This window comes from Glycine max, chromosome 18, assembly GCF_000004515.6.
Source record: "Glycine max cultivar Williams 82 chromosome 18, Glycine_max_v4.0, whole genome shotgun sequence".
Classification (NCBI taxonomy): Eukaryota; Viridiplantae; Streptophyta; class Magnoliopsida; order Fabales; family Fabaceae; genus Glycine; species Glycine max.
This window is the reverse complement of record NC_038254.2, coordinates 14,904,151-14,975,946: the sequence shown is the minus strand read 5'-3', so window position 1 is coordinate 14,975,946 and position 71,796 is coordinate 14,904,151. Positions and strand designations below refer to the sequence as shown.

The 71,796-nt window shown below is 35.9% G+C and overlaps 5 protein-coding genes across 12 annotated transcripts; 4 read left to right on the top strand and 1 right to left on the bottom strand.

Moving 5' to 3' along the window:
• Positions 1-20,993: 20,993 nt before the first annotated feature.
• LOC102663222 (uncharacterized) lies at positions 20,994-24,171 on the top strand. The gene is made up of 3 exons (XM_014770547.2): positions 20,994-21,260; positions 23,184-23,293; positions 23,937-24,171. The coding sequence occupies exons 1-3, from the start codon at positions 20,994-20,996 to the stop codon at positions 24,169-24,171; spliced, it is 612 nt and encodes a 203-aa protein (XP_014626033.2).
• Positions 24,172-28,668: 4,497 nt separating this feature from the next.
• On the top strand, positions 28,669-32,716 carry LOC100795098 (cullin-3A). Of its 2 annotated transcripts, none has more exons than XM_003551919.4 (2): positions 28,669-29,219; positions 30,434-32,716. In XM_003551919.4, the coding sequence occupies exons 1-2, from the start codon at positions 29,059-29,061 to the stop codon at positions 32,469-32,471; spliced, it is 2,199 nt and encodes a 732-aa protein (XP_003551967.1). In that variant the 5' UTR covers positions 28,669-29,058; the 3' UTR covers positions 32,472-32,716. The 2 variants fall into 2 exon arrangements, with proteins under 2 accessions (XP_003551967.1, XP_040868186.1); XM_041012252.1 differs by lacking the exon at positions 28,669-29,219 and adding an exon at positions 30,198-30,270.
• A 1-nt stretch (position 32,717) lies between these two features.
• Positions 32,718-35,601, top strand: LOC100794579 (hevamine-A). The gene has a single exon (XM_003551918.4). The coding sequence runs from the start codon at positions 34,480-34,482 to the stop codon at positions 35,365-35,367; it is 888 nt and encodes a 295-aa protein (XP_003551966.1). The 5' UTR covers positions 32,718-34,479; the 3' UTR covers positions 35,368-35,601.
• An 811-nt stretch (positions 35,602-36,412) lies between these two features.
• On the bottom strand, positions 36,413-50,804 carry LOC100794042 (probable hexosyltransferase MUCI70). 4 transcript variants are annotated; one of them, XR_001386156.3, is made up of 10 exons: positions 50,088-50,747; positions 42,753-42,861; positions 41,371-41,639; positions 41,027-41,221; positions 39,983-40,338; positions 39,076-39,287; positions 38,733-38,989; positions 38,347-38,637; positions 37,586-37,676; positions 36,413-36,924 (listed from the first exon to the last, which is right to left on the bottom strand). XR_001386156.3 is itself a non-coding variant. In XM_003551917.5 (10 exons), exons 3-9 carry the CDS (start codon positions 41,591-41,593, stop codon positions 37,605-37,607), a joined length of 1,494 nt encoding a protein of 497 aa, XP_003551965.2. In that variant the 5' UTR covers positions 41,594-41,639; positions 42,753-42,861; positions 50,088-50,741; the 3' UTR covers positions 36,413-36,924; positions 37,586-37,604. The 4 variants fall into 4 exon arrangements, 3 of the variants coding, with proteins under 3 accessions (XP_003551965.2, XP_006602300.1, XP_006602299.1); XM_003551917.5 differs by having other exon boundaries at positions 38,459-38,637; positions 50,088-50,741; XM_006602237.4 differs by having other exon boundaries at positions 36,413-37,676; positions 38,459-38,637; positions 38,733-38,911; positions 50,088-50,804.
• Positions 50,805-51,304: 500 nt separating this feature from the next.
• Positions 51,305-60,861, top strand: LOC100793520 (protein HGH1 homolog). 4 transcript variants are annotated; one of them, XR_001386342.3, is made up of 10 exons: positions 51,305-51,413; positions 51,688-51,810; positions 51,883-52,080; positions 57,557-57,635; positions 58,011-58,156; positions 58,652-58,765; positions 59,142-59,273; positions 60,154-60,267; positions 60,374-60,489; positions 60,683-60,861. XR_001386342.3 is itself a non-coding variant. In XM_003551916.5 (9 exons), the coding sequence occupies exons 1-9, from the start codon at positions 51,360-51,362 to the stop codon at positions 60,422-60,424; spliced, it is 1,011 nt and encodes a 336-aa protein (XP_003551964.1). In that variant the 5' UTR covers positions 51,305-51,359; the 3' UTR covers positions 60,425-60,861. The 4 variants fall into 4 exon arrangements, 2 of the variants coding, with proteins under 2 accessions (XP_003551964.1, XP_040868187.1); XR_419438.4 differs by having other exon boundaries at positions 60,597-60,861; XM_003551916.5 differs by having other exon boundaries at positions 60,374-60,861.
• The last annotated feature ends 10,935 nt before the right edge of the window (positions 60,862-71,796 follow it).

The following is a 71,796-nucleotide window of genomic DNA, read 5'->3' as shown; positions in this document are numbered from 1 at the left end:
TCAAGCAATGGCAGTCTAATTCTTCACGAAACACAGCTATAGGGGGATGAAATTGAATATGTTTTTTCGGCAAAGCTGCTATACCTTGATTTGTCTTTTTGACGTTTGTTTTGTACTCAAAATACAATTTATATTGATGCTTGGATGTCCAATAGCCTCCCTTATTGAGATGCACACTGAACTTTGATATGACATATATTTCACCTTCTACAAGTTTAGACTCGAAAACATAGAGAAGTTGTTTCCAATTCGTCGCCTCAATTTTATCTCCTTGTAGAAGCAAACAATTAAATATATATTTTTGGTCATAAAAAGTGAACTAAAAAAAATATTTAGTGAGTTTTTTGATACACACCTTTTCATCAATAAGTATTAATTCTAAATATTTTTTATTTGCAACATCTTTAGAATCCATAACATACCACATATACATTATTTAGCCCCAATTAAGCACCAATTGAAACACATAAATCTTCAAATTCTATCAGGTCTAACATTTCGTAAATCATATAGCAATTGATTTATCTATGATTTTTAATATCGACCAAAAACAATCCCAATTCAATTTGATGAACCATCTAATCAATCAAAAAACTCTCTAACCAATCACATTAATTTTCTTTTAAAAGCATAAATTTTTAACTAATGTCCGAAAGTAAGATCGATGCGTATAACAATTGATTTAAGTATGATTTTAATAACCTTAGGTAAGATGCGTATAATCACAAGATCTATCAGTTCTCTACCCAATCAAAAAATCCTCTAACCAATCACATAAATTGTCTTTTGAAAAATCCAATCACATAAAAAAATACATCACGAAGATTTAAAGCTTACTTCAATTTATTTTCATATATCAATTAATAAAAAATGTTTTGTAAAAATTAATAAAATTAAATCTAAAAATTTGGTAACAAAAATATAAAAATTCATTTATAATTGATTTACTTATAATTTGGTAAATTTATTATAATAATTAATGATTCATTTTTTTAGTTCGAAATTTTAAAATTAGTTGCAAATTAAGCATTAATCAATTGATTTATTGATGATAATCTAATTTTAATTTCAAAAGTATAGAATCAATTGCAAATTAAGCATTAAAAATTGATTTATTGATGATAATTAAAAATTAATCAATTTTGGACATGTGTTTGTTGCAAACATATTTTTTAATGAAATATAAATGTATTAATTTAAATTTAAATTTTGTTTGTAACCAAATAATTTATTATGAATCACCAAATGATGACAAGTGTCTTCTAAAATTTGAGAAGCTACCTGATTTTGTCATATGACCTTGGAACTTGATTTTGGATTCTTGAATTTATTATTATAGATTTTACTATCTAATTTTTTTTGCATTTTATCATCGTGTTTTTTAATTTTTGTGCGTCTTACGTTTATATTTTTTTCAATTTTTGTACATTTTACTATTATATTAGTAACAAAACAACCGTCATTATGTAAAAATTGGTGATAAAAGGTCATCATTTTTAAGTGATGCATCAACATTTTGTTACAAATTTAAGAAATCAATAAAATGTATAATAAACTATGATGGTAAATGCATGGAAAAAAACTTGAGTGCTAATTCACAAAATGACAATAATTAGATGGAACTCAGAATATAACTCAATTAAGCTACCTAAGCCTGAGAAACATTTTTAGATACCAACAATCTAATTTTTTTCAACAGACACATTCTCCCCTAAGATGTCGCAAAAGGTATTAAGGCATCGCAAAATAGAATCCATCTGGTCCTTCATTGCCACCCCCAAACATAAGCAAGTCGTCTACAAAGAAAAGGTGAGAGATTTGGGGGCCCTCCGTACCTAACCTAATAAGTTTCCATCTTCATTGCTCCACCTAAACATTTATCAAGTTTGTCAACCTTTCGATGAATAAGACAAAGACGAAAGGGGATTAAGGGATTCTATTATTGTATGTCATGGAGAAGGGAAAAGAATACAATGCTTACACTGTCGAAGAGGATGCTCATCTTGGTTGGCAAAATAAATTGAGAAACAATGTCAATCATTTCATCATTAAAGCTAATGACTCTCAAGTGTCTACGACAAAATCCCATTTAATTCTGTTGTAGACGTTTTCGAGATCAACTGTAATGGTTATAACCCCTTAGCCTTCTTTCTCCACGTCTGCATGGTGTGAAAAAAATTCTTGGGCAATGACTATATTGTCTTTAAAGTGCCTCCTTCCCATGAAGCTACATTGGTTTGGCGTCACCAATTTTCCCATATGTTGCTTCAATCTTGTGGCCAGAATCTTGGTAATATAGCCTATATGCTTCTATAAAGATGACGTTATAGAGACTTATAGGTCTGAATTGCTAAAGTTTTGTGGGGGCATCCACCTTTGGAATAAGCATAATGTGTGTGTCACAACTCCTTAATGCATTATGGGTTCTCATAGCAATCAAATAGTATTGTAGACAAATTGTCCCACCACATCCCAATTAGCATGAAAAAAATAAGGTGGTCACCCAATCCTAGAGCCTTTAGGGGCTTCATGTCAAAAATAGCCTTTCTAATTTCTTCACACTGAAAGACTTTTGTATATTCTTTAAAGATTTATCATCTAACGTAGAAAACCATTTAAGATAGGCTCACGCTTTGCATCCTTCATAGAGAAAAGATTTCTAAAATAAGCCATAGCCATATCTCTTAACGCCTCCTCCTCCATCACCATGTGACCATCCAAAACAAAAAGAACCTCAATTTTATTCCTCTTGTACCTTATCATTACTTAAGTATGAAAAAAAAACTCGAAGTTCCTATCTCCCATAATAAACTAGTTGCATCTGATTTTCTTCCTCTAGAAAATTCTCCTAAAGAAAGATGTCATGGTAATCCTTCCAAAGTTGTTGTTGTAACCTTAATAGAAACATATTTCTAGTATGCCCTTCCTGTTTGATCCCCTCCATATGAGCTAAAATTCTTATTTTCTTATGAAAATTTTTTCGAAAAGAATTTATATTCCACTCTCAAGCCAAGTTCTTAAAATTATTAATTTCCATTTGCCAAATAGAATGAGAAGCCTACTCCTCTTCTTTAAAAGATGGGTCATCTAGGCATGAAGCCATAAACCTAAAAGGTTTGAGTCAAAGAGTCCTCAATAAAATACGTTTATGATCAAATTTCAATTGGGGCTGATGAAAAACTGAAGAATCCTCAAAGCATAACCTCCATTTTAAGTTGCACATTGATCTATTTATATATTCCTTTATTCCTCTTCCTTCCCAGTAAAGACAGGACCATTATATCCTAAATCAAACTGACTGCAATATTTTAGGCAAGAAGCAAAACATGTCCATAGAAATATGATATGTTAACATATAAGAAGCAGAACAATGGAAAATGGCATACGCAGATTTTACTATTCCATTGAGCGACATTGCTGCATCATGTTTTGTCTCTGAATGATAAGAGACAAATGCATAGACCCTACAATTCCTTTTCCTCAAATCTTGCAACACCCTTACACTGGTCACATTACCAAAGCTGACAAAAAGTTGTCTCAAGTCTTGGGGCCAACACTCCTGGGTGACGAGTTCATTGTTTCAAGATTCCTTCTCTTGGGATTCATCTCAACAAAAAATCTAACCTGCACTTGGCGGCCACCAACATCCTTGAGTTGTAAAAAAATGAAATTTGAGAGGCAGAAGATATGAATGAAATAGAAATAGAAATAGATGCAGGGAGTGGGAGTGAGTTACGGACGCATCCAATGCCACAATTGCTTTTCTAGCTGAGTTAATAGATTCCATTGTAACATAAGCACCCCCTCTACTTTCACCAATCTCCTGGAAAAGAGCAATCACACGGCATTAACACACACAAAAAGATAGAAGATAGCATTAGCTGCTGCCATCACTGCATAGTAAGCAATGGGAGAGCATTTTGGTGCAGTGAAAACACGAGCATCTGCAACACAGTTCAACTATGAGAGTTAGAAATTGAACCTCAACACAGTTTAACTATGAGAGTTAGAAATTGAACCTGAGATTGTTTCTTTCTGTTAAATGAAAGAGTTAAAATAGTTTACCGCGAAAAGAGATTGAAAGAAAAGTACGCGAGAACATAGCAAACCCTTTTGGCTTTCCTATTTATCAAACCCTAATGACCCTTCTTCGATTTTTCCGTACAAGGAGAAGTGCGCGAGAAGCTTATCTACAGGGAGGTCTAACGGTTCGCATTTGACGTGGAGTTCTCAACGGCGGCGAGCTGTGTCACCGTCATGCGGATGTCAATGTGCTTGCTGGGCTCGCAGAGGATGAGAAGTGCGCCGTTTGACTTTGACAAAGGCATCCTTGAGGTTATCGAAGATGGAGAAGAGCGAGCGGAGGCCATTGGTGGTGGTCTCCCAGCTAAGGCCACGGATGAAGAGCTTGCGCTGGGAGACGTCGTGGTCCGCGACGGTACGCACAACAGCAAGGACGTTGAGGTGGCACACCACCGCATCCTAAAGGATGTCGAGGAGCTGGTTGGGAGTGAAGCCCTTGATGAGCTTGTAGGCTTCGAAGGGGGAGAGCTTGAGAACGAGAAAGCTTCAATAAAAGGAAAATTAAAACACAACATTAAAATTCAACATCGATTTTTGTAAAATCGATGTTAACATGACGATGTTAACATTGATTTTTCAAAACTCGATGTTAACATTGTTACGTTAACATCGGTTTTTTAATAACCGATGTTAATATTGTCACGTTAACATTGGGTTTTTTTTAACAAAATCAGTTTATTTACAAAAATGTCACCGCTCATTTGTTAACATCGATTTTATCAAAAACCGATGTTAAAATAACAATGTTGAAAGTATTTTTTTTGTAGTGGTTGGCCCCCACACAACTTTTCTTCAGATTAAAAATAAGCATTAAAATCCCTAAATAAATAACCTAAGCTTGGCTAGTGTTATCCGCAATATATCTAAACCCATTCCAGAAAAGGTCTCTAAAGCTTTGTCGAGGACTAGTGCAAACATAAGTTAAAATGAAAGAGAGGTCAATTGTTGGAGCTCCATGGTCTATAATTTTAAATTTTTCTAAGATACTATGAGAAGAAAAAGCCACATCCCATGGATCACACATTACATAAGAATCACTAAGAATTTAGAATGTACCTTTGTAGTGAGCTTTCAACTGATGAGTTGCCTTTGACCACCAAGTGTCAAAATTATGTTGCTTCTAGTTAGTCCATGTGAGCAACAATTGGAGTGGGTCTCAATATTAGCCGATGGTAGACGGATTGAGATTTGGTAGACACATAACTCTCTCATTCTCAATAGTGAAATTCATGTATCTCATATATTTGTTTTAGGTCACCCTCTCATATATATATATATATACACACACACACACACACACACACAAAAGAATGATTTATCCCAAATCTCAATTATATCTTATCAAATCTTGTTTGATTAGATATAATTATCTTTTACAAATTGCATCTAATTTTATTAAATTTCATTTAATTAGTATGTTGCTAATTAATTAAATCATATTTTATTAATTAAATATGAACTAAATTAAATTACATTTAATTTATTCATATATTTCAATTGATTACTTTATGTGTATGACCTTATAGACTTTCACTAGACTGACAATAGTATTATATTTATAATATTATAGACAATAATTGGTATCTAGCAATGCATTGCTACCACCAACCTATGAGATAATTGGTAATTCGACTTCAACCTTACCACAATCATTTCAACTGGGTACCCTTTATCTTTTTTGTCTAAATATTTTGATTGAACATGAGACATAAAAGTGTCATCCTCTTTGAGTCCAATCACTTATTTCTTGATACCTAAGTAGATGTCTAAATACAAATGAACACAATATCTCATATTAGTCCATTTGTGTGTGGCCACACATATGTACATCTCACTATATCAAGAGGCTTATAGACATAACTCCTTTTATGTATAAGGGATGAATCCTACCTACATCACTCACATCCCTCAACATGATTCACTGTAGGCCAAATTACTACCTTTATAATCACCATATTATAGATGAGGTTTGATAGAGTGAAAGCTATACAATTCATGCATGTAAGCATTGTAGTGACTTCAAGTCGAAGGGGTATCACATAATTGTTGTCATGAGAAGCGCTTATGACACTTATAGTCTTATATAACTATTATGAAACCTTCTAATAGTGGGTCACTCTAGAATAAATACTACTCCTAATACATACACTTGTATGTCAGTTTGATACCTTGTATCAATGTATTATTGTTCTCCCGGTTGACAATAATACTAAAAAACAAACACTTTAAGAATTATGTTCTATGATTCAATGAATCTCACATCATCGAACAACTTGCCTATTCTAAGAACGTTACTATATCATACAAAAACAATATAGTAACAGAAGTGTCTCATGTATATATAAAATATATAAATCAAAGTTGTGATACAAAAATAGCCTAAAATGGATTGGTCACTAAGGCTCACTCCAACACTGTACTTTGGGACTCACCCAACAATGAAGGTATTAAGAATAGGCTGCCCAAATGGATATGTCTACACGAGAGGAGTCCCAAATCAACCAAATGCAACCCGCAAAGCCTACATCATAAATCTTAAAGTAAGGATTTTGATAACATGATTTGCCTTATTGTCACTGATTTTGGTTTCAAACAAGGATAGAATTATAATCAGAGAGATATCTGCGAACCCAATCTCTCACAAGGCAAGGAAATGTTCTGGTACATTGTTGATGGATTGGCAAGTGCACCAATTCGTCCCAAGTAGTAAAGTTAAAATGAAAGTCCGAGTATCGTATCCATGGGGACTTTGTTTATACTTAAGTAGATAAATATTTAATTTACAAGTAACAGATAAGGAATTTAAAATAGAAGATAAAGAAAGATAAAAGATAAAAGATAAGATAAAGATTTAAATTGAAAGATGATAAAGATAAAAAAGTAGAAGATAAAATAGATAAAAAAAATTTTAATGTAAAAATAAGAAAAATAAAAGATAAACATGATGATAAAAAGATGAATTCAGAAGATAAGAATGTTGGGAACTTAGCCTACCAGAGCTACTATTTGATGTAATATTAATGATTTTTCTCTATTTATAATTATTTCAATTTACACCTGCATCTACTAGTATACTCTAACTTTGGTTCCCCGCACGAAAGAGCCTAATTTATCTATTTTCTCTCCCAAATCCTTTTGCAGAGCTAAAATAGTAATTTGCATTAAGAACAAAGATGTATAATAGGCTAAACAAATATCAACATATCCCTAGTGATGACTTTATTTAGATATCATTTCCCAGTTCTATTAGAAAATAATGTTTTCCAACGCTACCCCTAAAACTTACCATGCAAATGGGTGATCAAGCCACAAACAATAATATTAAGTACAAGAAAGGATAATACAAATGTAATATTATAAATAGATAGGAAGAGAAATTACATCAATAGTAGTTAGCTGTCAAGTTTCCAACAAAAGGGGTTTAGCCTCTCATTGTCATGGAGACTTTACAATTGCAAGAGGGAATATTTAGTAAAGGGGGAAAAGATAAGAAAGGGAATGGAGGAACGAAATGACTCTCATTGCTTGTTTCTCCTTCTTCTAGTCTTTGTCTTCCAGAAGGAATTGTATTCTGTTGGAATTTCTGTGTGTCTTCTCCTTTTTCTCTCTTTTTCTTTTATATGTGCAGATTAGCGGACTTTTGAATTGGTATTTCCTTAATTAGCCCTTCTTTCCTTAATTAGACTCATTTCCTTAATTCTTCCGCTTTCTTTAATTAGCCCTGCTTTCCTCAATTAGTCTTCTTTCCTTAATTAGCCTGCTTTCCTCAATTAGCTTACTTTCCTTAATTAGCCTTCTTTCCTTAATTAGCCCTTATTTCCTCAATTGGTTTGCTTTCCTTAATTATTCTTGCGTTTTTGGGCTTCATTTTACTCACTAAGCTTCATAAATCCATTACTTTTAATATTCTTTGCACAAAAACTTAAATGATGTTAATTTAACAATTATTTGCTCAAAAACGAAAACTAGAATAGAAAAATTACAAATTCCTATATAATTTAACCCCAAAATATACTCATAATTAGCCGTTATCATACATACACCCCTTGAATTTTGTGCTAAAATTTTCATATTATTCATAAAATAAAATAAAAATATTTGTTAAGGATTATTGGTGACACTTAAGCATGGTCAATCTGCTTATCACACTAAGGTTGTTGCCTGCCAACCACAGACTCTTTAGATGATTGCTTCGCATCTTATTCATACATATAACATGTTGATTGGTCCCTTGCATCTTGAATCATGGAATTTTAAGGGATTCTTTTATAACATCATCTCCTTCTAGTTATATAGTCACATTTTTCTTTATCATAACAAGTTGGTTAGTATTGTTGGGAAGTCCACAATCATGAGACAATGGTGCCTCTTGAACTTCATTGAGCACCTCCCAACTCCATTAGGCCACTGGCTCTTCACATTGGGATTCTGTCAATAGAGATGTTAGGCTAAGGACTAGGCCCAGTTTAGGAGCTAGTCTTGCTCCTTGTATCTTCCTTGGGATGGAAATGTAGGCCCAATTCTTTCCTTGATAGATCCAAGGTCAATTTCTTTGGTGCTAACCTTATCTATTTTTTGTTTGTTTTCTGAAGCATTTGTTTATGTCATTTTATCTATATTCATTCTTGACATATTAAGCCCTACAACACCATTATTAGTAACCTATTGCATATGCAGGTGAATATTCACTCTTGACAGTGTGCCCCCACTACCTTGACATACTCTGACACATCATTTTGCACACTATAATTCTCCCTTTGGAGAATATAAAATTGTGATCCATTTTGGGAAAATTTCCCTTTCTTTTTTTATGGCACTTTTCCACCTTGCTTCTTCATATAAGGTTCTTTCCTGAGAATCATCCATACACCAATTGCGGCATCATTTTCTTCCTTTATTCTTTGTGGGCTAGAAGGAACCTGACTTTCTTTTACTTGTTTGTCGATATTATGTTTGTGACACCTCTGCCCCATACATATATGTACTAATAATAAAAGAAATAGGAATGCGAAATTAATTAAAAGTTTTAAAACACATTTAAGTAAAAATATTTCAAAAGGGTAAAAGACTCACATTCACTTTTCTAACATTATAATAGAACTTGTCGAAATAAATAATAAAATCATCTCGGCTCAAAACAAGGCCATTCAAAACTCCAAAGAATGAACTAAAGACTGAGCATGTGAAACAAAATGATAAAAACTACATGTCCATAACTTCATACAATAAATACAGAAACCCATACCCCAATGTCACATCCTATCAGAGCATTGTGTTCTAGCGTCCTCTAGCATGAGGTTCTCCATAGTCATCCACCCAACCATTTGTTCCCACAAACACAAGGTTCGAGATCATCACAAAATCCAAATACGAACAACACACGGGGAGTGAGTTATCATATTCCTAACTAATAGAGAGAAACGAGACAACAAGTAGATATACATATCATATAAATGAAATATAACTTACGTAAACACAACTCACGTCATTCTATCACTTGTCACATAACATCACATCTCATTCATTTTCACATCATTCACGTACTCAAAGATCACCTTTTTGAAGAGTTACATCTTTAGATTTTTCAGAAACAAACACTGGTAATCGATTACCAAATAAGTGTAATCGATTACACAAAGCTTTTGAGTGAAATCATGTGACTCTTCACTTTTAAATTTGAATTTCAACGTTCAAGGACACTGGTAATCGATTACCAAAACATTGTAATCGATTACAACCTTTTGAAAATATTTGGAATGTTGTAAATTCAGTTTGAAAACTTTTTCAAACTCATTTTGCTACTGGTAATCGATTACAACAATATGGTAATCGATTACCAGAGAGTAAAAACTCTTTGGTAAAGGTTTTGTCAAAAACTCATGTGCTATTCAAAGTTTTGAAAAAACTTTTTAATACTTATCTTGATTGAGTCTTTTCTTCATTCTTGAATCTTGAGTCTTGAATCTTGATCTTGATTCTTGAAATCTTGAGTCTTGATTCTTGATTCTTGAATCTTGATCTTGATTCTTGAGATCTTGAATCTTGATCTTGATTCTTGAGATCTTGAATCCTTCTTGATTCTTGAACTTGAATCTTGAATCTTGATTCTTGAGATGGATGTTCTTTGATTCACTTGAGCTTTTTGTTCATCACATTTGTCATCATCTTTTGTTGTCATCATTGTTATCATCAAAACACCTTTGAATCATTGTTGATTCATCATGAAGCTTTGCTTCCACAATCTCCCCCTTTTTGATTATGACAACTTCTGAAATCAAGAAACACACACACACACTTTTTCCTAGTCGATCACTCTTATAAATGCTCCCCCTTTGTTTTTGAATTTATGCTTATCTTAAAATTAAATTATTTACTCATGTAAGTTCTTGATTTATCCCTATTTCTCTCCCCCTTTGGCATCAACAAAAAGCCAAAGTGCGTATCAAACTTAAAAGTATGCAAATATATCTTAAACATTTATACAGTATTCATAAAAAATATTAACCATAACATGAAGTAAAAACCATGAAGTAACAATCATAAATAGATTAACTTATAAAATCCACATAGTCAAATAACATACTTATTCAACCAAACCATGCAAATAAGGAAATAAACCGTTCAAATACTATAGTAATATTGCCAAAATACAAGGTTGAAAATCAAAGTAGTAATATTAAAATATAATTCTAAGATGATGGTGGCGGCGGTGGTGGAAGATCAAAGCTTGACCGGATGTAAGATACATCTTCTTCAACCTTAGTCATTCTTGACTCCATTTCATTGAAGCGCATATCCACTTGCAGTTTTAAAGTATCAAACCTCTCACCAACAAAGGTTTGAAGACCATCAAACCTTTCCAAAATCTTCGAAAGAAGAGATGAATCTTCTCCCTCATGTCCTTCTTCACCAATATTTCTAGCACCCTTCTTTACCCATGATCCATCATGCTCCTTAATATAACCAAAGGATGCTATGACTGAAGCGCCTATAAGGAATGATCTCTTGATTGGAACATAAGGTTCAGAATCAAGAGGGATGTTGAAATGTTGAAGGAAGAGGGTAACAAGGTAAGGATAAGGCAATGGGGCATTCAATCGCAATGCCTTATGCATGCGATATCTAACAAGATGTGACCAATCAATTTGTAAACCTTTATGAAAGGCCCACATGACAATGAGATCTTCTTCAGAAACCTGGGCAAGGTTTGAAGATCTAGGAAGCAAAATGCGAACTATAAGGTAATGGAGGATGCGGCTTTCAAAAGCCAATGAACCGGAAAGAAGTCTTCCGGTCATATCCGCTTGGTTGGTGCAAACCAACCGGCGGGCATCATGCACAGAGAAATCGAATTTTCATTCATCAATCAGTGCACCCTCAAAAGGCACACCTTCACTAGGCAATTTGGTTAAGTCAAAAAATAGGGATTGGTCAATGACCATCTTAATTCCATAGATTTCAGACATTAGAACACCTTCATGAATTTCTAAATTAGAATAAAAGGCTTTGACTAATTCAGAATAGACAGGTAATTTCAGAGACATGAATGGAATAAGATTGTAGCTTTCAAATGCTTGGAAGCATTCAAAATTCTCATTTGAGAAGAACTCCATATCTATGAATTTTGGGTCTACAATGGAACGAGAGGAAAAGAGATTTGTGTACCATATACGCTGTTCCTCTGATGAGAATAATGATCCAGAGGGAATGGAGGGAGGAATTGGTGCTTCCTGTGACCCGGAATGCCGCTGACTCCGACTCAAAGTTCCTTTCCGCTTTTTCGATGGTTCCGCCATTTGAAGAGTTTTTTCGGGATTTCAATCGATTCAAATGAAAGAGATTGAAAAAAAGATGAAGTTTGGGCTTTGTGGGGAGTGATTTGAATAAGAATTGAGTGAGATATGGCTGGAAGAAAAATTGGGGGCGAGGGTTTTCAAGAGAATGAAAGGTTGCAGGTTTCAGAATTTGAAATTTGAATATATAGGTGCAGGGACGCGTCGTAATCGATTACACAAATATGGTAATCGATTACCAGAGAGCAACTTTTCCAGAAATAACTGCTTGTAATCGATTACACTATTATGGTAATCGATTACACTATTATGGTAATCGATTATCAGTGGTTATTTTAGCCAGAAAACAAAAATAGAAGGCTTTCTAGTAGAGAAGAAGTTTTGAAAACTATTTTTGAAAATACTATATTTGAAAATACTTTATGACTAATTTTCAATCATGTAATTTACATATCATGTCATGCAAAAATATTCAAAACATGAAGATAATCAATTTTATCAAGAACAATTACAATACAAGTATGAAGAATATTGATTTTACTTGAATAAATGAATGAATATTTCATGCAAATAGAATGAAATCAATCAAGAAAATATACTCATGATTTCAATCAATCAAAAGACAAACAAATAAAGAATTGTTAGTCATCATAGTCAAATTGTTTGAATGAAAATTTCAACTTTAAGAGAAATTTTAATAAGATAATGGTTTTGATATTACCTTTTTCAGGATTGAAGTGTCTATATCTTCAATGATGAGAATCATTCTTTTTCTCCTTGTTTTTCATCATTGAGAGATGTTCTCGTCACTTTCATAATCTTTGGTTAAAAGATTAATCTCTTTTTCTGAGCCATCAGATGAATCATTGTCATCCCATGCAATGTATGCTTTCTTAGTTCTTCTTTCGTCAAATCTTTTCTTTTCACTTTTCTCCGACCATTCTTCATTTGACGGACAGTTGGCCTTGATGTGACCAATTTGGTTGCATTTGTAACACCTAAGGACTTGAGAATCCTCTTGTGATTTTCTTCCATTATTGAAATTCTGACGCCTATCAATTTTTCTTTTCTTGATGTATTTCTGAAATTTCTTAACAAAGAAGGAAAAAATCTTCATCATCTGAATCTTCTTCTTCGTTTTCTTCTTGTATGAAAGATGAGGCTTTAAGGGCTATGCTTCTCTTCTTTTTCTCATTTTCTTCATTCTGATTGAGGCGTTGAAGTTCCATCTCGTGTTCCTGCAATTTACCAAATAAAGTGGCAAGAGACATGGAAGAGAGATCTTTGCTTTCAAAAATAGCAGTTACCTTGGGCTGCATTCCCTACTTAAACATCTTAAGACTTTATTAATTAAATCCTCATTAGGAAAAACTTTTCCTAATGATGCAAGATGGTTTACAATAAACCTTTTTTGTAAACTTTGAATGTTTTCATTTGGATTCATCCTAAATAACTCATATTCATGGGTAAGGGTATTTATTCTAGACCTTTTTACATTTGTGGTTCCTTCATGGGTTAACTGGATAATATCCCACATATCCTTGGCATTAGTACAATTTGACACTCTAAAGTACTCATCTATTCCTAGGGCTGAATGGCTTTGAGATCGTACTAGATTTTTCTCCTATCTTCTTCTGTCCACTGATCTCTAGGTTTTTGGGTTGAAGTACTTGTGCTTACATCTACTATAGTGGGTATATGTGGTCCTAATTCTATTGCTTCCCATATATTTAGATCTATGGCTTCAATGAATATTTGCATGCGGGTTTTCCAATAATGGTAACCCTCACCATTGAAAATGGGTGGTCTGTGAATAGAATTTCCTTCAGGAAACAAGGCATTTGAGGAGGCCATCCTACAAGAAACCTGCTCTGATACCACTTGTTGGATCGAGTGGCCTCAGAATAATTAAGAATGAATTAATTATTCCTAAAACTTTACCAATTAAAAATTACTCTTTTAAGGCTTTTACTTATGTTGTTAAGAGAATATGGAGTAGAAGAGAAACTTAACAGAAAGTAAAAGCGGAAATTAAATGCACAGCGGAAAGTAAAAGAGTAGGGAAGAAGGAAACAAACACACAAGAGTTTTTATACTGGTTCGGCAACAACCTGTGCCTACCTCCAATCCCCAAGCGGCCTGCGGTCCTTGAGATTTCTTTCAACCTTGTAAAAAACCTTTTACAAGCAAAGATCCACAAGGGATGTACCCTCCCTTGTTCTCTTTGAACCTAGTGGATGTACCCTCCACTAGAACTGATCCACAAGAGATGTACCCTCTCTTGTTCTCAGTCAAACCCAAGTAGATGTACCCTCTACTTGTGCCACAAAGGATGTACCCTCCAATGTGTTAAGACAAAGATCTCAGGCTGTTACACCTTTGATACTTTGTGAATGGGGATACAAAAGAATTCTTAGGCGGTTAAACCTTTGAACGCTTTTGTATTAGGGAATGGGAAGAATCAAAAGAATTCTCAGACTGTGTCGTTTTTAATTATTTGACAAGGGAGAAGGGAAACACAAAAGAATTCAGGCGGTTAGTCCCTTGTTCTTTTGGAAAAGAGAGAAGAGAGACACAAAAAGAATTCAGGCGGTTAGTCCTTGGCGAATTCTTTTTGGCAAAGGGAGAAGAGAATGAAAAGATGAATAGCACAAGTTTTCAAGGTTTAGAAAACCAGAAAACTTCAGAAAGCTTTTGGTACAAAGAAGAAGAAGAAGTTCAAAGAGAGTCAAGGCTTGTAAAGGATTGATTGGAAAAGTAAAGTATTCAAGATTGTTGTTAGAAAGATTAATTTAGAATACAAAACAAAGCCTTGCTTTTATAGACTCTTCATGTCTGGTCAAGAAGGCCATTCAGAAGAGTTATAACTTTTTAGAAAGACTTAAAACCCATTTGAAAAAGTCAAAACCTTTTTGAAGAGTTACATCTTTAGATTTTTCAGAAACAAACACTGGTAATCGATTACCAAATAAGTGTAATCGATTACACAAAGCTTTTGAGTGAAATCATGTGACTCTTCACTTTTAAATTTGAATTTCAACGTTCAAGGACACTGGTAATCAATTACAACCTTTTGAAAATATTTGGAATGTTGTAAATTCAGTTTGAAAACTTTTTCAAACTCATTTTGCTACTGGTAATCGATTACAACAATATGGTAATCGATTACAGAGAGTAAAAACTCTTTGGTAAAGGTTTTGTCAAAAACTCATGTGCTATTCAAAGTTTTGAAAAAACTTTTTAATACTTATCTTGATTGAGTCTTTTCTTCATTCTTGAATCTTGAGTCTTGAATCTTGATCTTGATTCTTGAAATCTTGAGTCTTGATTCATGAATCTTGATCTTGATTCTTGAGATCTTGAATCTTGATCTTGATTCTTGAGATCTTGAATCCTTCTTGATTCTTGAACTTGAATCTTGAATCTTGATTCTTGAGATGGATGTTCTTTGATTCACTTCATCTTTTTGTTCATCACATTTTTCATCATCTTTTGTTGTCATCATTGTTATCATCAAAACACCTTTGAATCATTGTTGATTCATCATGAAGCTTTGCTTCCACACTCACGTATGTAGTCGAACAGTGATAGCATCATCTCTAGCGGTTCCCTAAGATTCTTCAAACTTTTCCTCTGGTTGCTCTGCTAGGGTTTCCAAGCGTTAAAGAGAAGGAGAAGGTATTAGAGTCTCCATTTCACTGTCTCCGTGTGAGGGATATTTTTATCACTATGGACTTTATTATGCAAATCCCAATAATGGGAGTGTGCAAAAATGAGTTCCTAAAATTTTGTTCATATTTAACAAAGATCTAACGGTTAACGAGTCCAAGATCATAGTTTTATTGGGACAGGTTTAGGTGTATGCAAGAAAAAATAGCTAAGTGAGAGGGACATTTCTCTCACCATAGACCTTATTTCGAAAATCTCAATGGTGGCGATGTGCAGAAATCAGTTTTGAACCTAGTGTTCAAATTTAACAATGATCCAACGATTAACAAGTCTGCGATCATAGTTTTGTGGGATAGGTTTGAGTGTATGTGAGAAAAATAGAGTTTTGGGAGAGGGGGAAGGAAAAATGGATTTGAGAGGAAGAGAGCTTAGAGACGTATAGTAAATATAAAAATGATCTATATCTCTATTTATAGCTATGGTACTCTCATCTTATTATTTAATCTATTTTTCTTTGTTTTATTATTTTATAAAAAGAAACTTTATTTTACTCTTTATCAAATGAATAAATAAAACATCCTTTTAGTTTGTTTACCTTAAAACCATTATTTTAATTAATAAAAATATTTCTCCTTATTTATTTAATTATAAAAATCTCATTATTTTCCTAAAACTCTATTTATTTTTAAATAAAATATTTTTTAATGTATTCTACGAAAAATGGGGTGTCACAATGTCCCCAATTTCTCTTTGTTCACCCTCTAACGGAATCAATAGATAGGTGTAACAGCCCAAAAATTGGTTTTCTTTTATGTACGTAAATATTCTATTTATTAATTATTATGTTTTAGCTCATTTTAATAATAAAAATGTTGTTAAAATGTTTTTATTAATTAATTAAATAAATGATATTGTGGATTATAATTTAAGGGAGTTAAAATGGGTTTTATGTAGATGGGCTAGAAAGTAAAAGAGTTTATGGATGTGTTTCATGAGTTAGGCATTGGGCTTTATTTGTGATGCATGAGTCTTTTACTTATAAGCCTTCCCATAACATTAGTTGGCTCATAAGTCTTTTAGAAGTATGCCTATTTTCTCCCAAAAATTGGAACCCAAAACCCTTTCCTTCTCTTCTTGGATTTGCTCCATCATAGAGCCAACAAAAGGATCACCGCACAGAGCATCATTGAGGTCGTGAATCGACTTTGGAAGAAGTATCTTTCCTTTGTGTTTTTCTTCTTTGAGGTATGGGCAGTGAGTTCTTTTCTTCTTAATTGTATGAATGGCAATGAACCATGGGTAATATTGTATGCTCATAGATTTTGTTTTAAGATCTTGGACTGGTTGTGAATACCCCAAAGCAAATTAAATTTGTTTTTGATTGATTGAAATTGGGTGTTTGTATGTTTTAGGGTTCTTGCCCATGCGTGCTCTTGATCTGGGAATTCTTGAATTGAATTTGTTTATGTTCAATTGATTATTGATTTGTGATGATTCATGCTTGTGAGTGTTGGGACTAGTTTCAAACCACTTGTGAGTGTTTAGTGAGGCTGAGAGTAATTGGGGGATGACTGAATTCGCAACCCCCACCCCCCAAAGTTTTGAATTGTAGAGATTGGAGATTGTTGAGCGAGCCTCAATTTGTTGGGCAAATTGTGACGACGAAGAGTTTAATTTTCTAAGTGAGTCTAAATTTGCTATAAAAATTGAGTAACTTTGCAAATGACTTAGATGATCAATTCATAAAAATTGGTATTCAATAATGTAACTCTAGATGTTAGCTAACTAATGGCCTTGGTTTCACCTCATTTGGACATATAGAACTCAAAAGATCACCAAATTAGTGAGCAAAGATCAAGTTGTTCAAATTATGAAATCAGTTTGTGTTGTTTTCCTAAGTCTAGGCATAGTAGGCAATCAAATTAGCTTTTACGGTCAATATGTAAGTTATAGATAATTCTCTTAGGTTTAAAACAAGATAAAATCCAAGTGAAAAGGATTAGTGTAACTCTTGATAAAGTGTTTTCACCTAAAAAAGATTGTAGAAGTGGAGAATGAAGTGATAGAAATAACCCCCTGAAATTTAAGGAACAATATATCAATAGTAATACCAAGTGGATGATTGCCTTAATGGGCGAGTAGTGCATAATTAAAATTTATTGCTTGTATATAACTTAGTTGTATATGTGTTAGTTGTTATTCATAAGTTAGTTTGGTATTGAAAAATTGCAAGGAAATAGCACTGTACCTCCAATTTATGATTCTTTTTGTAGAATTGTACATATTTTTCTTTACTGTGTGAGTTTATAGAGTAGAAATTCCATTTTTGTGACTTAATGTTGAATCCAACTCAGTTTCAGGTCAAAGAAGAGAAGGTAAAGCAGTTGATGACTCATTTAGCGAGGTAGATCCACTCAGCGAGATGCATTTGCTTAGCGAGGCATCCAACTCGCTTAGCGGATGGGAAACCCTGGAAGAGGATAAGCCAGAGATCTGCATGCCCAGCACGTAGCCATCCTGCCCAATGAGGATGTTGTCTCTTCTCGCACTTAGCGCGCCTATGCTCGCTTAGCAGATTTTCACTTACTCTCGCTCAGCGAGACATGCTCGCTGAGCGAGCCTTCGGAAGCTGAAGAGTCCAAGAGCCTTTAAAACACTGAGGTTGGCGGAGTTTCAAAAAAGAGATGAGTTTTGAGCAACAAAGAGAGCTTAGTTCAGGAAAACAGAGAGAGTTAGGGTTTAGAGGCTGGAGGAGACATCCTCCATCATCTTCTTCCAATTTCTTTCACCAAAAATAGTTTTTTTCTCGTAGTTTTGAAGTTTTTCTTGTAATGGAAGGCTAAGCCTCTTTGTTGGGGAGTACCACTGAACAATCTTGATTTAATATTCTCACTATCTATTTAATGTTATTTCTCTGTGTTCATTGCTTCTATCTATGCTTATTTTACATGCTTGTGGCTTGATCACTCATTTGTATGTGTTGTTAGGCTTTTTAGTATTGGAAAATGATTTAAAACATTAGAACTTGATAGAGCAAGCTAGAAATCTGTATGTCTAGGAATGAAGTGCAGTGATCTAGTTCATTTTACACTGTAGGCTTAGTACAACTCTTTTAGAACAAGTTTGTTGAGGGATCAAGAACAAAGTCTAAAGAGAGCTAGGCTCATTCATGTGAGGAATCATGGTTTGAGTAATTTCTGTGTAAGAATACTAGGATAACGTTAAATAGAGAAAAACACATTTTATACATCAAGAGAAATTCAGTAGGACACTCCCCAACGCTCTTAACTTGATACTTTTCACTTTTTATAGCTTTATTTCAATCCTTATAAGTGTTTACATACTGAATGTACATGGTCTAGGTGAAACAAATTCCCTGAGGATACGATACTCGGTCTTATCGTTTTATACTACTTGTACGAATCGGTACACTTGTCATTCCAACAACATGTTTTTGGCACCATTGCCGAGGAATTTCTTTCCACTTAGATAGTATAATTTAGTTTGGAAATATTTATTCTATATTCTTTAATTATTTCTTGTGAATAGTTAGAATTCAATTTTTCTTTTGATTTGGTTAATTGCTACTCTATTTAGTTGCTTCTTGTATGCGAGGTAATTCTTCAACAGGGGATTTAGATCCACTAGATTTGGAGATTGAAGCTACTTGCAGGAGAAACAATGCAGAAATGAGGAGAAAAGCTTTACAAGAGAGGACAGTACAACCAAGTGTCAAGAGAACTCGTTCATCCAAATCATCTTCAGCATTTCCAGCAAACTTGAGGGAATCCAAAGTTGGTGCATCTGAAGCTCACAACATGGCAGGCGAGCAACCACAAAGGGTTACTCTTGAGGACTACTCTAGCTCTACCGTGCCACAATTTTTCACAAGTATTGTGTGGCCAGAAGTTCAAGCACACAACATTACCTATCCACATTCCTTGATCCAGCTGATCCAAGGAAATCTATTTCATGGTCTGCCCAAAGAAGACCATTATGCACACCTTGCAACTTATATAGAAATCTGCAATACAGCGAAGATCACAAGGGTGCCAAAAGATGCAATAAGGCTTAGCTTATTTTCATTCTCTTTGGCTAGTGAAGCAAATAGATGGTTGCATTCTTTCAAGGGGAACAACTTGAAGACATGGGAGGAAGTAGTAGAGAAATTTATGAAGAAATACTTCCCTGAATCAAAGACAGCTGAGGGCAAGGCAGCTATTTCCTCATTCCATCAGTTTCTGGATGAGTCTTTGAGTGAAGCGCTTGAACGATTCCATGGTTTGCTACGAAAGACACCTACTCATAGATTCACAGAGCATATTCAGTTAAATATCTTCATTGATGGTTTGAGATCATAGTCCAAGCAATTGTTAGATGCTTCTGCTGGGGGAAAGATTAAGTTGAAGACTCCAGAAGAAGCAATGGAACTCATTGAGAATATGACTGCTAGTGATCATGCTATTTTGCGTGATAGAACTCATGTGCCCACCAAGAGAAGCCTGTTAGAACTCTCTTCACATGATGCATTGTTGGCACAAAACAAGTTGTTGGTCAAACGACTTGAATCACTTACCGAGACACTCAGCAAGTTGCCAACATAGTTACAAGCGGCTCAACCCTCTCATTCAACTATTATGCAAGTTGGAGGCTTTAGTATTTATGGAGGAGCTCATGAATCCGGTTGTTGTATACCTTAAGATGATGCTGCTAAAGAAGTAAATTACATGCGGAATCAAAACAGACAGGGATTTCATTTAGGAGGCTTTTTAGGTTACCACCAAGGAGGGAATTTCAATCAAAATCAAGGGCAAGGATAGAGGTCACACTCAGGGAATCAGTTCAACAAAGATTAAGGAGGACCTTTCAATAGACCTCTTAATCAAGGCCTAGCTTGTACGAGAGGACCACCAAGCTGGAAGAAACTTTGGCTTAGTTTATGCAGGTTTCAATGTCTAATCATAAGAGCACTGAGTCATCCATCAAGAACTTGGAGATCCAAGTGGGGCAGCTAGCTAAACAAATAGCTGAGAATTCTTCTGGAGATTTTGGAGCTAATACTGAGAAAAATCCCAAGGAAGAATGCAAGGTTGTCATGACCAGAAGCAAGAGGGAGACCATTGTGGAGAATGAGAGTAGGACCAATGAGGAGAAGGAGTTAGGAGCTGAGGGAGAAAAAGAAAATAAGGGAGATCAGATGGAGGAGAGAAAAATACATGAAGATAAGGAAGAAAAAAAATGAAAAAAAGGAGAAATAGTGAAGAAGAAAAAAAGACCAAGAGTGAGCTAGCAAGAGAGAAGAAGAAGGAGGTTGTCCCAAGTTCAGGAAAGGAAGCACCATATCCTTTGGTGTCATCTAAGAAAGACAAGGAATGACACTTTGCTCGTTTCCTTGATATCTTCAAGAAATTGGAGATAATTATTCCGTTTGGAGAAGCCTTGCAACAGATGGCACTTTACTCCAAATTTCTCAAAGATCTGCTGACTAAGAAGGGCAAATATATCCACAGTGACAACATTATGGTGGAAGGAAATTATAGTACTGTCATCCAGAGGATCCTTCCACCAAAATATAAGGATCCAGGGAGTGTTACCATCCCTTGCTCAATTGGTGTTGTGTCAGTTGGATGGGTTAGCCTTGTACAGGTGGTGCGGAAAGAAGTGCTTAAATTGCTAGAAGCAGGCTTCATCTATCCTATCTCCGACAGTGCATGGGTTAGCCTTGTATAGGTAGTTCCCAAGAAAGGAGGCATGACTGTAATTCGGAATGAGAAAAATGATTTAATCCCCACAAGAACAATCACGGGGTGGAGGATGTGTATTGATTATAGAAAATTGAATGATGCCATAAGGAAAGATCACTTTCCTCTTCCCTTCATGGATCAAATGCTCGAGAGATTAGCTGGACAATCGTTTTATTGTTTTTTGGATGGATACTCTGGTTACAATCAGATTGTTGTGGACCTGAATGTTGGATCAAGTGGCCTCGGAATAATTAAGAAGGGGGGGTTGAATTAATTATTAATGACCTTTACTAATTAAAATTTACCCTTCTTAGGATTTTACTATATTGTTAAGAAAGTAAAGAACAAAAATATAAACTTAACCAAAAGTAAAAGAGGTAATTAAAGTGCACAGCAGAAAATAAAGAGTGTAGGGAAGAAGAAGACAAACACAAGAGTTTTATACTGGTTCGGCAACAACCCGTGCCTACATCCAGTCCCCAAGCGACCTGCGGTCCTTGAGATTTCTTTTCAACCTTGTAAAGTCCTTTACAAGCAAAGATCCACAAGGGATGTACCCTCCCTTGTTCTCTTTGAACAACCTAGTGGATGTACCCTCCACTAGAACTGATCCACAAGAGATGTACCCTCTCTTGTTCTCAGTCACAACAACCCAAGTAGATGTACCCTCTACTTGTACCACAAAGGATGTACCCTCCAATGTGTTAAGACAGAGTTCTTAGGCGGTTAGTCCTTCTAAACTTTGTGAAGGGGGAAACAAAAGAATTCTCAAGCGGTTAGTCCTTTGAAATCTTTTGTTTATTGGCAAGGGAAGAATCAAAAGAATTCTCAGACTGTGTCATTTTGAATTATTTGACAAGGGAGAAGGGAGACACAAAAGAATTCATGCGGTTAGTCCTTCGTTCTTTTGGAAAAGGGAGAAGAGAGACACAAAAAGAATTCAGGCGGTTAGTCCTTGGCGAATTCTTTTTGGCAAAGGGAGAAGGGAATGAAAAAAATGAATAGCACACTTTTGTTTTCAAGGTTTAGAAAACCAGAAAACTTTAGAAAGCTTTTGACAAAGGAAGAAGAAGAAGAAAATCAAGAAGATGTTCAAAGAGACTCAAAGGTTGTAAAGGATTGAAATCAATGTATTCAATGTGTTGTAAAATGCAAGTTAAGGTCTTGCTTCTATAGACTCTTCATGTCTGGTCAAGAAAACCATTAGAAGAGTTATAACCTTTAGAAAAACTTAAAAACCATTGGAAGAGTTACATCTTTTGATTTTTGTTAAAAACTTATCACTGGTAATCGATTACCAAATCATTGTAATCGATTACACAAAGCATTTTTGTGAAAGGATGTGACTCTTCATATTTGAATTTGAATTTCAACGTTCAAACACACTGGTAATCGATTACACCATTTTGAAATCAATTGGAACATTGTAAATTCAGTTGAAAGGTTTTTGAAAACAATCTTTGCTACTGGTAATCGATTACAATAAACTGGTAATCGATTACCAGAGAGTATAAACTCTTTGGTAAAAGGTTTTGTGAAAAATTCATGTGCTACTCAATGTTTTGAAAAAAAATTTAGTACTTATCTTGATTGAGTCTTTTCTTGATTCTTGAATCTTCAACTTGATTATTCTTGATTCTTGATTCTTGAATCTTGAAATCAAATTTCCTCTTGATTCTTGAAGTGTTCTTGATTCAATCTTGAACTCATTCTCTTGGGCTTTTTGTCATCATCTTTGTTATAATCAAAACTCCTTGAATCAATCTTGATTCAACATCATGAAGCTTGATCTAGACTGAATGACCAAGAAAAGACAACATTCACCTGCCCTTTTGGTGTGTTTGCTTATAGATGAATGCCCTTCGATCTTTGCAATGCTCCTGCGACTTTTCAGCGACACATGATGGCAATATTTGCTGACATGGTGGAGAAGTGCATTGAAGTGTTTATGGATGAATTCTCTGTTTTCGGCTCATCTTTTGATTGTTGTCTAGCAAATCTAGAGTGAGTTTTGCAACGATGTGAAGAGACAAACTTGGTGCTCAATTGGGAAAAATGTCATTTTATGGTTCAAGAAGAAATTGTGTTAGGCCAAAAAATCTCTGTGAGGGTGATTGAAGTAGACAAAGCTAAGATTGATGTGATTGACAAGCTACATCCCCCAGTGAATGTCAAGGGAGTAAGAAGCTTTTTAGGGTTGGCTAGGTTCTACAAGCGGTTTATAAAAGATTTTTCAAAGATTGCCAAACCACTCAGTAACTTTCTCAACAAGGACGCTGTGTTTTATTCGATGAAGAGTGTTTGAAGTCATTCAACACTTTAAAGACCAGTCTAGTGTTCACTCCCGTCATTACAACACCAGATTGGAGCCAAGAATTTGAGCTCATGTGCGATGCAAGTTATTATGTTGTAGGTGTTGTATTGGGCTAGAGGAAGGGCAGAGTTTTCCATGCTATCTACTATGCCAGTAAAGTTTTAAATGATGCTCAGATGAATTATGCCACCACGAAGAAGGAAATGCTAGCAATTGTTTATGCTTGGAGAAATTTAAATCATACTTAGTGGGATCAAAAGTTATTGTTTACACCGACCATGCAACCATTAAGTATTTGCTGAATAAAGCTGATTCTAAACCCAGATTAATCAGGTGGATTTTATTGCTTCAAGAATTTGATCTGGTTATCCAAGACAAGAAAGGATCTGAAAATCTTGTAGTTGACCACTTGTCGAGATTAGTCAATGAAGAGGTGACTTTGAAGGAGCTAGAGATAAGAGATGAATTTCCTGATGAATCGCTGTTCATGATGAATGAAAGGCCATGGTTTGCCGACTTGGCCAACTTCAAGGCAGCTAGAATCATTCCAAAGGATTTGACTTGGTAGCAAAGGAAGAAATTTCTGCATGATGCCCTATTCTATGTTTGGGATGACCCACATCTGTTCAAAATTGGTGCGGACAATCTATTGCGGAGGTGTGTAACAACAGAAGAAGCAAGAAGCATATCGTGGCATTGTCATAATTCACCATGTGGAGGCCACTACAGTGGAGACAAAACAACAGCCAAAGTCTTGTAATTAGGATTCTTTTGGCCATCATTTTTCAAAGATGCTCATGAACATGCCACTCAATGTGATCAATGTCAAAGAATGGGAGGAATCTATAGAAGAAATGAAATGCCCTTGCAGAATATTATAGAGGTGGAAGTCTTTGACTACTGGGGAATTGATTTTGTAGGCCCCCTTCCTCCATCTTTCGACAATGAATATATCCTTATGGTTGTGGATTATGTCTCCAAGTGGGTTGAAGCAGCGGCTGCTCAAAGAGCGATGCTAAAACTGTAGTGAAGTTCTTAAAGAAGAATATTTTTGCTCGCTTTGGGGTGCCGGGGGTCCTAATCAATGATGGGGGCTCTCACTTTTGTAACAGCCAACTTCAGAAGGTGCTGAGCCATTACAATGTCACACACAAAATAGCCTCACTGTATCACCCACAAACAAATGGTCAAGCTAAAGTTTCCAACAGGGAACTAAAGAAGATTTTGGAGAAAACTATAGCTCCCACTAGAAAGGATTGGCCAAGCAAGCTGGATGATGCACTATAGGCTTACAAGACTGCCTTCAAGACCCCAATAGGCCTATCTCTATTTCAAATGGTTTATGGCAAAGCTTGCCACTAACCAGTAGAAATGGAGCATAAAGCATACTGGGCTTTAAAGTTTTTAAATTTTGATGAGGCTTTATTAGGGGAGAAAAGGAAGCTGCAACTCTTGGAGCTGGAAGAAATGAGATTGAATGCATATGAGTCCTCCAGGCTGTACAAAGAAAAAGTAAAGCTTATCATGACAAGAAGCTGCTAAAGAAAGACTTATGGCCGGGTCAACAAGTTTTGTTATTCAATTCATGATTAAAGTTGTTTCCAGGCAAGTTAAAATCAAAATGGTCTGGACCATTCACCATCAAGGAGGTCAAGCCTTATGGAGCAATGGAATTATTTGACCCTTAGTCAGAAACTCCGGATAGAAGCTGGATAGTTAATGGCCAGAGATTGAAGCTATACCATGGTGGGGATATTGAGAGATTGACCATCATTCTGCAGTTACAAGACCCCTAGAGGTAACATACGTCAAGCTAGTGACGTTAAAGAAGCACTTACTGGGAGGCAACCCAGCTTTTTCTTAGTTGTCTCAATCATTTCTTTCTGTTAAGCATTTCATGTAGTTAGGTTATGACTCATTTGAGATTGCTAGAGTAAAATGTTAATCATGTTTTGTATGATAGAGGGGTTGTGAATCATGCAGGTTTTGATGATGTAAAAAAGAATTCACTTGATAATGATTGTCATCATAAAAAAAGGGGAGAATGTGAATGTATGAATACATGATTTTGATGATGCCAAAGAAGAATCAAACAAGGTTACTTCAAAGGTTAAGCATTGCTTCAAGATTAATACAAGATTGCTTCAACCAAACAAAGCCTTGCTTCAAGATTAACTCAAGATCAAGCCTTGCCTCAAAACAAAGTGTTTTCAAGACATCCAAGGCTCTAGTAATCAATTACCAGGCAGTGTAATCGATTACTAGAAGACAATTTTAAAAAAAAAGCTTTTAAAAAGGGTTTTGAATTTGAATTTTGAACCCGTAATCAATTACCAGATGTTTGTAATCAATTACTAGCAACGAAACTCTTGAAATTCAAATTCAAAAGTCATGACCCTTCAAAATATAACTGTGTAATCGATTATCAGAAACCTGTAATCGATTACCAGTGAAAAATTTCAGAAAAAGCTTTTTGAAAAGACACATCTCTTCAAACCATTTTGAAAAGGCACGAAGGGCCTATATATGTGTGTCTGACTTCAAAAAGTAAGAGAGAGATATTCTAAGAGAACTTCATTGCCAAATGTTCTCTCAACAACTTTTGGGCAAACACTTGCAAATCTATTGAGAGTTCATCCAGGAACTTCAATTTGTATCATCCACTCAAAAGGAGAGAAATCTTTCTATTCATCTCAGAAAAGTCAGTTGTAATTAAGAGACTGGTTGTCTCTTGAATTGTGAGTTTCTTGAACACAAGGGAAAGTGATTCCTTAGGAGTTCAGAAGTTGTAAAAAGGATTTTTACAAAGATAGTGGAAAATCTCAAGTGGGTTGCTTGAGGATTGGACGTAGGCACGGGAAGTGGCTAAACCAGTATAAATCGAGTTTGCATTTTTCTCTTCCCTTATCTCATTTATGTTATTGCAATCAATTTTATTGTGCATGTTTTAAAAACATTATTAAATTGATTGCTACTTCTTCTTCTGCATTCTGAGCCTATCATTCAGAAGGGGGTTAAAAGTTTGTTAGTGGGAAATTTTGAAACTTAATTCACCCCCTCTTAAGTTATTGAGGCCACTTGTCCAACAGGGGTTGGCCAAAAGCTTTTCTGAAGCATGGGATGAGGAAAGAACTTAGAAAATTTTTCAGTCATCCAACTCGCTCAGGGCGCCCCATGCACTAAGCGAGACGCACTCTATGCGCTGAGTGAGTAGCATCTCTCGCTAAGCGCACCAACCCCCATTCATTGGCTGTTGGGGTCTCACTAAGAGAGACAGTCGTGCTAAGCCCAAAAACCTCTTGGGTTTTGCATTTAATGGAATAAGGCTAAGCGACTCAACTCGCTAAGCACAACACAGTTTCTCGCTAAGCGCGCCTGTGCGCTAAGCGCAAAAGGCTTTTTGCTTGGACTTTCATGGCAATTGGGCTAAGCGGGTCATCCCGCTAAGCCCAAAACCCTCCCTAGAATGGCAATAGCGCTAAGCGAGACCATCTTGCTAAGCGTGACCCCACTACTGCATCATGAGGCATTTAATCCACTAAGCGACCCATGTCCCGCTTAGCGGAAGTTACAGACCAATCAGAGTTTCATAACTCGCTAAGCGCGCTCTTGCGAGCTAAGCCCAAAAACCTCTCGTGTTTCCTAATTTTTGAATTGGGCTGAGCAAGTCAATCTCACTAAGCACATGAGTTCAAATCCTGGAAATTTAAACGTCACTGAGTGCTCGCTTAGCGAGTGACTCGCACTTAGCAAGCAAATCAAAACTGCCAAAAATAAAACATAACTGCCTTAGGCAGTTACCTTTGCATCATTGTATAACCTCCCTCGCACATCATTTGCAATCATTGGCTTATTTTGCACTATGCTTCCATTTCCTTCTCTGCTTCTTGCCTCACAACTCACTCATCTCTGCAATCTAAGTAAGTTTCTTTACTCCATTGTCATTTTAAATTTTTGAACCCTAGGGTAGAAGACATTTTAGTGGTACTGTGATTTTGTACTGTTGATGCTATTGATTGCTTGTAAGTAGTTGTTTAGTTAGCATGTAATTAGGGCTTTAGTTTAGTATATAATATAGGTTGTATGCAGGGTTGAGCCTCAGGCTTCCTATGCCTGAAAGTGGCTAGGGAGTTGAGGCTTTGAAGCCCCAATTTTCTGGAAATTCAATGCATTAGCTAAGCGAGCCCTGCTCGCTAAGCATGAATCTATTTATATATATATATATATATATATATATATATATATATATATATATATTATTGATTAAAAAAAAGACTTATAAAGCTTTATCTAGTTTAAATTTTGTGAGATTTGTTTTTTTTTAAAAAAAAATAGTTGATTAAATTCTCTTTTTAAAATAAATAAATTTGGTCCCGTGACCGATTGTATTTTTTCTACTCAAAATTCTTGACATATTATTTTCAATCTAAATAATAGGTATAAGATAAAAAAATAGTAAAAATTAAGGTTTGAGAAGGAAATCAAAATAATAAAAATATATATATTAAAAGAAAATTTAAAAAATATATTACATAAGTATTAAACGAATAAGAACACTAAATTATAAACACATAATAATAATAATAATAATAATAATAATAATAATAATAATTAATCACCTTTTATTATTAACGTCCGAATATATTTGTCGTATTTTTTATACTTTGAGAGACTAAATTTTATATTTTCATCTTTTAGGGATGTATTTGTTAGCGGAGTGAGAAAACAAAAAGTCAAAAAAATATTATGACAAATATGTCCCATGTTGGTAATTTTATTAAGAAGGAAGTTAATGAGAGGATATATTTATAACACATTTTACACTTTGAGAAATTAAATTTTATATTTTCATTTTTCAAGGATACATCTGTCAACGAATTATACATTGAGGGACAAAAGTGACTATTTATCCTAAAATTTATATTAGTTTATCTTGTAGTATATAAACACATGAAACAACTCACTGTACAAAATTACATGTACTCTCGTTTTTTTTTTACATGGTACAAAATTACATCAAACGATATTACATTATTAATTATTACAAAAAGGTATCTTGTAAGTTAACTACTTTTCCTGTCTTGTTTTTTTTAGCCTTGAAAGGAAGAAAAAACACAGCGAGACATTCTCATCCTCATACTCTCTTCTTCTTTTACGAAAGCAAAACGAAGACAAATTACTCAAAATTAATCCCAACCCATTCTTCGCCTCCAAGTGTTTCAAATCAAATTTCATCGCTAAACCAATCCTCTAATTGCCCCCAACGATTCACCAACGCCCCAATTTTTCTCTGCAAAACAATATATAATTCAATTTTTCACGTCAATCTCATCGATCTCGCGCTTTTATTTAACCTGTGGCGTTTTTGGAATCTGGGTTCGAAGAAAACTTCTATTTTGGGTTGTGGGTATTATTGTTGTTGTTGTTGGGGTTGGGATTAGAAGGGGAAAGAAAAATGAGTAACCAGAAGAAGAGGAACTTCCAGATAGAGGCGTTCAAGCACCGCGTGTTGATGGATCCCAAATATGCCGACAAGACATGGGAGATTCTCAAACATGCGATTCACGAGATTTACAACCACAACGCTAGCGGTCTCAGTTTCGAAGAGCTTTACAGGTTCCCTATCTTTTATTTTTTTTCTTATCATTACCGTTAATTTGATAAATCTTCGATTTTTTAAGAAAAAGTGTTTGTGTTATAAATATCTGTTTGGTTATGTGCTATTAATTGATGTGTTGTCTTATCTTGATCTGAATAAGGGTAGGAGTTCATGTGGTGATCGGGAGTGTCCAATATGATATAGGGGCACTCCTCGTAGGATTTGAGGTGTTGTGCTTTTGTTACTGTTCTTTAATCTGAATCGGAGTTTTATGTCGCTAATCTATATTAACTTTTCATGAAAGCCTTTTGTCATGTTGATTATGGAGGTAAAACTTCAATTCTGATTAGATAATAGCACCGGAATCACTTATGGAACTACATCTAAGTTTTGTCCTTTGGATTGTTCAAATTGGAGTAGGAAAGCAAATTCTATCATTTTCTGGGTTCGGTTTTCATGGGGTTATTGAGTCTATGATGGAAATGTATAATTTAAGGTACTGTAACTATATGCCCCAGAAAGTTGATTTGATGTGAGATGTTTTGGTGTTGGGGATCAGCAGCTATATGTGACTGTGGTGTTGCAACTAATTGATAGCCTTATTCAGGTTACTTAACAACATTCAGGGGTATTGGCCCTAGATTTCTTCGTTCAATTCTTGTTTTTCCTCTCAAAAAGCTAGTTGAATCTATCAAATTCTGATGGTGTCAGTTTATCAATGTGGTTGATCCCACTATTGAGACATGGCTTGCTCATGGTTTAAGAGGATTTTTAAATAATAGATATGGAAACTGTTGTTGGAGAGATTTTATATGAATATTCATTAAGCTATGATGTTGAAGTTTGTAGCCAAGCTTCCTTTACTATCTCTCCAAGATTACTCAGCTTTGAATGATAATACTGAAGTAATAAATTATTTTTGGGATTTAATATGAATTTGGTATGTGAATTTTCCTTCTAGATGTGTACACATTAAGAGGGCAATCCTTGACCCAACGAATATGTTGTTGTCCTATGACCTGGAGGTTATGGGTTCTGAACATGAAAATAGCCTCTTTGCTTGTGGAGGTAAGGCTGTGTACATCTGTCTTCCCTAGACCCCACTGTGTGGGAGTCTCATGCACTTGGCTGCCCTACATGTACACATTAAAGGATCTTATGCTTAATTTTCTTTCCACAAGGGAAAACATATGTTTCTAATTTTCCTCCTTTCATTTATGTGTGGGTTTAGAAATGCATACAACATGGTGCTTCACAAATTTGGTGAGAAGCTCTACTCAGGGCTGGTTGCAACCATGACTGGACATCTCAAAGATATAGCTCAATCTGTTGAAGCTGCTCAAGGAGGTTCTTTTCTGGAAGAGCTGAACAGGAAATGGAATGATCATAATAAGGCGTTACAAATGATCAGAGACATACTGATGTACATGGATAGGACCTACATTCCAAGCACCCAGAAGACTCCTGTTCATGAACTTGGGCTGAACCTGTGGAAAGAAAATGTCATCTATTCCAGCCAGATCAGGACTCGACTATTGAATACACTTCTGGAATTAGTACATAGTGAACGCACTGGGGAAGTTATTGATAGAGGCATTATGAGAAATATAACAAAAATGCTTATGGATTTAGGCCCTTCTGTTTATGGACAAGAATTTGAGACTCATTTTCTTCAAGTTTCAGCTGAGTTTTACCGGGTAGAATCCCAGAAATTCATCGAGTGTTGTGATTGTGGTGATTATCTGAAAAAAGCTGAGAGGCGTCTGAATGAGGAAATGGAAAGAGTGAGCCATTACTTGGATTCCAGGACAGAAAAGAAGATTACTAATGTGGTGGAGAAGGAGATGATTGAAAATCATATGCTAAGATTAATTCATATGGAGAATTCTGGCTTAGTGCACATGCTTTGTGATGATAAATATGAAGATTTGAGTAGAATGTATAACTTGTTCCGTCGTGTTACTGATGGTCTTTCAAAAATACGAGAAGTGATGACTTCACATATGCGAGAGTCTGGTAAACAACTTGTTACTGATCCTGAAAGATTGAAAGATCCTGTCGAATATGTGCAGAGGCTCTTAGATGAGAAAGATAAATATGACAAGATCATAAACTTGGCATTCGTCAATGACAAGTCTTTCCAGAATGCATTGAATTCCTCATTTGAATATTTCATCAACTTGAACCCTCGTTCTCCAGAGTTCATTTCACTATTTGTAGATGATAAACTCCGGAAAGGTCTAAAAGGGGTTAGTGAGGATGATGTAGAAGTTACCCTTGACAAGGTGATGATGCTATTCCGATACCTGCAAGAAAAAGATGTTTTTGAGAAGTACTACAAACAGCATTTGGCAAAACGGCTTTTGTCTGGAAAAACTGTTTCTGATGATGCTGAGAGAAGTCTCATAGTCAAGCTCAAGACAGAATGTGGTTACCAATTTACATCTAAATTAGAGGGAATGTTTACAGACATGAAAACCTCTCAGGACACAATGCAGGGCTTTTATGGCTGCCACCCTGAACTAAGTGACGGTCCCACGCTTACTGTCCAAGTTCTTACAACAGGGTCTTGGCCAACTCAGTCTAGTGTTACGTGCAACCTGCCAGCAGAAATGTCTGCACTGTGCGAGAAGTTTCGGTCATTTTACCTTGGCACCCATACTGGCAGGAGATTGTCCTGGCAAACTAATATGGGCACAGCGGACTTAAAAGCAACCTTTGGGAAGGGGCAGAAGCATGAGTTGAATGTCTCTACTTACCAAATGTGTGTTCTCATGCTGTTTAATAATGCTGATAGACTTGGCTACAAGGAGATTGAGCAAGCAACTGAGATTCCTGCTTCTGATCTTAAAAGATGCCTGCAATCATTGGCTTTAGTTAAGGGAAGAAATGTCCTTAGAAAGGAACCTATGGGTAAAGATATTGGTGATGATGATGCATTCTATGTTAATGACAAGTTCAGCAGCAAGCTGTACAAGGTTAAAATAGGAACTGTCGTTGCACAAAAGGAATCTGAACCTGAGAAGCAGGAAACCCGACAGAGAGTCGAGGAAGACAGGAAGCCCCAGATTGAAGCAGCAATAGTGAGGATCTTGAAATCCAGGAAGCAACTTGATCATAACAATCTTATAGCCGAGGTCACGAAGCAGTTGCAATCGCGTTTCCTGGCAAATCCCACGGAGGTAAAGAAACGGATAGAGTCTCTCATTGAGCGGGACTTTTTGGAGAGGGATGATAGTGATAGAAGATTGTACCGATATCTTGCTTAGAATTGGAGAACTTGTTTGTTTCAGTGATTACAATGTATCTTATGAACCAGGTGATAACTTACCTTTAAATAGCTCCATTTCATTATTGTACATTAAGTTGTTTTCCAATTCTTTGTGATGATTCATCTTTTAGTATCTGTATGACTGTATTCCCAAGGAAATTAGGGTCCTTGCACCCATGTTTGTAGGATGTCCATGTGAGGAAGTCTTGTATTCAAATGAAGTAAACCATGATTTTTTTATCAGAAAGATTGAGATGACATTAATTCAGTCCCTGGAAGATGGAGTGACATCAATTCAGTTTTCTAAATATCAATGTTGTCTTTCTTTTCTTGTTATGCAATGTTGTTTTCAATAATAAAAGAAAAACTGGATATTATTTCAGTTCCTCCACACATTTTGTGCACAAATGGATGGTTTTGATGTCACTTTGCATTATAGAGTGCTCATCTTCGAGTAATTAGTGATATAATTAAAAACTTATATTTGTTCTTTGGGAGTCTTGTTATGTTAGGGCAAGTTTTTCTTAAGTGCCATTAAGGTAATTGCCACCGTACGCCTTCACCTAGAAGAATTTCACTAACCTTGCTGAACCGTTAAGTTACTGTTTGAGAAGATACAGGTAAAAAAAATCAGTTTGTTCTCATTTCATGATGACTCCATGTTTGTGGTAGCCAAGCCATGAAAAAGACTAATAAATCTATACAAATAAAGGGAGAGGAGTGTTGCCAACACACTATTTAATACAGTTTATACTATTTGTAAAATTTTATTAAAAACTAATATATATAATCATGATTGAAACTCATTAAATAAAAAGTAAAACCTGTAAAATTACAATTTTTAATAAATTTTAATAAATAATATTGTGTTACTACTACTAGGGCATGGAGGACAGGTTTGCCTACAAATTTGATTGTGACCAATTATCCAATTCACGATCAATGAAGGATGAAACAGTTTTGCTCAGCATTTTGGTATGGATAGTGAAATTATAATTATAATAAAATATAGCAGACAACAGACTCCTAGTTTGTTTTCAACTCTTAATACAAAAAAAAAAAAAAAAAGAAGGGCACTGAATAGTGAGAACAAAAAAAAAAAAAATCTAAGAACCCGATTGATATCTCTCAGGTTTTTGTTTTAAAATTTGTTTTCTATGATAATTTCTGTTCAATGATAAATTTTTCAGAACACTTCCAAAACGTGTTCAGAGGATTAACAAATAAGGCATAAATCATCTCCTTTTCTTTTTGGTGCTCTTGACCCTTTCAAGACAGATGAGATCTCCCATTTAAGGACGAAAAAAAAAACATTAAATTACAAGGATAAAAAAATATTAAATTATAAGGATTAAAAAGTTATTTAAACTTTAAATCAAATAGGAAAGTTGCAAGTTCCACAAGGACACAGTTTTCTAATAATTACAAGTCTCATAATTCTTCTTGGATCAAGATGTTTTAACTGTACCAATCTTAACCCTTCAAAATGTTTCTTCATTCATTAAAATAAAGCATAATTTCATTTTTCAAAATCCATACACCGTTGGATAATAACTACATGGGTAGCAGTTCAATTCCAAACTCTAGAGGATCCAATTCCATTGTTTTAAGTAGCGTGATAATTTAACTGCTGCATGGTACAACAGAAAACAGACATAAGAAGAGTACAAAAGAGGACAATGACTGCTTAAATGACTGTTTCTTAGAACAATTTAAAATAAGAGTAGCACCAAAAAGAAGATCACAACAGAGAATGGACATAAGAAACGTCAAATAGACTAGTATAATTGTTGGAACCTTAAATGGGGTTACCATTAATGACTGCATTTTAGGCATGTAGTGGGAAACGAAGTGACTGCCAAGCAACATTCTTAAGAAGAAAAGGACAATGTTTTTTATAGGCTTAGTTGTCATGGTTCCATTATAAAACCTATTATAAACCAGCACAGTTTGCAAAGTAGCAGCTTAAATTGGTTGAGATATCTCTTCAGGCAACGCAATAGACAATGGCATTGAAATCAGCAATCTCAGTCTCATTCTTCTGCTTAGTATTGTCAGCACTAGCAAATGGTTTCAATGCTGGCAAAATTGCAATCTATTGGGGCCAGAATGGCAACGAGGGCACACTGTCCGAGGCTTGTGCCACGGGGAACTATGATTATGTGATCATAGCCTTTTTGCCAACCTTTGGCAATGGCCAAACTCCCATGATTAATCTTGCTGGTCACTGTGATCCATACAGTAAAGGATGCACCGGCTTAAGCTCAGACATCGAGTCCTGCCAAGCCAAAGGCATCAAGGTGTTGCTCTCTTTAGGAGGAGGTGCTGGAAGCTACTCAATTGCATCCACTCAAGATGCAAGCCAAGTAGCCATTTACCTTTGGAACAACTTCTTGGGGGGAAAGTCATCATCTCGCCCTCTTGGCCCCGCCATTCTTGATGGCATTGACTTTGACATTGAAGGTGGATCAAACCAACATTGGGGTGATCTTGCCAAGTTCCTTAAAGGCTATGGGAAGCAAGTGTACATAACTGCGGCACCTCAATGTCCATTTCCTGATGCTTGGATAGGAAATGCCCTCACAACAGGTCTTTTTGACTTTGTTTGGGTCCAATTCTACAACAACCCTCCTTGCCAATACACTTCTGGGGCAATTAGCAACCTTGAAGATGCATGGAAGCAGTGGATATCAGGTATCCCTGCCAACAAGATATTCTTGGGGTTACCAGCTTCACCACAGGCAGCAGGAAGTGGTTTCATTCCTTCTGCTGATCTTATCTCCAATGTGCTTCCAGCCATTAAGGGTTCTTCTAAATATGGAGGTGTTATGCTGTGGTCAAGGTATTATGATGTTCAGAGTGGATATAGCTCCTCCATCAGGAGCCATGTCTAATATCCAAACTCATCATCTACTAGCAGTATGTAATGCGTGTTATTTATATGTGGAGGATATCTGTGATCTAGACCAAAAATACATGTTATCAGTTATTTATATGTGTGTACTGGTGTATATTCAAATATTAATGCCTATGATGTGAAGTACGTTTGGATGCTTCAAATGAATGCTCTTGGAGATGAATGTTGTGGACCATAACAAATCAGTATGCAAGAAAGTAGATTAGAACCATAACATGTTTCCGTGTATTTAGAATTTAATTTCACTGCCAGTATAAAAGAATTTCACATCATTAACTGATGCTGAGGTATCATTATTCATTAATTAACTTCGAGTAGAAAAAACAAGAGAAATAATAACAAATATTAATAATGAATGCACGTGTTAAATATTAGTAAATATTAATTAAAGGTGATAATGAATGCACGTGTTTAATAATAACAAATAATGAATGCACATCAATTTTCCATTACCAATTTTTTTTAAAACATGCAAAAAAAAAACATCAATTTTCCAATCTTACGTAGTTATAGGTGATAATTAAACTACTTCCACAAGAATTTCTTTTACTATTTCTGGATAAGTAATCATTGTGCTCGAAGAATTTTTCACTTGCCTCAAATGTCCAGTGTCTTGAACCTTCCAATAAAATAAAAAACCAAAGTTCTAATAGAACTTAAAATTAGTATCGTCACAATTCTAAACCAATTAGCGGGCGGTCTTTAATAGAAAGTATCAAACTAGTGTATTGAATGGCCTAGTCTAATCTAAAGAGTGTGAATGGTTAAGTATTGTTACTAGTAATGACTATTTAATATACAACATTAAAAAAACATTTAATTTGCTTATATAAAAGTAATGCTAATAGAATAGAAGAGGAATCAATGCTATAGCTAGTGTTTTTAGATTTAGGGTCTTTTTGCCAAAAATAGTTATTAAATAGTTGAAAATACGATTTCATTCGCTCAAGCAAACGTTTAATATTAACATTAAATATTAGAGCTTCAAATCACATTCAAAGCAATCACATAGGCAATTCATGTAAAGAAAAGTGGTTGATTTTTTTATTTTGATATGAGGACACACGCTACAGAAAGAAAAATCCTCTTCACCAGAAATGTTACTAAAATAAAAGGCAATTTACAGTTTTATGACCAGCCAATACCCTCTACTTATGGGAGAGGAAAGAGAACCTGCTGCATGCTACACAAAGAAAAAAGAAAGTATTCTTACATGTTAGCAAAATCACCCCATCCCCCATATTTGACACTAAACATGAGGAAGCTGAACAAAACTAAAACCTTGATCAACTTGCCCTTCCCTCATAAAGAACTTCCACTGAACCCCATAATGGAGTAAACCTTGGCCACAAAAATGCACCTGCAATCACTCTTCAGCCGAGGTTGCAGGGAAGAATAAGAATCCACTATGCTGCAAGGAATGAGTTTGTCTCTTTGGTCCAGCTTAAAACATATCACGTGTGTCTTGTCAGGCTAGCCAAGCTGGAAGGGATGTTAAATATGATGACCTGTGCCCTTAGTGTAGTGCGCATCCCTTCACATATCATGTCTTGTTAGGACTTAGGAGCTTAAGAAAGAAGATCAAGAGTGTGCTTAGTGGGAAGGTGCAAAATAAAGACTACATATTGTGAGGTTTTGAGTTTCACTCCGGTCACGAGAGGGTCAAAACTGAAAAAAGGCACATCCCATTTTCAACCATTTCTCAATTTTATTGTATCAAGCATTAGATGATGTTTTCTTCTACTACATATTGTGAGGTTTTGAGTTTCACTCTGGTCACGAGAGGGTCAAAACTGAAAAAAGGCACATCCCATTTTCAACCATTTCTCAATTTTATTGTATCAAGCATTAGATGATGTTTTCTTCTTCCGAATTTTCAACTTGTTCAATATTGCTTTTCACACTTTCAGCCATAATAAGCAGACCCTACTACTTTGGATGCAAGTCTAAATTGATATGTAGAGGTATCCAAGTTTCAACTTCCTAATTCAAGCAATGGATATAACTTTAAATGACATGAATTCTATCATTACACAATTTATGAGATACTTCCTAAAAATCTTATTTGCTTGAGTGAGCTAATTCATCAAAGAAAACAGTTAGTGATAACAAATAAATAATAAAGAGCCATATTCTTATAATGGCACTCAATAATCAAAATGAACAGTACATGATCATGCAGCAGCAAAAGGCACCTTATATATCTGGAACTGATCAAGCAGTCTCTGGCAGAGATGGAAGTGCCCTATGCCGGAATAGCTTCACTAATGCTCTACGTTCACAATCCTGCATAGTTTGATGATGAACAGACTTTATCAGTTGCTATGAATACATGAATGCCTTTGAAGCAACACCATAGAGCAAAACTTTCAGATATATATATATATATATATATATATATATATATATATATATATATATATATATATATATATAAACTACTCTTTTTATTTTACTTAGAGGAGGGAAAGGAGAGGAAGAATGTGTTACTGAATTAACATGACAAAACAATATGACCATTAGAGGCTCAAAATTAAGAGAATGGGGAAGTTTTTGCAGTAAACAATTATAAATTGTAATAATTTATATTTATGCAAAGTGAATGTAATCTGCGAGTAGCAGTTGAGAAGGATTTCCTTGTCCAATTCGAACAGAAAACACCTTTGAAATAATAGGGCTTTCAATGGAGATCACATAATACATTCAAATTTTGAATTTCAAAATGGGCATTGAACAATCATGCACATGCACATGAGTGTAGGAAGCATGCAAGGTGAGAACATGAGAATCTAATCTTGATAATACAATCAACAATGGATGGTCAAGATTAGATTTAAGATAATCTTGACCATCCATGCATTGTTGTATGGTTAAGATCAAACTCCCTCAGCTTTGCCTGTGTGTGTGTGCGTAAAGAGAGAGAGAGAGAGAGAGAGAGAGAGAAGCAAATCTTTACCATCCATGTAAGATTTAGTGGCCTACATTTGTTCCTCTCACTCATAAAAATAGCCCTCCCTTTATATGGCAATGCACTGATTGTTGTATGGTTAAATGTGTTAAAAATTCACCTTGAACATATATAGCTGAAATGGTCTCTCTGGATTCATTCTCCTAAGTTTCAAATAAGTATAAGCAAAGCTTAGTTGATCACGAGATGTAAATCGATCAACTTCGTTGAACCAAAGACATGAAAATAAATTTGACATTGGTGTATGTGCCCTGATTATGAAAGAACCCTCAGGAACATCTGCAAAGTGAAAGACTCAATAGTTAGATTATCTTATTATGCACAAGGAGACCCAACAGGTATTCCACAACAAACAAAGATGAAAAGGGTCTCACAACTCGGAAGAGGATCATTTGGCTTTGATGGGTCAACCTTGGGGAGGCCATCAGACTGGTAAAAGTTAAACTGTTCATCAATTGCTGTATGGTTGTATTTATTTAAGCGCTTATTTTGGAGTACCTCCTCCCAAACATTGTGGCGGTCATAGTGATTTGAAATGGCATACTCTGCCTTCCTTCGCCACAAAAAATATTCAATAATCAGCATAGGGTCAGAGTTGAGTCGCATCTTGCTGTCAAGCCAAATTGAATACCTACCAAGGAATGATTTTTAAACAACATGAAATTGAGGAATAGAAAGAAAGAAAACTTGGATGCTAGAACAGATTACTAGAACTACCTAGAATTTGGGAAGAGGCGGTGTGATAAAAATTTTGGCACCTTGCCAGTTCTCCGCATGTCTTCATATGGCAAGTTTTTTACAACAACTATTTTCCACAAGCCAATGTACCCTTTCTCATCAGGACTGCTTCCTTCTGATGAAAGTTTGGATAGCGTTTGATCATCCAGGAACATAACAAAACAAACATTGTCCTTTGAATATTGACTCATCTGCATTGCAGCAAAATAACATATATAATATTTTCCACATAATTAACATATGCTTTATAAATCAAAGACAGAATGCAGTAATGATTAATCTATCAATGAAATATCATAATAACATAATTCAGGTCGATATTGGTGTTCTACTTCATAGCATAAAATACAGTAAATGTGATCAAGCAAAATATATTGTAGAAATATTAATTTCAAGGAAAGGCCATAATGATAACACTTATAAACAAATGCATCATCCATTATCATCATGAACAAAGGCAATATTTTAAGAAATCAAATCTACCTAATCACAAAAGATTTGACGTATCAAATGGAAAATTTGTGGAATTAACTTTCATTTGAGAGATCCAAGTCTGCATTCTACAAGTTTCTCCTCTCCTATTAGTTTTTTTACTATATTGTTATGCTCCATTGCTTATTACTCTTCAAAATTTATGACAGGGGGAGGGTGAAAAGCAGAACACATATAACATACATCATCTTATTCAGACTCGATATCTTTGACTTACATATTACTTTTCTGGCTCCAATAATTAAAACTTTCATCACTTTATTAAACTAACATGATTTTTTAGTTTCATTTCAGCATGTTGATCAAACAAAACCTTGACTGAAGACTTCTTTGTTTTTATTATGGATAGTGTATAAAACAGCAAAAAATATTTTAAAAGAATTTGCAGGATTACCAGTCTACTTGTAGGCCTCCGTAGGAAATCAGAGCTTCCAAAAATGCAAGAAGAAACTGCAACCTTACATCTGTACATATATGCCTTATCCTTTTCATTTATATCAAATCCAGTGCTTGGATGTCCTGGTGGCCCTTTTACAAAACCACAATGAAGAGTCTGGTTTTTTGCATAAAATGAAGTTTCTCTTTCCTCTAGAGTCTGATGTCCTCCAAATCGAGGTTCAAATAAATCAATTTTGGATGTTCTATCTTCACGGTCAACATACTCTAGAGAAAACCATGTAAAGTTCGTATAATTTTTGGGTTCAACAAGGCCATCTACTGATTCCAGAAGTCCAACTTCACACGGAAAATCTGAAGGATTGATATTCAAGGAAAATATTTGGAGGTAAAGAATCCAGTTAATACTAGAGTCAGCTCTATGAGGAACCTATCTGATAGATCATGAATAATGCTGATTTAGTTGACCAAATTCAAATATTAGCAAGTGATGTAACCATGGCGTCAAAAACCCCAAAGATTTTTTCTTTTTTCATTTAACACTGGAAACACCATTTGCATTTGAGATTTAAAAGTAATCAACATAATACCATATGCAGAAGCACACATCATTTGCAAAGTGCTAATTATCATAATGTCACAGCAACAACATCAACCAGATGAATAATCAAGTTCCGCCAGCAAAGAAAATATGATTCACATAACACAAAGAAACTATTTTACTAGACGCTAACAAAAATATGTCATTATCCTAGAAATGTTCCACTATCTGTGACAACTTTTTATTGGTCTTGATGTTTACTCCAGCAGCCATCCAGATAGCTCATTTTTCTACATTTTAAACATGCAAATTCATTCTCTATCTGATGTTTCGGAACTTTCGTTTCACTATTGATTTTTCTAAAATGGGTTTCTCAACAGATCTTCATTTAGAAATACAGGGGAGGGGATGAAGCACAGAACAGAACTAGATGTGAAGTTTGACTTCAAATTCATAAAACATAATTTAAAGATAAATGAGGATCAAGGCAACGAGTCTTACGCTTTCGGCGCTTCCCTTTAGACATCTTTCCATCATCAGACACCACAATATTTTCTTTAGATGTCTTTCCATCATCAGACACCACAATATTTTCTTTAGACGTCTTTCCATCATCAGATACCACAATATTTTCTTGTAGGTTACGTTCTTCTTGTATACTGTGTGGTATTGTTGAGAACTTGGATTCCATTTTAGCTGTGTAACGAAACCATTGTCAATAAATACTAGAAGTGAAAAATCATGAAGTTGGATTTCTCTGATACATGAGGGACAGTGGGAAACTATTTGTATATAACCATACAAAATACCAGGGGAGGAGAAAAGACACATGTCTCTGTCCTCACCTTGAAAAAACATTTTCAAACCATAAACTGTTAAAAGTATTGAAAGGAGTGCTGTGAGAAGGAAAATCCAGCGTGAAAGTTTGTGTTTAGTAATCCGACCAAACTTTCGACCACGACGTAAAACTCTAGAGCCATGATCACTTTTTTCAAAAGAATTGAAAACTGCATCATCGATGCTTCTTCTCTCAGTGAACAATTCCCCATTGGTTCTATGCAGAGCCATTCCAAAGCACGTCCCAAGATTCAGATTCAGACCCAGACCAGTTCATCTGCAGAAAAATATATAGTTTCCAACTTCTAAGTGACACCAAAAAGGCCACTTGCAAACCATAAATCACCCATGTTGCCAACTGAAGATTTTATGTAACTAAACTTACACAACTCAAATCCATGCAAGCTTAAATAGTTATAGATTAAGATGTTAATGCATAATTAAATGTTACAGCCTTCAATGTAAACCAATTATTGCCAAAGGGAAGCAGGCAACTTCAGATTATAAAACGATTATTAGAATCAGAGATCATATAAAACAAAAACATGAAAATGTCAAGCTAAAACTTCCTCAACCATCCTTCTAGTTAGAGCTGTCAATTTGGCCCAGCCTACAGGTCTAGGCCATGGCCAACATGGGCCAGGGCCAAAAAGCTCATAGGGCCAAAAGGCCTACTTATAAAAAATCCCACAAAGCCCTGTGGGCTAGGGCCATCCCATGGGCCAAAAATTTTAATGATGGAGAGTTAAAAACACAGCTCCAGCACAGATCCAGAATACATAATCTAAAGTTAAAGAATAAATGATATTGCCGTGCTTTCATCATTGAAATAAGGGTTATATTAAAAAATGATTAATGAAGAACTTGGAAAAGTAGATGGGTTTGGCACTTTCTTGTTCCTTCATCAGCCATACTGTTAAATTTTTAATGTTTAAATTTACAATAATCATAGCATATGGTTTACAAGCAATGCTGACTCTTCAATGACAGTGAATCGTACTCATTCAATAATAAACAATTGGGAGTTTTCAAGACTGCACAATCAGATCACAGGAACAAAAATATATTAATAGAATAGTAGCAAAAACAGCTGAGTATAAAATGTCATGACAACATCCAGCTGATCACCGTTATTTTCAACTCAGCAAACAAAGTCATAAAAAGTCATAACAAACATCAGTTATTTTCAACTCAGCAAACAAGAAAAAACTCTGTATCCTGCTGGCCCATAACCAAAATACAAGTCTCTTAATCACAAAAAAAAAAAAAAGAGAACCTATATTTCACTCACTCAAATTAGAAGACACAAAAATAGTCTCTAATGTCATGTTCCTACTCTCAAAATGGAATAGAGATAGAGCTACTAAAAGACAAGCCATAAAGGATCCACCTGAAAAGGGGATCAATGCTGATGCTGCATTCCCGGTAGCTAATGATGGGGCTCCTCCTGGAGATAGTCTATTGGCAGTAGCAGTAGGCAGCAGATGCAGGAGAGAGACCTGCAAGAAAAATTTTGATGATTCAAATCAGAAACACCAATCATGTTAGAAAATTGAAAACCTAACAACAAAGATCAAAAGCTTCAAGATCTTTTACACACAAAACAAATAAATTATAGGATGGAAGCAAAATAAGTAATTGATGGCAAGCAAGCTTAATTGACACACAGAAGATATATATGTATACATATATAGGATGGATAACAACTTTTGATTTTCTATCTACCTTAAGAAGAACAGTAGATTAGATTAATTACTTGGTTATCCCTGGTCAGAAAAACCATATATTTATATACTTCACAATTTCCTTATTTAGGAAAATGAAGAATCTGATATATTATATGAATGGAATTGGTTGATATTTGAGAAGAAAAGAAAATAAAGAAAACAAGAAAGGAACAGAACCAGCTTTACAACTGAACGGGAAAAAAAAATAGGCAAGCTTACTAGTGAATGTGTTGCTTTATGAATTGTTTTGGTAGACATAATTATGACGCTAACTTTTCTTTGGACTCATATCTAAACCAAAAAACACTAACTTCGCCAAAGCCTGAAATGGGTCTTAATCTACAACACTCAACACCATGTCTACAATCTACATTTGTATGTGAAAGTAATTAGAAAAAAAAAAACATAATGTGTGTGTGAGAGAGAGAAAGAGAGGTGGGGTAAAATTTATATATCCTATTCCTGTTCGAAACCAAACCAACTCTTGCTGTGATACCAGGCTCTGAGGCTAAGCCATCCATATTTATAAATCCTATTCCTGTTTGGAACCACTGCAAATTTATCAGTGGCGCATCCACTACCAAACTGAAGGTTTAATTCATTCATTTAAGATATATAATGATTATAATCAGAAAACCAAGAACAGCAACATATAACATTTCATATTGTTGAATGTTGAATATTTCTTTTGTAATTTAGCTTTGTTTGGTAGCTTAATCTGTAAGCCTTATTCAGAAGGCAGCAGTGAGATGTCACTGTCATCTCTCTTCTCTTTTTTTTTTGTATCCTATATATATGTAACATTTTGAATCTAATAAAGCTGAGAGAGAGAAAGTGAGGTTTTGACTCCTCCTCACCTTCATTTCAAGTTGGCATCAGAGCAGGTGTCATCCGTCGTCGCCCGCCGCCGCCGCCGCCGCCGTCCGCCGCCACCGCCGCCGTCTGCCGCCGCCGCCGCCACTTTCCGGCGGCCATTTCTCCGGCGAAGCCAGGGTTAGGCTCGCCTTGGGAAGCGCGAGCCAGCCGGCCAACTCGCGTCGGCAACGGAGCAGCCACGCGCCGCCACCGTCCCGCGCGTCCTCCGGCGCGTGCAGTCCACGCACCGCCGTCCCGGCGCCGGAATCGCGCCGCGCCTCCGCCGTTCTCTTGGTCGGCTTCTCCTGAGTCCGTTCCAGCCCCCAGTTTCACGTTTCGTCACCTGGAACGCTACAGCCCTATTCTCTCCACCTTTTTGCTCCCTTAGGGTTTCACCTTGTGGCTCAAAATGGCTTCCCCTGGACCTGTTTTCTCCTTCTCCGGGACTCCAACCATCACAGCTGCTAAACTCAACTGGAAAAATTACCCTTCATGGTCTGCTTCCGTAGAACTTTGGTTTCTTGGTCAAGGACACCATGACCACTTGGAGAAAGCTTCCGATTCTGTTTCAAGTGACAAAAGAGCCGAATGGGAGAAGCTTGATTATCAATTGTGTGTTGTGTTATGGCAATCAGTTGAACCGGATATTTTGGATATCCTTAGATCATTTAAAACGTGTCGTTCTTTTTGGAAGAAGGCTCAAGAAATTTTTGCCAATGATATTCAGAGCTTATTTGATGCAACCATGAAGGTTACAGCCCTCAAGCAAACCAGCCATGACATGATTGCTCATGTGGGTAAGGCTCGGGCTGCCGTGGAAGAGCTGAGAAAGTTTCTTGTGGCTGATTCATTAGAAGAAGTGAACAAGAAACTGGACAAGTTTTACATGGTCCTTATCCTGAGAAGCTTACACTCAGACTTTGATCATGTTCGTGATCAAGTACTCGCTGGGGATCAGGTTCCATCCATGGATTCTCTCATCACTAGGCTTCTCCGTGTGCCTCACTTATCGAAGGATGAAAATCCTACTGATAGTGTGGAGACGTCAGCAATGGTTGCATCACGTGGTAGAGGAGGCGGTCGCAACAGCAGAGGAGGCCGCAATGGAAGGGGTGGACGTCCTCATTGCACCTACTGCAAGAGGATGGGTCACACCCAAGAGAATTGTTATTCGTTGCATGGGTTTCCTGACAAGGTTGCACAGGTTTCTAGATCAGAGAAAGCAGAGTCTAAGTTCTCTGATGAGGAGTATCAGGAGTATTTGAAGCTCAAATCCGAGAGACCCAGCAACCAAGCTCAATCCTCATCTGTACCATGTTTTTCAACAGCTTGTATCTCTCAATCAATTGAAGGTCCTAGTCCTTGGATACTCGACTCAGGTGCCTCTGACCATATTTCTGGTAATAAGTCTTCCTTTTCATCCTTTTCCTTACCAAAAATTCCTCACCTCGTCACTGTAGCTAATGGCTCCAAGGTTGCGTCTCAAGGAAGTGGTCAAGTTTCATTGTCTCCTTCCTTGAAATTAAACTCTGTTTTATTCCTTCCACAGTGTCCCTATAATTTAATCTCACTAAGTCAATTAACTCGTTCGTTAAATTGTTCAGTAACCGTTACTGCTAATTCTTTTGTTATTCAGGAACATGGGACAGGGCGACTGATTAGAGAAGGACAAGAATCACGAGGACTTTACTATTTGGAATCCAGTCCACCTGGGTCTTGTTTTGCAATCTCAAAACCCAAACTTTTGCATGATCGTCTAGGACACCCAAGTTTATCAAAATTGAAGATGATGGTCCCTAGTCTTAAGAATCTTCGAGTCTTAGATTGTGAGTCTTGTCAACTAGGAAAACATGTCAGGTCGTCATTTCCTCAAACTGTACAAAGATGTAACTCGGCTTTCTCTACCATTCATTCTGATATTTGGGGACCAAGTCGTGTTACATCTTTTGGTTTTCGATATTTTGTAACCTTCATTGATGAATTCTCTAGATGTACTTGGGTTTATTTAATGAAAGACAGATCTGAACTTTTGCCTATATTTGTGTCATTCTACAATGAAATTGAGAATCAATTTGGAAAAACAATTAAAATTTTCAGAAGTGATAATGCTAAAGAGTATTTCTCTCATGATCTTTCTTCTTTTCTGTCTTCCAAAGGTATTCTACATCAATCCACATGTCCTCACACACCACAACAAAATGGTATTGCAGAAAGGAAGAATCGTCATCTTCTTGAAACTGCACGCTCCCTAATGCTAAATTCGAATGTTCCGATACATCATTGGGGAGATGCGGTGCTTACTGCTTGTTTCCTAATAAATCGGATGCCTTCTTCTTCTCTTGAAAACCAAATTCCTCACTCACTTGTCTTTCCTCATGATCCTTTATTTCATGTCTCTCCTAAAGTGTTTGGTTGTACCTGTTTTGTTCATGATTTGTCTCCTGGTTTAGATAAACTCTCTGCTAGGTCAGTCAAATGTGTCTTCCTGGGTTATTCTCATCTTCAAAAGGGTTACAAATGTTACTCTCCAACCATGAGACGATACTACATGTCTGCAGATGTAACCTTCTTTGAAGACACACCTTTCTTTTCACCCTCCATGGACCATTCTTCATCTCTTCAGGAAGTTCTTCCTATTCCTTCTCCTTATCCCCTAGATAACTCAGGCCAAAATGTCAGTATTGTTCCATCTCCCTCACCAAATTCACCTGAAGTCATCTTACCACCTCTGACTACAGATCAACACAGGACAAGGCAGATTGGATCTCCAGTACCTGAAGCCTCTCCTAGTGATTCTCGTCCTTCTTCAACCAGTCCTCCACTCATGGATCCGCCCTCTCCTTCCACTTCTTCTCCTCATTCTGATTCACATTGGCCCATTGCAATCAGAAAAGGTACTCGTTCTACACGTAATCCTCATCCTATTTATAATTTCTTAAGCTATCACCGTTTGTCTCCTTCATATAGTTCCTTTATTTGTTCATTGTCTTCCCTTGCCATCCCTTCCACTGTCCGTGAGGCACTTGATCATCCTGGCTGGAGACAGGCTATGATTGATGAAATGCAGGCCCTTGAAAATAATGGCACTTGGGAGCTTGTTCCTCTTCCCCCTGGTAAGACCCCTGTGGGTTGTAGGTGGGTCTACACTGTTAAAGTTGGGCCCACTGGTGAGGTTGATCGGCTTAAGGCTCGTTTGGTAGCTAAAGGCTACACACAGGTATATGGCATTGATTACTGTGATACTTTCTCTCCTGTCGCCAAACTCACCACTGTTCATCTGTTTCTTGCTATGGCTGCTATTCGTCACTGGCCCCTCCATCAGCTTGATATTAAGAATGCCTTTCTCCACGGTGATCTTGAGGAGGATATTTATATGGAGCAACCACCTGGGTTTGTTGCTCAGGGGGAGTATGGCCTTGTGTGTAAGCTTCATCGATCTCTCTATGGGTTGAAGCAATCTCCTCGTGCTTGGTTTGGTAAATTTAGTCATGTTGTTCACATGTTTGGACTGAAACGAAGTGAAGCTGATCACTCTGTATTTTATTGTCATACATCTCCTGGAAAATGTGTTTATCTAATGGTCTATGTTGATGATATAGTGATTACAGGGAATGATGCTACTAAGATCAGCCAGCTAAAAGAGCATTTATTCAGTCATTTTCAGACCAAAGATTTGGGATCTTTGAAGTATTTCCTTGGTATTGAAGTGGCTCAATCAGGAGATGGTGTTGTGATCTCTCAGAGGAAGTATGCCCTTGATATTTTAGAAGAAACAGGTATGCAAAATTGTAGACCTGTTGAAAGTCCTATGGATCCTAATTTGAAGCTCATGGCAGATCAAAGTGAAGTTTATCCTGACCCCGAGAGATATAGGAGGCTTGTGGGAAAACTCATTTACCTTACCATCACTAGACCTGATATCTCCTTTGCTGTGGGAGTGGTTAGCCAATTTATGCAAAATCCTCATTTGGACCATTGGAATGCTGTCATGCGTATTTTGAGGTATATTAAGAGAGCTCCTGGACAAGGGTTGTTGTATGAAGACAAAGGTAATACGCAATTATCAGGATATTGTGATGCTGATTGGGCTGGCTGTCCCATGGATAGGAGGTCTACATCAGGTTATTGTGTCTTCATTGGAGGAAATCTTATTTCTTGGAAAAGCAAGAAACAGACGGTTGTAGCTCGGTCTAGTGCAGAAGCTGAATATCGATCGATGGCTATGGTTACTTGTGAACTCATGTGGATTAAGCAATTTCTGCAAGAATTGAGGTTTTGTGAAGAGTTGCAAATGAAGTTGTATTGTGATAATCAGGCTGCTCTTCATATTGCCTCAAACCCAGTCTTTCATGAAAGGACTAAGCATATAGAGATTGATTGTCATTTCATTCGAGAGAAGCTTCTGTCCAAGGAGATTGTCACTGAGTTCATTGGTTCTAATGACCAGCCAGCAGATATTTTGACTAAGTCCCTAAGAGGACCCAGAATTCAGACTATATGTTCCAAGCTTGGTGCATATGATTTATATGCTCCAGCTTGAGGGGGAGTGTTGAATGTTGAATATTTCTTTTGTAATTTAGCTTTGTTTGGTAGCTTAATCTGTAAGCCTTATTCAGAAGGCAGCAGTGAGATGTCACTGTCATCTCTCTTCTCTTTTTTTTTGTATCCTATATATATGTAACATTTTGAATCTAATAAAGCTGAGAGAGAGAAAGTGAGGTTTTGACTCCTCCTCACCTTCATTTCAAGTCATATCAAACAATTTGGGCGGAAAAGGATATTGAAAAAAGGGGTCACAATTGTGCTTCAGAGGTGATCTTATATAGTAAACAAAGGCTCTGAATGTTAGGGGGGGGGGGGGGGTATCAAAGTAAATTCAACTAATGGAAACAGAGAAAAAATATTTCAGAGCAAGAAGATTGATTCAGTAAAACAAAAAACAAAAAATCATAGCAGTAATAAATATACTAGCTTAGAGCAATACAAAAATAACAAAGGCTTATCCCACAAGATGAGGTCGACTACATGGATCACACGATACCATTCGACACGGTTAAAAACCAAATTTCAGAAATATTATTAAGTTTAAGATCTCCCTTGATGATTAAATATACACAAGTTGTCACCTGTCAAGCAAAAAAAAAAGAAAAAAAAAGGTACAAACAGGGAAGCCCTTTACATAAGGGTTGCTACTTGAGCTAATACAGGAAGTAATTGTAGTGGTATGTTAAAAGGTAAAAAGAAGATCCATTTGCTGCCCAACTTCATACCCAACCCCACCCCCACCCCCACTTTTTTTTTTTCTTTCGAGTATTAAAAAAGTAAAAGAAAAGATCATTCGGATTCAAATTGAAGCCTGTCATATAGTGTGCATGCATAGTCCCAATACAAATACTACCTAATGAACGCTCCCTGCATCCAATGTCAGAAAATGCACCCTAACTTCATACACAAGGTGAGGGAGGAAGGAAGAAATCACTCAAAACAGCATGTAAAGAAATGGTAGTCACTTAATATGCTAAAAATTAAGAAACTGTTACAATGTGGGTTCAAATTAAGAAAATTGAAGTAATAAAATAGAAGCAACGGGAAGGAATTTTAGGAGCACATGGATTAAAATTTAAAACTGAAAACAAAATGTAACTAACTGCAGAAAATTTCACCTGATATCCAACGATCAAGAATGGACGAGGTGATGAAACAAAAACATATATACAGTAGTAACAGGACTCTAGCTAATGCAATTGCAAAGAAGAGCTATTAAGGAATGTGAAATTGGAACATAATAAAATGAATTAAAAAGGAGAATAAAAGTAATAGCGAATACTAAATAGACATATGATATGCTTCGGTTTTCTATTTCCAAATATTGCCATAATAACACCCTCTCTTTCAAATGACTCAGCCATATCATGCAATCACATGAAATAAAAAAAAAAAAAGCCATTTATTTCACCACAGACAGATGATATGGGGGCCAAAAGCTTCAATTTTTCCATACCCATTTAGCACTCAAGCCTTTATAAAACAAACCCATTTGTACACTTCAAGTACACGACAGAGAAACCCAGAATCGACCCAAAAGAGCAAAAATAAATAAATATTAGTGTAGCTAGGGTTAAGGTAAGAAGAGAAGCATGTACCGGTGGTAGTGGTGCGAGAATGAACCCTGAACTGAACGCGTCGAATTCGTACTTACGTGCAAGGCAAGGTTGATTCTTTCGATTTGCAAGGAACCTAAAAAGCTAATGCACCAGCTAAGTCACAAAAAAACGGATCCTTGGAACAATCAAAAAGAGAGAATCAACATGGGTCTGTAGAAATTATTCGGCGAAGCTAAGGATCTATGGCAGATGATGATGCATTGCCGGAGCATAAAAGCAAAGGGCGTGTGTCGCTTTATGAATCAAACATCACGATCCGCACACTTTGGTAATGGCAAGTTTCCATTTTTCTCGTTTCCGTTTCGTTTTCTTCACTTTGTGTTTGTGTGTGTGTTTTCTGAGCTTTCGTTCTTTTTCTGACACCGATAGTGTAATGCAGCGTTTTTCGTTGGTGAGTCGATGATAATGCGATGATGCTTCTTTTTCCGATTCTGTGTTTTTTGTTTTTTTTTTCACATTGCGTTAATCGGCTTTGTTATTGTTATTGTAAATTTATGTTGAGTTAACATGTTATTAATTGAAATATGATGATAAATACTGCTAGTTTGTAGGCATCCCCTGGCTTAATTCACTTTCACAATGTGTTGGAATGAATACGTGATACTAGTAGTAGATTAGATTTAAACCTGTCTAAAATAGGAGTATTTTTGCATTTTAAGTACCTTAAAAAGATTTATTTCTCTCTCTTGTTAGCATGACATTAGTAGAAAATTACATCCCTAATTAATGATTAATTTTTATTAGAATTAGAATATATGAATATTTTACTCTAAATATGATTTATTTCAATTTAAGAATTGAATTTAAACTCTAAATCACTTGATTATGTAAATTATTATTACTTATATCAATTTTATTGTTTTTCCCTCTAATATACAATCTAACAGGATTAAAACAAAATATTTTTTAAGGGATTAAAAATAATTAATCAATAATGAAAAAAATCTTCAAGGATAACATGAAATTAAATAATTAAAATGTTTAATATTAAAAATCAACAAATTTATTATATATAATTTATTGTGATTAGATTAGAATAAAAAGAAAAAAAAAACAACAAATTTACCAACCTTTTTCTCATAATTAAATAATAACTAATTAATCAAAGAATAATTACAGCAAAAAAAAAAAGTGCAAACGGTGTCGTACAGAAGTATATCAAAACGCAACTAGCAATGACTTATTTGTGGTAACAGCCGGCGGCGGCCACAGAGGCGAGCAGAGCAGAGCAGAGTGGGCAACAAGCGAAGAATGGCGACGGAGATGGAAGAACTCGTCTCCTTTCTTTCTTCCCCATCGCCACAGGTAATAAACTCTTGTTCGCTTTCACTTTCTTTTATTGTATTTTCATAAACTCTTACCACCGAGCATGTAGATCAATTGGTGTAAAGTTCTTCTAGTTTAATCAGAGCACTCGAGTTTGAGTCTTGGTACAAAGCTGCGTTAAATACTCGGATAGTGATCCTATCTAGCTCGAACAAGATCAACTTGAACAGCATTATGTTGTCTAGACGAAAATTTTTGGAGAAATTTTTTTATTATGCCCATTATTGTTCACACGTGACGTTTCTCGTTTCAGATCAGAAAAGCCGCCGTTGACATAGTTCGCGGCTTAACCGGCTCCGTCGAGGGCTTGCAGTCCCTCGCCAATTACTCAAACGCCCTCTTACCCGCCTTGTCTCGCCTCTTAACGTTACCCAAGGTAAGACGCATACTATTGGTTTGATACTACTACCGCTTCTACTTATGCTGAGACGGCGTGTCGTTTTTTCAGGAGGTTTCGGAGGCTGCTGCGGAGGCGCTGGTGAACCTGTCGCAGAACTCGAGCCTCGCGGAGGTGATGGTTCGAATGGGACTGGTCAAAACGGCGATGGATGTTCTGTACAAGCCCGACTGCGGCATTGCTCGCTTGCTTGTCATGCTTTTGGTCAACCTCACTCAACTCGAAGCTGGTGCTGCTTCCTTGCTTCAGGTGCGTGTGCTTTTATTCATCCATATATATATATATATACATATAAAGTGACAACTTACCTTTACACTGTCATCCAATGACAAACACTAGGGATGATAAATTTGTTCGACTTTAAATATAAAAAAGTAATTACAATGATGATTTATGATTAGTTAATAGTATTGAACTACTTTATGCATAAGTTGATTTTAGCTTATGGAGAAATTTTTTTTTATTTTTTCTTATTTTCTTCTCCCGGAAGTATTTCTGGAGAAGTTCATCCAAATAGACACTAAGAGCGCTTGAAGTCTTCCAGAAGGTGTCTTAGGTCTTGTTTGAATAAATTACTTCGTAAGGAGAGAATAAGAAAAGAAAAAGTGAATTAAACTTCTCCTGTGAAGTTAAAATCAATTTATGCATTTTAACTTTTATAGAAACTTGAAGCTCTGAGTTTTAGTGAGTTGAAAAGTAGACTCACTTAGCTTAATTTTATTGCCTTTAACACACATACATATATACACAATACAAGGCTTAATGAGAAGACAGCTTGATGGGACATTACAATGTTGTCTTCTGAAACAAGCTAAACATAAAATACAAGCAAGCATGAATACACATAATTTAACACTCCCCTCAAGCTGGAGCATATAAATCATATGCACCAAGCTTGGAACATATAAACTGAATCCTAGTTCCCCTTAAGGACTTAGTCAAAATGTTTGCTGGCTGATCATTAGAATTGATGAACTCAGTGGTAATCTCCTTGAACAATATTTTTTCTCAAATGAAGTGACAATCAATCTCTATGTGCTTGGTCCTCTCATGAAAGACTGGATTGGATGCAATGTGGAGGGCTGCCTGATTGTCACAAAATAACTTCATTCGTGTAACTTCACAAAACTTCAATTCTTGGAGAAGTTGCTTAATCCACATAAGTTCACATGTGACCAAAGCCATAGATCGGCACTCAGCCTCTGCGCTGGATCGAGCAACAACTGTTTGTTTCTTTCTTTTCCAAGAGATAAGATTCCCTCCAATGAAAACACAGTAACTTGAAGTAGATTTCCTATCAATAGGACAGCCAGCCCAATCTGCATCACAATATCCAGATACTTGCGTATTACCCTTGTCTTCATATAATAATCCTTGAACAGGAGCTCTCTTTACATATCTAAGAATACGCATAACAGCATTCCAATGATCGACATGAGGATTCTGCACAAACTGACTAACCACACCAACAGCAAAGGAGATATCAAGTCTTGTAATGGTGAGATAAATAAGTTTTCCCACAAGTCTCCTATATCTCTCAGGGTCAGGATAAATATCACTCTGATCTGCCATGAGCTTCAAATTTGGATCCATAGGGCTATCAATCGGTTTGCAATTTTGCATGCCTGTCTCCTCCAGAATGTCAAGGGCATACTTCCTCTGTGAGATCACAACACCATCTCCTGACTGAGCCACCTCAATACCAAGAAAGTACTTCAAATATCCTAGGTCTTTGGTCTGGAAATGACTGAATAAATGCTCTTTTAGTTGGACAATCTTAGTAGCATCATTCCCTGTAATAACTATATCATCAACATATACTATCAAATAAACATATTTTCCAGGGGATGATTGACAATAAAAAACAGAATGATCAACTTCACTCCGTTTCAGCCCAAAAAGTTGAACAATATGACTGAATTTACCAAACCATGCCCGAGGAGATTGCTTCAACCCATAGAGAGATCGACACAGCTTACACACAAGACCATACTCCCCCTGAGCAACAAACCCAGGAGGTTGCTCCATATAGATATCCTCCTGAAGGTCACCATGAAGAAAGGCATTTTTAATATCAAGCTGATGAAGAGGCCAATGGCGCATGGCAGCCATAGCAAGAAACAGACGAACAGTAGTGATCTTAGCTACCGGAGAGAAAGTGTCACAATAATCAAGACCGTATATCTGAGTGTAGCCTTTAGCTACTAATCTAGCCTTAAGCCGATCAATCTCACCATTAAGCCCAACTTTAACTGCGTAGACCCACCTACAACCCACAGTTTTCTTACCAGGAGGAAGAGAAACAAGTTCCCAAGTACCATTATGCTCAAGAGCTTGCATTTCATCAATCATAGCCTGTCGCCATCTAGGATGACTAAGTGTCTCATGAGTATTAGAAGGAACAAAATGCGAAGATAGAGAGAAAACAAAGAAAGAATATGAAGGAGATAAACAATGATAACTCAGAAAGTTATAGATAGGATGAGGATTACGAGTGGAGCGAGTACCTTTTCGGATGGCAATGGGCCAGTCTGAATCAGACGAAGGTGAGGGAGCAGGATCCATGGCTTGAGGATTGATTGAAGAAGAATGAGAATCATGAGGAGAAGCTTCAGGTACTCTAGAACCAACTGTCTGTGTCCGGTGTTCATATGTAAGAAGAGGTGGAGAAGCAACTTCAGTCGAATGTGGTGGAGAAAGTGAAACTTCACTGACATTTTGGTTTGAGACACCTAGGGGACAAGGAGAGGGAATAGGAAGTACATTCTGGATGGAAGAAGAATGGTCTATAGATGGTGAGAAAAAAGGTGTATCTTCAAAGAAGGTTACATCTGCAGACATATAGTATCGTCTGGTAGATGGAGAGTAACATTTGTAACTCTTTTGAAGACGAGAATAACCTAAAAAGACACACTTGATTGCCCTGGCAGAAAGTTTGTCTAAACCAGGAGAGAGATCATGGACAAAACAAGTACAACCAAACACTTTAGGTGGAACATGGAATAAAGGATCATGAGGGAAAATAATTGAGTGGGGGATTTGATTTTCGAGGAAAGATGAAGGCATTCTATTAATTAAGAAACAAGCAGTAAGCACCGCATCCCCCCAATGGTGTATAGGAACATGAGATGCTAACATTAGTGAGCGTGCGGTGTCAAGAAGATGACGATTTTTTCTTTCTGCGATACCATTTTGTTGTGGTGTATGGGGACAAGTAGATTGATGTAGAACGCCTTTTGAAGATAAAAGGGAAGTAAAATCATGAGAGAAATACTCTTTGGCATTATCACTTCTGAAAATTTTAATTGTTTTTCCAAATTGGTTTTCAACTTCATTTAGGAAGGACACAAAGATAGGCAAAAGTTCTTATTTGTCTTTCATTAAATAGACCCAAGTACATCTAGAGAATTCATCAATAAAGGTTACAAAATATCGAAAACCAAAAGATGTAACACGGTTTGGTCCCCAAATATCAGAATGAATGGTAGAGAAAGCTTAATTACATCTTTGAACAGTTTGTGGGAATGATGACCTAACATGTTTTCCTAGTTGACAAGACTCACACTCTAGGACTCGGAAGATTCTTCAGACTAGGGACCATCATTTTCAGCTTTGGTAAACTTGGGTGACCTAGACGATCATGCAAAAGTTTGGGATTTGAAGTTGCAGAACAGGAAACAGAAACATTGGATTTCAAGTAGTAAAGTCCTCGTGATTCACGTCCTTCTCCAATCAGTCGACCCGTGCCATGTTCCTGAATAACAAAAGAATTAGCGGTAAAGGTTACTAAGCAATTTAATGAACGAGTTAACTGACTCAATGAAATTAGATTATAAGGACACTGAGGAATAAACAAAACAGAATCCAACTTTAATGAGGATGATAAAGGGACTTGACCACTTCCTTGAGCTGCAACTTTGGAACCATTAGCTACAGTAACAAGGTGAGGAATTTTTGGAAAAGAAATGGATGTAAAAGAGGACTTATTACCAGAAATATGATCAGAGGCACCTGAATCAAGAATCCAAGGACTGGGACCGTCAATAGATTGAGAAATACATGTCGTCGAATAACATGGTACAGAGGAAGATGAGGCCTGACTGCTGGATTTCTCAGATTTCAACTTCAAATACTCTTGGTACTCTTCATCAAAGAACTTGGACTCTGATTTCTCTGTCTGAGCTACCTTGGCTACTCTGTCAAGGAAGCCATGTAGAGAATAGCAATTCTCTTGAGTGTGGCCCATCCTCTTGCAATATGAGCATTGAGGACGCCCACCTCTTCCACTGCGACCCCCTCTACTGTTACGGCCTCCCCCTCTCCCACGGGTTGCAACCATGGCTGACGTTTCCATCGTGTCAGCTGGATTTTCTTCTTTCAGCACATGGGGCACCCGAATCAACCTAGTGATGAGAGAATCCATCGATGGTACTTGATCTCCAGTAAGAACTTGATCACGCACGTGATCAAAATCTGAATGAAGACTCCTCAAGATAAGAATCATATAGAACTTATCCAGCTTCTTATTCACTTCTTCCAGCAAATCAGCCACAAGAAACCTCTTTAACTCTTCCACTGCAACCCGAGCTTTACCTATGTGTGCAATCATGTCGTGACTGGTTTGTTTGAGGGCTGTGACCTTCATAGTAGCATCAAACAAACTCTGAATATCATTGGCAAAGATTTCTCGGGCCTTCTTCCAAAAAGAACATGTTTTGAATGATCTAAGGATCTCCAAAACATCTGTCTCGACCGATTGCCACAAGACAGCACATAGCTGATAATCCAGCTTCTCCCACTCAGATTTTCTGTCACTTGGAACAGTATCAATACCTTTTTCCAAGTGATCATGGTGTCCTTGGCCAAGAAACCACAGCTCAACCGAAGCAGACCAGGACAAATAGTTCTTCCAGTTTAGTTTCACAGTCGTGATAGTCGGAGTTCCGGAAAAAGAGAATGCAGGTCCAGCAGAAGTCATTTTTGATCAATGACAGAAACCCTAACGGAAATAGGGTAGAACTAAGCACAAGCTACCATACAAGCTTGCCGAAACGAAAAACCAACACTTGGAACGCACCCAGGAGCCGCCGACGAAGCTGCCGGAGCAACTCGAACAAGATTCCGATGACGGCACGGCGGCGCGTGGACTACACGCGCCGGACGACACCCAAAGCTGTAACGGCACGTGGAGGCGCGTGGAAGCTCCGATGACAGAGCGATTTGTAGGGTTTTGGTCGCGCTTTTCCAGCGATCCTAACCCTAGTGTCGTCGGAGAAAATGACGGCGGCAAACGACGGCAGACAGCGGCAGACGATGGCGGACGGCGACGGAACCCGCTCTAATGCCAACTTGAAGCTTTGAGTTTTAGTGAGTTGAAAAGTAGACTCACTTAGCTTAATTTTATTGCCTTTAACACACATACATATATACACAATACAAGGCTTAATGAGAAGACAGTTTGATGGGACATTACAATGCTGTCTTCTGAAACAAGCTAAACATAAAATACAAGCAAGCATGAATACACATAATTTGACATAGAAGTTTTCTCATCTAACTTCTCTAAAGACTGAAGTGCATAGATTGATTTTAACTTATGAGAGTTCAGTTCATTTTACCTTCTTGTTTTTTTTTTCTCCTATAAGTGTTTATGGAGAAATTTATCAAAACAGGACCTTAATCTTTATAAAGTGTTGTTAATGGGCTATTTTATTGTGATTGCCAGACTGAAGATGAGAAGGTGCTTGGATTATATGTTATTAAGCTTGTGAGATCATTTTGTAGAACCACCCATGAGAATAATGGTGAGTTCTTCTCAACTTAGTATTATAATTATGCTTAATTTTGTAGAAGCACTCTTTACATCTGTGTGTGCATGTTTTCTGTACCACTAGAAGTTTTCCATGCCTCGTGTGTCTGTAGATAATTGTCTTTAGCCCAGTGGATCTTGTGACATGTTATTGAATTCTGAACAGTTTTCTCTTTGGGCTGAAGCACCTGTATTGGAGAGTTCAGATTCAAAGATAAGGTTTCTTTTTGATATTACTATATAATAAATATAGGGAGACAAAACTTGGCTGTTCAAAGCTTGATCATTTTATTTTGAAAATTTTCTGCACCTTTCAGATTGTTGATAATTCTCTCCCAATGCTGATTCAGTGAAAGTGTTTTTTTAACAGATGATGCTTTTGAACATGTTGGTTCAATACTTGTTAACATCTCAAAACAGCGGAAAGGGAGGGAGCTTCTACTTGACCCAAAACGGGGTCTCTTAAAGCAGATAATCAGACAGTTTGATTCCAACAGTTCATTGAGAAAGAAAGGGGTACGTGCAATAAATGCATCTATAACGATTTCTGTTTCCCAGCCTTGGGTAATGTTTGAATAGTTTTATTTTTAATTCCTTTGAGAAGTACTTTATATTCAATTTAATCTGATTTTTAAACTACTTTTGAAAGAAGTGGTCAATGGATGTCTTAGTTGCATCCTCAAGAGCTCTTTTCTTATGGGCTGATACTCAGTTAAGCATACATATGGACTGATGCTGTTTTGAACTTGGTATTATTAATAAACTTTTTAGCCCTAAAACAGTATTCTTTAAACTGAGTATAACTAATCCTCGGTATTGTTTGGTTCTTGTTGAATTTCCACTTGATGGATTTGTTTATGCAATTATGATAACATTGACGTTGATTTTTGTGATTAATTTCAGTTACTATTTCTAAAGGCTAAGCCAACATGGGCAGCTCTTTACTAGTTAATTTTTATTGCATATAACTTTACTGATCTGTAAATTGTTGCAATATTTGATTGCTTGCAGGTCTCTGGAACTATTCGCAACTGTTGTTTTGAAGCTGAGAATCAGCTACAAAATTTGCTTTTGGTATCAGAGTTTCTCTGGCCCGCATTACTTCTTCCTGTAGCTGGCAACAAGGTTACGTTACCTTTTCTGATCTCAAAGCATTCTTCTGCATATTGAGGAACAGATTTCCTCCAACCTCACCCAATTTATTTAACTACTCGATAAAATGAAGCTAAACTATTTTCAATTAGTAACCTCAGTAGTTTTGCCTGACGTCCATCATTGCATCATGAGTAACTTCTTTGATGTGTATGTCTATATGAGTTTGTCCTAATATTTTTTTGAGGTCAACTATGAAAGGCAATCATAAGCTCAATTCATTAAAATTATTTTATATATTTTATTGTCCTTGGAACTTACAGTAATCAGATACAACATCCTTTTAGCTTCAGAATGTAATCTCGAGTACTGAAGTTTGTTTTGTGTCAATTAATTAATTTTTATGCAGATCTACAGTGAGCAAGACAGATCGAAAATGCCACTTGAACTTGGGACTGCACTCTCGATTGAACGTGAACTAGTTAATGATCCAGAAATTCGTATTCAGGCATTGGAAGCCATATACTTGATCATATTGCAGGTAAATTTGGAAGTTTTGCTCCCTAATTATTTTTTTATTTGCCTTTCTCTTTCTGTCACTTATTAGATCAGACTAGGCTTGGATACAAATGTGTTTTGTGTAAAATGAGAGAAAGAGGGATGATAGAGTGAAAATTGTGTTAGAGTACACAACGGATGCGTGTTTATATAGGCTTATAACATTGATTACACATAAATACAGGATATTTGGTTTCCTGTAAATCAGGGATTATATGCCTACAAACTACATTTATTACAATATCATTTAGAATTTTAGATTCTCAACACTCCCCCTCAAGCTGAAGCTTACTAAGTTCTTAGGTTGTTACAAGAAAATTTTATTCCCAATCAAAAACATAAAAAACTTGAGTTCCCCTAAAAAAACAATAGTTTGAAAGACAGCTCAGGGATGTTGGTATAGTTGGAGAATATTGCTAGAAAGAGAGCTGAAATATCCATCAGTCTAAGAAAAACAAGTTCCGACTTTCTTAAAACCAACGTAGGAAACAAGCATGTTACATGTTCCAAAAGGAATTTAAATGTTCCCACTGTACTGTATAATAAACTGATCTTAATGTTCCTTTTGGAACTTTCATGAATCCTCGTTTCATTAATGATTAATACAACTTCATTAAGATGCTTTCTGTAAATTGTGTCAATATGTTATAATGCAATAATTTATTGCTGTATTTTGTTAATCCTTTTTTTTTCATAAGGCTATCTACCCTGTCAAGTAATTTATGGTTTTGACTTTCTTGTCAACTGGTCTGGTTTTCGTGTATTTCTTTCTTTTTTAAAACAAGTTTTCATGTATTTCAATGCTGAGATATATTACTTCTCGATGCATCAAATTTATGCTATGAGCTTTCATTGTTTTGCAGGAGGCAGGTCGAAGAGCCTTTTGGTCTGTAAATGGACCTAGAATAGTACAAATCGGCTACGAAGATGAGGAAGATCCAAAGGTGATGGAAGCATATGAACAATTGGGATCTTTGGTAAACACATGTTTTATCAGTGTTCATGAATCTCCTCTCAATCTTTATCTTTTAAATATATGGCTCATTATCTGCATGCATATTATTGAATCCATGTTTTGATCAGTTGGTTCACAGCAGCAGTGCGGAGGAACCATCCAGTCAGACCACAAAGTAGTTATTTTATATTACCATCAGTTGACCCTTCAATATCTCTCCATAAGAACTTTAATAATTATGAAGGTAATTCCAAGTCAATTTTCCATTTTGAGGTTAGAATTACCAATTTTAGAAATATGTAAATTATGCGGCTCAGAGTAGTTAGTCAAAATTATTTATACACATGGCAGAATGAGTGAAGATGCTCCCTTGATGCAAAATTTCAGTTTGCTTCTTCAGTTTCTGTATTTGGAATTTTGAATTCTCTAAACTGCAGGTACAATATTTCACTTTGGAAGATATTATGTAGCCTGTTTTCTTTGGATTATTAGTAATCATTCATTTGGCTGGTAAACGCCACTGATAATTCCTAGCACCTATGTCATTAGTGTGCATTTGGTTGTAGTATTTGAGAATTTCAAATAATTTAACATTTAAGAATTTTAATTGCTTTAATTGAAATTTTTTAATTCTTTTGTTTGAATAAATAATGAAATACATTCATTTTTAAATTATGTTTGGATAAAGTAATGAAGTTATTTCGTAGATAGATAGGAAATTTCATTATCATTTTATTAGGATAGAAAAGTTATTGCATCTTTTTATTTCTTCATAAAATCTTAAAAGACAGATAAAAAGAGATAATAATAATTATTTTATGGTTAAATTATAATTTTGATTCTTTTATAATTTTAAATCATCGATTTTGATCCTCTTGTTTTTAAATTAAGATATTTTATTTTCATATTGTATAGAATTTGCACTTTATGTCTTTACGTGACTCAGTTGACCTTTTATTCGTAACAAACTAATATTGTTTAGTTAACTTTATAATTATTATTTTATATATATAACTAGTCAAGAATTATTAATTTTTTTAATTATAAAATTTATAAATTTTAAAAAATATGTAATATATAATTTTAAATTTTATTTTATATCATTTTATTTTTAATAGTTTACATATTTGTATTTTGATATGATTTTTAATATTTTATCAATATATAATTAAATTTCATAAATTAATATATAAATTATTTTGTAAATTGATATTAAAATAAAGATTATTTTTAGTTTAATTATATAAATCAATATAATTGCATCAATTAATATTTAAATTATGTAAATTTATTTGAATTTGTAAATTATTTTAATTTTAATTATACAAATTGATAAAGTTTTGATATTTAATTTTTTTTAGGAAACATACATGTTAATATTTTCATTTTAACTATGAAAAATTATTTAGTAAATAAGTTTTTTAATACCAATTATATAAATCAAAAACATTACATAAATTATTTTCTGTAATTTACAAAAATATTGTAAATTCATTTTTATATACAAATAATATAGGCTCGAGTCGGACATCCAATTGATTTAATTTGAATTATTCAGATCTATATTTATATAGATAGATATTCTATAAAAAAATGGACTAATTAAAATTATTTTTTGATTCAATAAAAGTCCAAAGAGGTGAATTTAATAGGATCTTAAATAATGAGATATATGTAAAAAAACAGGTCTAATTACGCCTATTCCTAATCTTAAATAAAATGGAACAACGCAGGATCTATATGTAAAATAATTATAAAAAGTAATAAATTTTTAATTTTTAAATTATTAAAAATATTATTTCAAAATTTACATAATTTGAACACATTACATAAAATAATTTTTTAAATAATCTATATATTAGTTTATGTAATTTTTCTAAAATTATAAAAAAAAATACAAACAAATTTTTATATATAATAATTTATTAATTTATAATAAAATAATATTTTATAATAAAAATAAATACATGTAAATTTAAATATTAATATATTTAATATGAAATATTATATTTTAATTGATATATTTTTATAATTAAAAAATTAATAATTGTTAACTAATGATAAATATAAAATAATATTTACAAAGTTAATTAAATAAAATAAGTATTTTAGGCAGGAATAAAGAGTAATACGCAAGTCAATGATAGAGAAGTCAATCAATGGGAAAGATAAATGATATATTCGAAAATCAAATAACATTATTTCTATTTATTTCAGCCCTTCCCTTTTACAAAAATTAAAAATATAAATAATTCTTAAAAAAAATTTAAATAATATTTTTATTTTACGCATAAAAATTGAAAATGTAAATAATTCTTAAAAAAATTAAAAATAATGTTTTTTATTAAAACTATATGATTTTTGGTATATTTTTATTAATCATTCTTTGTCATTGTTAATCATGATATTAAAGAGTGAGGAATGAAGAGTAATACATGAGTCAATGATAGAAAAGTCAATCAATGAGAAAAATCATTGTTTATAAAATTAGATCGGTAACTAAAACAGGGGAGACACTTGTTTAAAGTTTAATGATTTATTGTAATTTAACTGTTGTTGAATTAGTTTTATATTTTTTAATATTAAATATTTTAAGTGATAAAATAAGAAAAATTATAAAAGAATGAGGAACTAACAAATTATACATTAGCATAAATGAAACATTATATGTTTTATAAGATAAAAATTAATAATAGCTAAAAAAAATATTTTATACTTATGCAAAATATTTTAAACATGTATTTTTATCTACATTAAAAATATTGTAGATTAAATTAAAAATTAAAAATTTTACAAAATAAAAAATACCAATTCTAATCGGCTTTTTGCACTGATTTTTCATTGATTTTGGACCAGTTCTTTACAGATTCTAAAATGCTTCAATTTTTTTGGAGTGACTGGATTGGTCACCAAATCAATTTCCAATTGAACCGACCAATATGATCTAGTTCTTAAAAGAGTGAGAAAGATAAATGATATATTAGAAGAATTAAAAATATAAATAATGTTTTTATTTTTATTAAAATATATGCTTTTGAGTATATTTTATTAATTATTTTTTGTCATTTATTATTATTTATTCTTTAATCTCTTACTAATTGTGTAAGGGAAGCTAAAATTGACAAAATAATAATTAATACTCCATTGGGTTAGCTTTTAAAATCACAAATATTTTTTTCAATTATAAAAAAATCAACGCTCAAGAAAAATAGAACTAATAAAAATAAAATTATTTATTACATTTCTATATTTCTTATAAAAGAAATATAGCCCGTATTTGAATATGTTTTTCTTTTACCTCTTTTATTTAATACATCGACATTTCATTCTCTTCTTGACAATTATAAAGAAAGATTTATAATTATAAAAATATTTGTTATATCAAACTTTTAAAATAAGATATAAATAAAAATAAAATTTTGTTCTAGAACAATAGATAAACAAATGGAAAAATTATTCAAAATAAGATGAAAAAATATGGTTATATATTATTGATTATTTAATAGTATACTAAAGATTGAGCCCGTTGTTAATAAGAAAAAAAATTGGTTAAGAAATCATTATAAAATATGACCAATATGTGATTTTTTTTTTTTTAAGATTTTGCATAAATATATGTAGAAAACAGGTTTCTTTGTGAGCTCTCGCTCTAAGAAAATGTCGGTCCATGCACTAGTACAAGAACTATATTTGCAAACTTCTCAAATTATTATAAATATCAAGGAATGAGATCTACCTACTATAAAAAATGTGTGATGTTTTGTTAGAAACTATAAAATCTAAAAATCCATTTGAATGAATTGAGTTTAAATCATTGCAGTTCCGATGCTTATTGCTATTTGTGCACTAGTGTAACTATCCCAAATATATAAAATTTAGGCTTTATTAAATTTTTTATATTTCAAATATAGTTCCTCTTTATATTACTCTATAATATATTTTTTAATCAAGTATTTGAAAAAAAACTCAATTTTATTTTACTATATGGTGTCAGTCATCTTTCGTTAAATGATGACATCACAGACGGAATGTCATGTCATCACGCATTGTCATGGGCACCTTATTATCATGTCATCATTTTTAATGACGAGGTAATGAAGTGTCAATGATTGGGCATGATGACATCATCACTTAACGGAATGAGACTAACCACAGTTAATAAGTTGAAACATAACTTTTTTTCAAGTAGTTATGTGAAAAAAAAAATGAATTTTTAGGTAATAATATGAAAATGGTCTATTTTCCAAGTATAAAAAAAAAACTTAATTAAGACAATCTAAAAAACAATTTTTTAGTTAACAAATGATAAGGAGGAGTTTTATCAAAATAAATAATGTAATTTCATATAAAATGATAAATTATAAATTTTATTATTTCACTGAAAATAAAAATAAAATGATAATCGTAAATTTAAGATATGTTTAAAAGCAAATCTAATAAGTCAATAAGAAAAAATTATTTCTCAAACACTTTTATTTGATCAAATATTTGTAAACTTATCAAAAAATTAAAATTTAATTAAAATAACTTGATGAACATATATGTAATTTACTTTTATATAGACTTAAAAAAATTTATCCTATTTATTTTTTTTTAAGATAATTTCTCATTCAAAATAAGGAATATATTAAATTAATAAGATATCTTTTATTGGTAGAAATAAAAAAAATACTATTTGAAATTTACAATAACTCACCTATCAATTTATCATATTTAATCAACTGAACTAGATTAATAAAATAGTATTAAAGGTAAAATTAAAGAGTTAAGATGTGTACATTTAATATCTGGACAAAGCTAAAAAAAAACCAACAAGATCAAATGGTGAGACATATTTTAGGTCCAAAGAATAGTGAAGGAAGAGTGGATAACATGTTACATGTGTACATTGATCATAGATCGCAAAACACCAATTATATATGATTTAAATAAGTTTTTCATGCCTAAAAAATAAGTCATTTCAGATTACTACCTAACAATTCATTTTTTGTCAAATACCTATCAGAAAAAAAATTTAGTTTCATTTTATTGTCTGCCGTTAGTTGCCTTCCGTTAAGTAATAACACGACAAATGGAGTGTTATGTCATCACGTCCAATCACTGGCACATCATTAAAGGTGATGACATGACAATAAGGTATCCGTAACAAGGTGTGGTGATGTAGCACTTCGTCTATCACGTCATCACTTAATAAAAGATGACTACCGGTAGATAGTAAAATGAAACTGAAATTTTTTTCAGGTACTTGGTTGAATAAAATAAATGTTAGGTAGTAATCTAAAAATGACCTATATTCCAAGTATGAAAAACTTAATTAAGCCTAAAATCTAATAAAGCCAAGAATGATCAATCTTACAAATTTTCCTGTAGATTTTGATAATGATTTTTTTAGAAAACAAAAACATTTCACAAAAGTTTCGCTAGAAACTGTGAATTCCAAATTTGCATGCGTATTTTAAATCTGGAGGTAATTATTTTTAGAATTATGGCAATCTTTTTGTGAATATCAAATCCATAGGAATTTTTGAAGTAATTTTACTTCAAATTTGAAAAAAAAAATATCAAATAATATTTTTAATATTTTTAAATTTGTCAATATGTTTATATGAATTTATTGTTCTTACCAAATCCAGAACCTGGACATGTCAGGGTTGATGTGGCGAATGTGGGGTCCCAGACCTTCCACATCGGCTTTGAAGGGTGCCTTTGACAGGAGGGGAGACATGCAAAACAAATGACTTTGATGCTCAAGTAAGATATGAGTGAGGAGAAATAAGCAAGTATATGTGTATGATAGCAAATATGCTAAAGCTCGAAGGGTGAGCGAGTGAGAGAGATGGGGATGCATAGAGGGTTCAATGGAACTTGTATTTATAGTAGTTGATCGTGACTATTAGTCCTTGTTTGTAGGGGCTGTTATAGCCTTTGCAGATAATTCTCAGCTTGTAGATAATAGTTGGGAGCTTACAGATAATGTTAGAGATAAACATTTGCTTATAGATAAAAGGTAGAAGATAATCGTACCTTTGTAGATAATGTGTGGCCTTATAGATAATTAATTACCTACCAATAGATAAGATATTCAAATACATTTGAATATTATTAGGTTAGAGATAACTTGGTTGTTGGGGAACCCGACTGCTAAGAGTTAGACGTCCACGCTTTTGTAGCAAGGGTGACGTGGAGGGTGGACACATGTCTTTGAGTGCCATGTAGGATGTCACATGCATTTTGTAGGTCCTGGACAATACATAAGCCCCCCAAGCTTTGAGCTGGCTCGCGGGCAAAAGAGATTGTCAAGTATCGAAGAAAGGTTGTCCCATGTCAAGGGAGTCTGTCTGATGTCTGAGGTAGTAGTCTTGACAAGCGAAGGGTGACAAGTTTGTCGAGCCCCCAAGTGTGGACAAATGTTTTCCATTTTCGAGTGTGGTAACCTCAACGAGTGTAAAAAAATTACAGGTCAATGTAGCTTGTCAAGCCCCTGAGCCTAGACAAGTTTTGTCGGGCTGGTTTTGTCAAGTTGTCAATGATGGACGTGTCTTTGGCGTGTCAGGTAAGGTAACTCATCGGATTTGACAACTTTTCCCTTTTTTGACTGTTGGAGAGTGCATTGAAGATAGAGTGTAACGTCTATTTGTTAATGTAGGTGTGTGCGGCACACGCGCAGTACTCTTACATATGTGTCATTCACGGAGTGGGCACGTATTGGAGTCGTGGTTAATGCATGAGTAGGGGAGCATTGTGGTTCAAAATTTTAGGGAGCTACTTCAGCTCCTGCTAGTTACCGAAGAATCTGTCTCCTCTTTAAATGGAGTGGATGTTTGATTTTGAGTCCCTATTCATTGCCTTCTTGCTTCCTTGCTTTCTTGCTCTTAAGTTTTTTGGCTTTCGGTTTCCCTTTCTTCTTTATTTGATTTCTCAAGGTACTTTCTTCTTCCATCATGTCTTCATTTTTGTCTGATTCTACCATCGGAATGAGTGGCAGGTACTCTGGGGGCTCGATTGAGCAGCCCATAATGAATTGGGAGGTCATCTTGATAGGAGATTCCTCATATGAGGATATCCGTCAAGGTGCCTCCAACAACGAGTCCTCCTTTTCAGAGAGGGTGAGGGTCTCGCGTTGTGCTAGTGGGGACACTTCTCGCCCTTGCAGAAGGGTGTGGCCTTCCACTTCTACCAGGTAGCCTATCTCGGTTACTATGATCCCCCCCCCCTTCTGCTTCCAGGGGTGTGAGGAGAGGTAGCGACTATAGAGATATTAGGGCATCTCCCTGCGTGCGATGTAGCCAGAGTGTTGGGTCGCTGTCATCCATCCCAATTGTTGTTGGCTATGAGTGGGTGAGAAAAGACATTCTAAAATACAAGTCATGTCTCACCTTGGCGGTAAGTGTTGTTGTGCTTCAACTCCAGGTGAAGTTGGAAAACCTTGAGGACTCCTGTAAGATGGTCATTTAGGCTTGTGGGAGTGATGATTTCCTACTTTTGAGGGTGGCGTCTGGTCATCCGCCCTTCTTCTTTATGTACAGGTGTCTATTTGAGGTCCTCGGTCTCATTTTACCCTTGACCGTTATTCAGTGTGCTGTGTTGGAGCACTTGAATGTGGCCCTTTCCCAACTCCACCCAAACAGTTGGGCGATGGTGCTGGCCTTTGAAATTTTGTGCTCTTTCTTCAACATCCTGCCTAGTGTGCTAGTCTTCTTGTTTTTCTTCCGATTGAAACTCAATGGCAAAATTGGATGGGTCTCCTTGAATAGCATGTCCAGGAAGCTGTTTGCGTTTGATTCAAACATCTTTCACCGTTTTAAGGATCATTTCTTTAAGGTCCTAGCTCTTGATGGTATACCACTAATGTTCAAAAGGGACGAGGAGCCTCGCTTCTCATTGTACTAGAAGTATAACCCTACCAGGTTCAAGTCATATGGCGGGGATCTACTAATCCTTATGGAGAGGGTCGATAAAGAAATTTTGGAGCAGCTATTGGCCTTGCTAGACACGTAGGCCATTCTGTCTCTTCCTTCGGCAAGCGATCCCCTCACTGCCTTGGATGGTAAAATGCTTAACCTTGCTCTCATTTGTGTCTGAGGTTGGTGTTGGCCAATGACTAACACGTGTTTGTATTGTTGATGCTTGTTTTGCAGGTATTATAGGTGACTTCGCCTAAAGGCCATTTGAGAAGGGGGTCAACCTGCTGGTGAGGTTGACCCTTTTGCTGTTGTTGCTAAGGTCACCCCTAGTGCTCGTTCCTCTGTTCTGGCAAAGAGGAATAGGGGTGATGGTGTTGGGCCGTTTGGCCGCAAGAAGTCGAAGGCCTCTATGAGCCTTCGTGCCCTAAGGCAAGCTATAGGGTTGATGCCTAGTGCTGGTCGCCTTTCGACTGTGCAAGATGTGCCTCTGAATCCACCGCCCATCAAGGCTTCTATTGTTGCTGTGACTACTTCTGCTCCTTCACCTCCTCCTACTATTGTTGTTCAGGAGGTTACCCCTACTATTGCTGAAGTTACTATGTCAGCCACTCAGTCTGACTCTGCTAGGGCACCGTCATCCACTAGTGCTCCTACGGTGCTGCCTATTTCCTCATCGGCTCAGGTGGTTTTTCCCTTTGTTGTCTTGGCGGTGGTGGCATCATCTTATTAGTCCTCGCGTCTCCCTTGATCAGTTGTACACCTCTAGTGATGCTGACTCACTGTGGGGTGCAACTTATAAGCCGGAGCAGAAGACCTTGATTGGCTTTGTGTCAACTTTCGACAAGAGCCTTATTAGGTCAGCAAGGGTGATGAATGCTACTGACTCTGCCAAAGTCTTTCTCCAAAGGAGTTTGGCCATTTTGGAGGAGAATGGACTATGGTACCATGAGGCTATGCAAAATGTGGTGTCCTTGGAGGCAGAGGTCGCCAAATGGAGGGCTATTACTGATACTCTTTGGCGAGTGGAGCACCCTAAAGTGGGCAATGCCAGCATTGCTTTTGTTGAGGTTGTAAGGTCGAATCACCAATTGTCTTTCAAAGTTGGTGGTGTATTGGCCAAGTTTTTGCGCACCTGGTTGGATGGTGATGAATTGTTTAAACACTACAAGGACTTACAGGTGAAAAAGAAGGACTTGGGTGGCAAAATATAGAGTGTGGCGGCTGAGAGGGACGAGCTTGCCAAGGTAGTTGTTGATTTAGAGGCTCGGCTTAAGGAGTCGAAGTCCAGGCTTGAGGAGTCCGAGCTACGAGCTGCCAAGGAGAGGGAGGCCAACAAGGAGCTTGAGGATGAGTTACTTCTATACAAGAAGAATGTCGTGGAGCAGCATGAGAAATGGTTTTAAAAGGTCGTCAAGCAAGCCGTTTTTTGCGAAGGACCTTGACTTGGGTCTCTTCGATCCCTTCAAGGATGTGAAGGATGGTGTCCTGCTTGATGAGGAAGACATTGTTGCGAAGGAGGAGGCTGGTAATGAAAGACAGGGTTCTGCGAAGCAAGGCAATGATGCCTATGTCTAGGCTGCCTTTGTCTTTATCTTTTTTCTTCTTTGTTAGAATTTGGTTGTATAGGCCCTGTAACTGTAAAATTATTTGAAATATTTATGTATTGTATGTATGTTGTTTTTGTCTTTGCAACGCTTCGTACTTGTGGTCATATGAATAGGCTATCGTGATGTAAACTATTTGACAGCATAGGAAGCAAGACCTTGTTGATGTAGAAGTAGGACCATGGTGGTCTTGTAAAAAGTAGATGACATGAAATCATCTCAGGTTTGATTTCAACATGGTTAAAGGTCTCGTCACCCATCTAGTGGGGATTCCTTCTATTCTATGGAGCTTCTTCCATGATGGTTGTAAGGAGTTATGTTTGACTTGCCCCTGGTTAAAGGTCTTGCCAACCAGTCAGGGGGTAGGTCGTTTGGCCTGCTGAGTTCCTCCTCTGATGATTATGAGAAGTAAATGTGAGTTGCACCTGATTGAAGGTCTTGTCATGCAATCTAGTGGTAGGTCATCTTGACATGCGAAAGTACTCCTCTGATGGTTATAAGGATTAAGTGTGGGCTACACCTGATTGAAGGTCTTGCCAAATAGTCGGGTAACAGTTGTTCAAAGACTTGGACCCTTGACAGTGGTCATCGAAGTTGTAGCATGTGAGCGGACCTTGAGTTTGTCGAGCCTTGAGTACCTTGAGTTCTCGTGGAGATAGGTCTTAGTAACAGAAAGGGCTCACCAAGGGCGAACCTTGGGTTTGTCGAGCCTTGGATCGAGGACGTGTTTGCCCTAGGTTTTGTCAAGCCATCAAAGTTGTGTTGAGGCTTACCAAGGACGAGTCTTGGATTTTGTGAATCTGTAAGGATTACCAAGTACAAAGCTTGTGTGCAGTGCAAGCATTGTGCTCTTGCTTACATGGATGCTGGTTGGGCTGAGCATCTCCAGTATGGCAGTGCATTTGTCGAGGTACACTTCCATCCCCTAGTGAGTGATCATGAAGCCAAGAAACTTTCCTCTGCCTACCCCAAAAGTACATTTTTCAGGGTTAAGGCACATGTCGTATTTGCAGAGTTCCCCGAAGACTTCTTCCAGGTCTGCCACATGTTGGGGTATTCTTTGAGATTGGACGACCATGTCGTCCATATATACCTCGACATTTCATCTGATCTGTTGTTTGAAGACTCGGTCCATCAGTCGTTGGTATGTCGCACCTGCATTTTTTAGGTCGAAAGGCACGACCCTATAGCAAAAGTTGGCATCTTCAGTGTCGTATTCTCCTTGTCTGGCAGATGCATTCTTATCTAGTTATATCCGGAGTATGCATCCAGGAAGCTTAGCACTGGAACCCGGACGTTCCATCAACTAGCCTATCGATGCTGGGCAAAGGGTATGCATATTTAGGGCATGCCCTGTTCAGATCAGTGTATTCGGTGCACATTCGCCATTTGTCATTGGCCTTTTTTACCATGACATTGGTGAGCCAGGTAGAAAACCTGACTTCTCTTATGAAGTTTGCCTTGAGGAGTTTGTCGACTTCTTCTTTGACGACTTTATGTCGTTCTTCTTCCATCTTTCTTTTCTTCTGTGATATTGGTTTAACCTAGGGACATATAGCAAGTTTGTGGCAGATTATGCCGGGGTGGATTCTCGGCATGTTAGATGGCTTCCAGGAAAATAAATTCACATTTCTACGTAGCACGTCGATGATGTGCCGGTGCTCGGGACTAGTGAGGTCCCTACTAAATCGTGTGCACTGCTCAGGTTTAGATCCGAGTTGCAGCTGGACAAGCTGTTCAATGGGTTTCGGGTCTATGTCAAAGGTGTTGTCTCGCGGATCTATTTCAAATTCACTGCTTAGGCTGGTTTGGTAGATGGTCAAGGCTCAGATCTGGGACCTTCATCCATGATCACAACTTTAGTGGTTTCAGCCACTGTGTGGTGAGGCATGGCAAGCTCCTGGATATGAGGATATGGTGCTACCATCAGGCTCTCTACATAGCATTGTCATGCTTGCTTTTGGTCAACCTTGAAGGTTACAATCTCCTTTGCTAGTGTAGAGAATGTCATTGTCAAATGGGGCGTGGAGACTGTGGCTCCAA

Coding starts and splice junctions, on each gene's coding strand:
- LOC102663222 (XM_014770547.2), top strand. CDS start 20,994: ATGGCACTTTACTCCAAATTTCTCAAAGATCTGCTGACTAAGAAGGGC. Junction 21,261..23,183: donor CTATCTCCGACAGTGCATGG/GTTAGCCTTGTA, acceptor GCGACTTTTCAG/CGACACATGATGGCAATATT. Junction 23,294..23,936: donor TGTTGTCTAGCAAATCTAGA/GTGAGTTTTGCA, acceptor CAGATTAATCAG/GTGGATTTTATTGCTTCAAG.
- LOC100795098 (XM_003551919.4), top strand. CDS start 29,059: ATGAGTAACCAGAAGAAGAGGAACTTCCAGATAGAGGCGTTCAAGCAC. Junction 29,220..30,433: donor AGTTTCGAAGAGCTTTACAG/GTTCCCTATCTT, acceptor GTGTGGGTTTAG/AAATGCATACAACATGGTGC.
- LOC100794579 (XM_003551918.4), top strand. CDS start 34,480: ATGGCATTGAAATCAGCAATCTCAGTCTCATTCTTCTGCTTAGTATTG.
- LOC100794042 (XM_003551917.5), bottom strand. CDS start 41,593: ATGGCTCTGCATAGAACCAATGGGGAATTGTTCACTGAGAGAAGAAGC. Junction 40,339..41,026: donor TAAAGGGAAGCGCCGAAAGC/GTAAGACTCGTT, acceptor TCAATCCTTCAG/ATTTTCCGTGTGAAGTTGGA. Junction 39,288..39,982: donor GGAGGCCTACAAGTAGACTG/GTAATCCTGCAA, acceptor GCTGCAATGCAG/ATGAGTCAATATTCAAAGGA.
- LOC100793520 (XM_041012253.1), top strand. CDS start 51,360: ATGGCGACGGAGATGGAAGAACTCGTCTCCTTTCTTTCTTCCCCATCG. Junction 57,636..58,010: donor AACCACCCATGAGAATAATG/GTGAGTTCTTCT, acceptor TTTTTTTAACAG/ATGATGCTTTTGAACATGTT. Junction 59,274..60,153: donor TATACTTGATCATATTGCAG/GTAAATTTGGAA, acceptor ATTGTTTTGCAG/GAGGCAGGTCGAAGAGCCTT.